This window comes from Papilio polytes, unplaced genomic scaffold (assembly GCF_000836215.1).
Source record: "Papilio polytes unplaced genomic scaffold, Ppol_1.0 DF823823.1, whole genome shotgun sequence".
NCBI lineage: Eukaryota > Metazoa > Arthropoda > Insecta > Lepidoptera > Papilionidae > Papilio > Papilio polytes.
The window spans coordinates 178,037-244,376 of record NW_013525381.1 but is presented as its reverse complement, the minus strand read 5'-3'; the positions used below and the strand labels follow the sequence as shown (position 1 = coordinate 244,376).

The following is a 66,340-nucleotide window of genomic DNA, read 5'->3' as shown; positions in this document are numbered from 1 at the left end:
CAGCATGGTTGACCTTTTCACCCCTAAATTAGGGAAAGGACCTCAACTTATAGAGAAATGTATAGGAACGTATAGGGAACTGATGATGATGATGATGATGATGATGATGATGATGATTGTCTCTTTATTCATTAAAACACTTCAAACATAATTCTTAAATTGTGTAGGAAAAGAAACCGCTTACCGCCATTCTCAAGTAACAAAACGTCATGCGAAATTTCTCTTATAGGCCGCATGGCTTGGATATTGAGGAAATGACTCACATGGTTCAGACCCCTTTAAGTACATATCAATATATATGACATATTTGTCAAATAATTTTTATAACTTGTTTTTTTACATTCATTATTTTTATACTACAGAATCTTAAAATTGACTGAATTTAGTTTCTTTAAGTAAACAACTGTAGGTATGTTTCTCAAATTAATTTTGGTACCAGACTTTGTAGCCTCGAATTAATTTCGACGTAAAAGCAATAACAACCAGCGTAATCAATCTTTCGTTTACGAGTTAAACTAAAATTTTCACGATTTATTGTACTAATTATAGCTAACTTATGATTTAAGAGACATTTCCACGAATCTGTATTTGACTAATCTATTCCACCTTAACTATTGACGTAACAAATATCATTAATGTATCACTTTTCTGTACTTTTTTCATAGACATTTTTAAATAACTAGAGTTGGAAGTTTTAATATCGCCAAGGAAGGATTGTGTTTAAAAATCGAAAAGACAAAACTTTTTTCTCTAAAATTTTAACTTTATTTGTTGTAAGTGGAAAATTAGCTGTTATAAATTAAAATGAAAAGGTATAGCAATAAATAGCTCTTTGACTTTTACTAATCAATGACACAATTTAGATTCGGTTTTCAAAATGTATATTTAACGTTTTGTCCGCTTGTTGTTGTCATTCGTTTTTATACTTGACCATTGTTATAATTTTTCACTTGATAATTGAAATTTTAAATTATGAAACTAACATAATATAAAACATTTCAATGCAACATTTTATCATGTGTTTGTCCGATAATTTAGCTCTAAAAGCGACCTGCCGCTCTTTAATATAATAACGGCGCTCTAAAACAATTTTATGAAGCGAGTATGTATGCCAAGTTTTATAATATTTTCCAGTAATCTTTCGAGAAAACAGTTTCCTTTGCGAAAGTAAAATTTTATTTCACTCACTTTGTATTGCGGACAAGATAAGTTCTAAGTTAATTAAGCAATCTTTTAAATGAATTTTTTATGAACATTTAGATAGAAAAACTTTGGTTTCTCCTATTTAGTTAAAAAAAGAAATCACTTACCTAATTACTACTATTGTAAGAGTAAGAAATATTTTTTTATTATTAAAATATTAGTAGATTTTTGTTAATTTACTAAAATTTCCTTTAACCAATTCATCTAAGCTTTAGGCTTGTGCTAGGATATAGTTCACGACTATAGTCGAATGGCGAGATTCGAACCCTCGACCGCAAGATCGGTAGTCCGTACCCCAAACCATTAGGCTATTGGCGCTTTACTTTTACTATTAGGAGTATCCCAAAGGTGTAATAAAATTGATGCTAAATTTCAATACTATTTCAAACTTCAAGTCTCTGAAACTGTTTCAACAAAAAGATATAATTTGGTTTCATAACAGTAGAGTCTGCAGTCTACTGTAATTGTATATTTTTTCATATCCTAAGTACACTCTTGAGATTAAACCAGCAGTAAGATTCTGCTTCCCCTATTTTTCGAGATAAACACAATTGTTATTCATGCTTAGGATTTTATTGCTTAATAGGATGTTCGTAGTTATTGCATGCGCGACAAACATTTTAGTTTTCCCCACTGAATAATATAAGATATTTGCAGTTTATGCAATGTTCTTATGTATTATATTTGATGTCTTATTTACTGTTAGCGAAGTATGTTGTCACCCACATATACATTATGACCTATAAATAAATAAAAAGAAAAAAAGCCTTTTATTGCCAACTTAGTGATTCTAATTTACATTACAATTTTTCTTTTAATTTATTTATTAATTAGAGATTTCAAATTTATGACCTTCATACATTATTTATTGTGAATTTCAATTATCAAATTACATTCGTTTTTAATTGATACTATTTTTTATCGTTTTTAGTAAATTTCAAGTCTCAAAATGATAATCAAGGGATTTTAAATTTTGTATGCAATTTATTTGATAAATAATATTTTTTTTAATGTAAAAATTGAATTTACTAATTCATTTCATTTAAAAGGTTAACTTAATCTCTATCATTTGATAAAGAAATGAATTTGATCAGACGAAAGTTTTCTCATCACGACTGTATTTGAAAAGTAATTTATTTACCTCTTAGAAATTAAAGAGGGGCGTCCACCACAACTCTTTATTAACTTTGAATTAAACACATCCAAAAATCCTTTGCTCTTAAGCCAATAATACAGGGTTTGATTAATGCAACGCCCTTTACGATACGGTTTGACCTTTCGTTTCATTTGCTCCTTGTTTCGAGGGTTTCATTAACACATTTGGGAAATAAAATGAAAGAAGGGAGCCGCGAGACCATGAAATCACGTTACCCCTGGACAGGGGCCCGTCGCGGGATCGAATGAATACATTGAACGGCTAATTTGATATTTATCCACCCTTCTGATTTGATGATCTTTGAAATACGTTGTTTACTTTTAACAAAATAGATGTACATACTTTTAAACAATAGATGTAATTGCAACTAGCGTAATTAAGTAACTCAGAGACACTCATCTTGCCAGGATGGCACACATTTCCAATACATCTAATGATATTTGACAGCTGTCAGATAGGGAAGGGAAGTCAATGCTGATAATCTAGTGTTGCGCCAATCCTATAGCACAGTACTAATTTTGTTCTTAACCATTTTTTTTTATTTAATTTTGGGTAGAATAGGTATATTAAAATTAACCCGCTATGTATAAGTATATTTTTAAAGTATTTGTCTATTACGTCTAAGTATTATGAGTGGTCATCATACTTAACATTGTAAGTGGTGAAAGTTTAGATGTGTGGATAGATGGATTTTTGTTAGAGTTTGTAGCCTAAACGGTTGAATAGATTTCGATGAAATTTGGTATAGATGTAGAGGATAGATGGATGAACACAAAGGCTACTCATTTTTGTTTTTATTAATTCCGCCTGGATGGAGTCGCGGGCGAAAGTTAGTAGTTAAGTAATGTCGAAGAGTTCTTTGCTTTATACTGGAATGCGTTAAAGTGCGTGGAAGCCTACAAGTACAGAATGCGGCGTTAGGACACGCAATTGCAATCGGACATGTTAATGAAATGTGATACAGAGTTCCGGATGACAAGGATATTAACGTGATTGAGTGCAATCGATTCGATCTGCGATGCATGTTAACATAGCTGTAATTTTTTTATAATTTGAAGAATATCGAATGTCCAGAGTCATCTGTAAAGATAGAAGACTTTAATAGGTAGAGGTAGGAAAGGAAAAAAAGGAAGGGTATTTTTCGTTATTAACTTGGTTGCAGAGGACGAAAAAAAAGAATAGAAGTTAGTTTGTAAAGCGAAACGAATAACAAATATCGTCTAAAGGCTGATAGACAGTTTTTATAACTTCGAAGTTTTAAAGCAAATATGCGTAGATATCAGTACTATTTACGCTGCTATTTCACCTTCGACTTGAAAATCTATTCCGGTATAATTGGATAACACTCGCGGTATAAAGTTTCAAGTGAATCGGCAATTAACTTAGGTTTATACATTTCACCGCCGCAACTGACTGAACTACATTTCCGGGGCTTCGCTTGTGGTTACTTACCCGGATGCCGCTAACCATTACCGTACTCGTTATTTTTTTTAATAAAGATAGCTTTTACCAGCGTCTCCGACCGCGCGGTCATATAAAAATAAACTTAGTAAATAGTTTATGTGTTCTTCCAGTCTATATTTACATCACTGCCAAATTTTATTGAGATCTGTTAGGCAGTTTATCTATCCAAACTTTGGCATTAAAAAAATTAGTAAGAAGTAAGATAGGAAGCTTTTACATCTATTATATACGCTTTATAACTTTACAGCAATGTAATTAATATATTTATATATACATATATATTTAATTTTATAGAAGAGAGTGAAACAATAAAACGTTCTGTTTCATTGTAACAGTAATTCATTTAAAACTTTATAAATACTTGGAGTTCGTAGCGCTTACGTAACGGTCTGGTGACCACGATATCCGATCACTAAAATAATGTTCAAATTCTCTTCGAATTCTCCGCTTTATATTTTCGTATACCTCAATTGAAGGGAATGAACCGCAAAATATCGTTCAATTAAACATCGAATAACATTAAAGAAATCTAAACAATCGTGTTACGCAATTTTAGTCTTTATGCTGTAGCCAAATAGGTCAAGTCGAAACAAACCCCTGATACAATTGACCTACGTAACGTTCCGGGGCCGCCGTCAACCGCCCTTAATGGCCTAGAACGGAACGAAACAGTGAAATTAGTGAAGCGCTAATTAAACAGACATTAGTAATTATCGTATAGCATGTTTTAAATAACTACCTATCAAGGAAACGATCTTAAAAATTACTTCTTTATTTTCCTTAAAAAGTTGTTAGTTTAATGATAAATTTAAAAGTAAGCCTCACGCCTGTATCTTACAGTTGCAGGCGTAGTAGGTATCTCGTTGAATAAATAAATTAAGTCTAATTAGATGGTACTGTTCATTATAATAACAAAGTAATACGTACAAAGTTAAAAAAAGGTTTATTTTTTAACAGCACATTCTCATGTCATATATCAAAGAAGGTAAAAAAAACACTTGTTGGCCTCCTTAATCCAATGTAACGCCACTGCGATAATATCAGGGTAAGGTTCGGATGACGTGCGACAATATACAAACACAATATGCTCACAATATGTTAGAGCTGTATAAAGAGTAGACATAAAAAAACTTGTATTAATTTTATAAAAAAACTGGTAAATACAAGTACGTCTTTAATTACCGCATAGCATGTATAGCCTCGTGTATCGGAAAATATCTTCAAAGAAAATGCTTTTAATTTCCTATATGATATCTAAGTTCGTGGAATCCTTTTCCTTACTTTTAATGATCGTTAGCAGCGGCATAAGAACTTCGCAGCTGCAAGTAAACCATTCATAGAAGATCAGTATACTAATACAAAGAATATGCAACATCACTGTTTATGTTTTGAATTTTTAAACAAAACTGTTTACTCAAGAAAATATCCGATAGTTGGTAAAATCAAATTAATAAAGTGTTTTGTGTGTTACTTGATTCTACGATCTTGACGTAGACATCTACATAGATGTCTACGTCAAGAAAATTATTTATTTCAACACAAAAGTCATTAAATCAAAGAATTTCAGAAAGCTCGAGGAATATCGTAGCATCTAACTAACCAAGCCTGGAGGCATTCGGCTACGTTTTTCTTTAACGTTCTGTCCTTACAGCGCATACTTTATTTCTATTTGGCCGTAGCGCGAGGTGAGCGGGGCGCGGGGCGCGGGGTGTCCGGGGGAGGGGGTAGGACACGCGCGGTAGCGTCGCCCCAGCCAGTTGAGGCTGCGACGGACCCGTGTGCGCTTGTTGTGCGGACGTATCTCATAGAAACTGTGACCCAGCAGTGTGTGTGACGTGATAGTGCAGCAGCACAGATGCGTGCCGCCGCCGCTGTGTTGCGGTGATCGACTCACGCATGTGACTTGTGATTTCCTGTGGTTTGCGTGCGACTAAGTGAGTTCGTTGCGAGTTCGTGTTGTTCTAACTCTCGGTGCAATCACGGTAATTGCTGCCGGTAAGTCATACTGTTTTGTACAATTACCATAGCTATGCGTTGGGATTTATTACTTTTGATGTCATTATTTTTATGCAAATTTCAATATCCTATCCATTTTATTTTGGTAATAATAATCCCGTCGGGCGCGGTGCTTAATGCTCATTACAGTGTTGATTTTTAACAGAAGAAAGCTCCAAAAATCTGATAGAACAACCACTAATGCGTGTTTTATGCATTATATTTTACTTAGAAAAATTTTGGTATCTATATGCTTGAAGTATATTCCATATGTCTTAAAAATCATAAAATATAATTAAGGATGCAATCAAACATCATTAAAAATCAGCGCATAAACATTTTTACATAACGTAAAACCTCACCTTTCACACGCACCAATACGTAAACCCGTCGATTCTTGACGTAACGGCAATACGAATGATGTTTTTACAGAAAAGAAAAAGATAAAAATATCCACCTCTGGGACCCAAAATTAAAGTAACTAATTTTTTAAATGGAAAAAAGGTAATTCAAAATTTTTTTTGGATTAAAGACATTTCTCATAAAGCATTTTAAATGAATAACCTCGAAAGTCCGTTATTCTAATATCAGTTATTTATTGCGTTACTATGTTTTTAGTAACTCAGTAAGGCACTTACAGTGGGTAGGTGAGAAAAAGAGGCAGAAGTTATTCAACAAAAAATCAAGTAGGGCCTGGAGAAGGTAAAGTATCCGGATTCCAGAATATTGTTTAATACTTTATAAATATATCTCTGTAATTAGACCACAAGACTCCGTATCGTATTGTAAGTAAATTGTTTAACGGCAACAAAAATCGGTAAGAGTAAGAGTGGAGTTGATTGAATGACCTCACGTAGCCAACCCAACTTTGATAAATCGTAGCAATGTCTACGAAATGTCTACGCCTAAACCGATACATGGTTACAAGTTTTACATTTATATCAATGTCACGTTTATATATTTTTTGGGTTTATAAAGTATTCAAAATTGTAAATTAAAGATACCGTATGGTTTTCAATGCAAAAAAATGCTCTGGATTTACTAATTGAAAATCATTTTGCTGTGTTTTAAAACAACGATGGTTATTTTTGTACAACCGTCGAAATGGGTAGAAAGTTAATAAAAGTTGTAAATGTATATTTTGAATTGGCTCAGTACAAGGAAAATATTTTTGCCAGAGTAATATCGTAAGCGCTAAGAGGGTTCAGCTCTTTTAACTTATTCCCATAAGACCGCTTTGTACAAAATTTCAAATTTTCATCGTAAGCTTATAAATGATTCCTTTTGAACATCGCGTTCGTTGTTTTCTTTTTATATGAAATGGAAATATTGACTGTATTTCATTATTAAAATAGATATCTTATACTCAAAAGTACCTACTTTTATAATTACTTTAGTTATTTTCTAGTTTTACCCCTACTTGTATTTTATTTGTTTTTTGATACCTATATAAAATGTTCCGTGTAAGGACATGTATGTGAATAACTCATACTTTGAGACAAATTTAATATTCGGTAGTAAAATTATTTTATAGCTTCTCTATTGGAAAATCTTACCAAAATGCTTCCAGAGATTTTAATCAGAAAAGTGACAATTTGTGATAAAATCTTATAACAATTTACGTTAAAACATTTTGTTATACAAGTTGATCTAGATAAAATTCCGTCGATCTACAATAACATATTTTTCAAAGTGAAGACGCAATTTAAAGTAAGAAATATCAAAGCTTAAGCCTGCCTCGTGGAACCGAGACGGTCTCTTGAGAAATTTCCGCGTTTTATAGGACAAAATAAATAGACTTTTGATTCCTGAAATAGAAAAAGTAACAAATATCATTCTGAAAATTGCCTATTTTTAAATTCGTTTATCTTGGTTCATTTTATTTGGGTATTTGGAAAGAAAATTAGTTCTTAATACAAAAAAAAAGTGCAAAGAGATATATGGATAAAAATAAACTAAAGCTACAGTTAGACGTCATAATTTTTTTCACATTTTTAAGATTGAGTTTTTAATCGATTTTTATTTTTCTCCACAGCTTAATAGTAGGTGTAGTTAGTCACTAGTGTCAGTATAGTTTGTTTTAATATCGTTACTTTTTTATTTCTTGAATATATACGCGTTGTTTCAAATAATTAAGAGCAAAATAAAAAAATGATTGAAATATCGAATTGAATAGCGGCACTAAAGCATCGCTTTCATTTCAGATAAACGATGAAATTTCCGTGTATTTTTATGTTTTAATCAAGGCTAGAATAATTTATGCCGGAATCTGTTGGACCGAGATGCAGAGCGGTATTGATTTTGTTCAGAAATAGCAACGAGTTCTTTTACTGTTCACGATTCGATGTTTTCAAACAATGTGCTTTTATATAATATCGTTTCGATAGAACTGAAAATGGTTTAAAATTCTGAAACTATGCAAAAGTGGTTTAAAACTGGGTGTTTTTGTGCGTAATCGTCGAGATTGGTCAAGACTATCTGGGGCACATAAAACAGCAAAGATACTATCATATAAATATTATAAATGCGAAAGTTACGATGGATGGATGGATGTTTATTAGCGTTTGTAGCCTAAACGGCTGAACGGATCTCCGTGAAATTTGGCACAGGTTTAGAGCATAGTATGGAAGAACACATAGGCTACTTTTTATCTCGGGAATAGTTACAGTTCCCGAGGGATACGTATCTTTTTGTTGTTTACATAGTTCGTATGTTTTCTAATACCACGCGAACGAAGTCGCAGGCAACAGCTAGTACAATCATATAAGTCATACTTACTAATAACGTAGTAAAGTTTGAATGGATGGATGTTTGTAATTAAGTATCTCTTAAACAGCTTATCGGATCTTGATGATATTTGTCTCAAATGTAGAAAATAATCTGTAAGAGGCTATTGGCTAAAAAATACATTTGACACGGACAAAGTCGCACCATGAAGCTAATATATCATAAATGCACGTTTATTGTTTTTTGTAACTTGATGGCAGAAAAAGCTATCTATATATCTATACTAATATAATAAAGCGTAAACACACACTTCTTTGTTGTCTAAGATGTCAGCAATCACAGCATATTTTCGAATGACTCTTTTTATACGGTAAATATTTTGGATAAAAACCCTGATGTGGGAAAGAGACCATAAGTTGTTGTTGTAACATCAAGGAAACAAGGTTGCCATGGTTTGTCATCATGTCATGTCATTTTGTCATTTGCAATTGATAATTTAACAAATGTGAACAAGAAAATGATTTTTTTATAATTTCATGCGGATGAAGTCGCAAGGGAACAGCTAGCTTTTTTAAATTACAAAACTCAATTAGTTTTGATATTCTATGAATTGCTCATTGTACTTATATATTAACGCGTAAAAACATAAAAATTGACAAAAGACAGTCGGACAAAAATGTAATAAAGATACATGAATTATTTAAATCATATAATATTATTAATTAATTGCGTTTGCTTCGCACTGAATGAATTTTCAACCATTACAGTAATTAAGGCATCAGTGCCGGAATGTAATTTTGGTTAAACATTTGTCGCTGTAAATTTATATTTCAGTAACGTATGAACTCGATCTGTTCAACAAATTACTTAATTGAGATAACAAAATGTTATTTCAGCGGCGTCTCTTTTTTGCTATTTTTAATTTCATTTGTTTTAACATGATGTTAAATTATTTCTTTTATTATTAACATGATTTACTAGTTGCAAAATAAATTTACAATTGATCAAGGTTCAAAAAATCTGGTAATATGTAAACTTTGGCCGCACATTAAGGTTTTATTTATAAAAATAAGTAATAAATAAAACAAAAATACATATCAAAACAGCTACAATACAAGAAAGTTCTTTTGACTCTTTTTTGATTTTGACAGCCTGCATTAGTCGTTGTCATAATTTATTTGAACGTATGCCCATCGGTTCAGATGACATTCACCATTACTGTTTAGTACTATACTAGGTCGTGGTAGCTGGATGCCGCATAATAAAGCCGTGTGGCGCTTCGCTTGCATCTTAAAACTCGGACTCCATTGGGCTAAACGCCAATTACGAGTAAGTGGCGGCTAAATTGGTAGTTAGTCGGGGCGTTTTAGTGTTCAGATGTAGCTTATCCTTCTAAATTATATCAAAATACTTCGGTAATATTCGACCTCATTATTAAAGGTTTCATATATAAAAAACTTTAATAGAGTTCCTTTGTTTAATCTTTAAAAGTAACTGTCTAATTGTCAGGAATCATTTTGTTTCACTTGTTCAAATTATGCAAAAACAGTTAATAACAACCTCCTAAATTAACATTACGTTTAGAAGCGAGCCTACAATTTCCTCAAAGGCCGGCTTTATCTGTAGTTCTTCTGGTGTTTGCGGATGTCCATGGGTGTCGTTGTCCACCGCTGTGTTCCCGCCGCTCGTTTGTCCCCTTCTTTTATAAAAATGAAAACATAATTTTGGAATCATAGATATGTAATAAATAGATGGAGCAATACGTACAAGGTTTACGCCATTTTGTTTTTTAGGTGTCAATAATAGAGACAATTTCCTCAATAAATGACCTACGAAAGTGTTTTTGCTCCACTATTGATTACCTTATTTTTAGATGTAGTATTATTAGGTGTAGTACAAAACATTGCTTTTAATTCAAATTAATATTCATATAACTACACCATTTCCGGAACAAAAATATGTTCTCTAGCTAAAATTAAAGATAACAGACGTCGAGTTAAAATATAGGTTACGTACTGATAATTTCCCTCTGAAAGTTACAAGACTTAGTATTCAGAGTAGGACTGCATATGACCTAGTCACCGCATTTAACTTTATTCTAACAGCCGTATGCAGCTTTTTCTCTCCAGCTCCAACTAAAAGCCAAGAAAAGTTCTCAAACTTGCGCAATTAAGCTGTATCTATTGACCTCCTTTAAAAAAATCCTTTTATTGCACTTGATTGTGAGTTTTTTTTATTTAAAATCTTAACAATCCATTACGTCTCTAAAAAATTTTAAGATAAAAAAATGATTAATTAAAGAGACAGAAGGTAAAATGCCTTTAAAACTAAAATGTGACCAAAGATAAAAGATACATCCGTTATTTTCATTCATGGAATTCTGAAATGGCGTGTTTTATAAGCAGTAATTTTGGAATAGACTTACCCACGTTGGAAACTGATTTTAACAGTTTCAGAGGCGCTGTTAGTTTTCACATCCCTCGTCACCAACAAAAGAAATTGTTCTATAGAGGAGAGACAAAATATCACATGACATTTAAAACACTGATGTACGGCGACCAAGCGTTCCATTGTGCTGGTATTGAAGATTTATTGGTACAAACCGCAGCACTATGCGAAAAAGCGGATAAAAAAATGAAAAAACAAAATGTGAAATTGGATGGTGGTCGCGGACAAACTGGCGTTCGATTCAAACGCGCGCAAACAGTAATAATAAAGAAGGAAATTGGAAAATTGAACGGAGCTGAAGCAAGAAATGGGGAGCGACGTATTTTAAGAATGTGAAGTTTTAGATTTACTAAGCCTGCGAACGAATATTTCTATTAAGAGATTGAGTATGATATCCTTTATCAAATGTTAATATTTTTTCGTCTTAGTTATTTATGGACCCTTTTGAAAAGAAAACATTTGAAAACGTCTGTAAATTCGGGCACAAGTCAAAGGTGAACCAGTAATTAAGTAATTTGAAAAATAAAAAGATACGAACATACTGAAATGTAAAAATATAATTTAACGTTATCTAAATATTTGAGAAATAAACAAGAAAAATACATCTGTTTATTGGTATGTACCAGGCTAAAGTACAATAAATTTTCTTTCGATCATCATTTACATTGCCAGTAAAATGAAATTACCATAGATACGCACGTCGGGTACAAATATTCCGATATTCAGTTCGCATTCAAAGCGTCATTTCTATGACAGACTATTACGTTACCGTGCTTGTTACTATTATTCGTGAAATAAAATTCTCTCGGCTTACTACATGACCCTCGGGTGCCATTACTTCCACACAATGCCTGGCTTCAGCACACATCAAATAAAACTTTATTTATGACTTCCTACACTTCCCGTGTCGGTATGTAACACTAGCTTTATAGTATTGTTTAAATTTTAGAGTGTGTGTTACTTTTTATTTTATGTACTGGCCGAAGCGTGCATTGCACTGCATTAAGTTACAAACATAAGTATGATTTTTTTTCTGGCATATTCAAAATACTTTACCAAAGTAGGTATTATTAAATTCCATTACTCGTTTACGAACATATAAAACTTTTTTTCATGAAAAATATTGGTTTAAATGTACGATAATGGATTTAAAACTATTGCCTTTGTGTTTGAGATTAAAAACAAATGAGTATGAACTAAACTCAATCCATGCACTCAAGGAATATGAACAACGAACAGACTGAAGTTACTAAAGCCACCACAAAGTCCCTTAATTGATTCAGAAACCACTTCGAGTTCCAAGTTACTGGCGTCTACTTCTAATCTCATAATATACAGTAAAATTTCGTTAAACCAATTTTATTATTAGTATAGTAGTAGATTCGATGCATTTTTTTTGCTTTAAATCGAATAGTTTAATATGTAAACTGTAATAAATTAAAAGGATAACAAAATTTAAATGAAAGGAACGACAAAGTCTCTCACGACTAGGATGTCAGGGGTGTACAAGAGGAAGGCATGGCGCCTTCCATTATAAAAAAAATATGTAAGCAGTCTTACATTTCTCTCCTAAAATATCGATGTTGGTTGAAAAATTGCTAATGTTTTCGTACGGATTTGAACTACTTTTTAAAATCATCTAAAACATAAAAATGGACAACTAATAAACAGACATAATAGGAGTAATAAAATGAAATTACACCGGTCTAAGTAGTGTAAAAAGTAACATCAGGCGGCACATTACGTAGCGAGGAACGCGACCTCTGTCAGATAACATCTTGATGTATAAATTACATCACCGAAGTCGGAAAGCGCAACGCTACTGCGGAATACTTTCGTCACGAAATACAGTAGTTGGATTTAAAATATCATTACATAATACAATAGCTTCCTTAACTTATCTTTTACTTATGCTAAAGTAAACGATTGGCTTAACTTTGCTTATTTTGTGACTTCCGTTATTACCAATGACAAAAATATTGTCATCCCCACTTTCACTTCGAAAATGAAGATAACAGTATGTACAATCAGCTGCATAACTATGTATACATTTAGACCAGGCGCACACTTTTGATTAAACTAATATACTTTAGTTGTGCAACTAAACAGTTGAATTGGCTACGAAACAATCGACAATCGAACAATAGTTAATCCAGTAGTGTGCGTACCTCCATATAAGCTCATTGGAATCAAGGTGAGACTAATCAGTTGTGCGATAGTTCAGTTTCAAGTGTGTACACGCGCTTACAAACCTTTAGAAACTTGTAGTGCGTTCGGTTTCTGAAATATGTACATTCATCCGTTCGTTTGATCCTGACTATGAATTCAAGTTACTGTCGTATAAGTTGAAACATAAGTTTAAAACGTAGGCCAAGTTTTTAGAACTTCATAAATGATATCTGACTGTACATATGTAAACCTAAATAATTGTATCTTTTTTGCTTAGTGAACGAGACAAGCGTCTTTCTATAGAACCGTTTCCAATCTGTTCCGATGATTATCTCTCTCCAACATTAATTCCCGTTACCGCACCAACTTTAGCAATCTCAGTAGTAATAAATTTCCTTTTGTAATCCCTACTTTTATACGATAACAGACGGACAATATTTATGTTTTTTGTCCACGATATTGTTTTTATGTTAGTAATATCGGTAAAGACATTTATGTTAGAAGAACTAAAAGCAAAGATGTGAAATATTACCTGTGCAAGAGGACAGATAAAAAAAATGTTTTAGATACAAATGTGTCAAAATTACTTATTTACGATAGAGTAGTATTAAATACTCGCATGTATTTAATCTCAATGTTTACGGTCCAATGCTGAAATGAATTTAAATGTAACAGCGTCTTAAATGTAGGCTACGCTTAATTCGTGTATAAATGTTCTATCATATTGTAAAAAGAGGTTACCAAACAAAATGTTTACCATTCGTTTTAGTATACGGCCGTTAGTCAAAGACCTTAATCTTAGTTCATGTGCAAACCGATAAACTATAATACCTTTTAGGTTATGCGCGAGAATGTTTATGAATACAATATTACATAAATAGGAATATAATCGTATCAACACAAAACGTGACAAATTAATCGAGTAATACAAATTTAAGGTAATACTAACGTCGGCTTATTTAAGGGGAGACATAGTCGGGGAGTCACGCAACGCTGAATGGTTCATTGCACCTGCCTCGAAGACAATGATCAATCTCTCACGACTCAGCGACTTTATTTATTTATATCTCCAGCGATAAAATGAGAAATTCGAAAACTCTATTCATGGCACCTAGACGCTGAAAGTTTGAACATAAATTATAATAAACTGTAACATAAATTTTTTGCAGTCTAAAAATTACTAATAATGTGATTTAATATTTTTATGGTAAAAAACACTTATCTCATCTTTTACGTTAATGTTCATTTTGTTATAACTTAAGGTCAAACAAAAGTTATTTTAATTTGTTCCATTTACAACAATAAACGGAATTCGTTGTTTATTCTTTTGTTACTCGTAAAAACGTTGTACCGAGTATAAATGGTCACGGTTTAGGAAATCCAGTAAAAAGGACGTAAAATATTGTTAAACACGGCATAAAATATGCAACAAAACATAAAAGCTCTTAGTGGCATTAGCAATAGCGATAGAAGCGCGTGAAATGACACATTTGTTTAAGTGCCGTTTACGAAGCCCGCTACTGGCTAAAGGCGAATCAGCAACGTATATTTTTATGATAGGGACACACTGACGGCACGGTTTACTTACATTTTGCACGTTTTACAGTTTTTTCCTTGGATAACGACCATAATTTGATATTTTATGCTCAATGGAAGCAAACGAAGTGGCACCACGTACGTACACTCACAGTGTGCGATGTTTTACGACGACCTAACGTAAATGTAATTATATTTATAAGCTATTTTAGGCCATAAGAGTTGTAAATTTAGTAAATTTGCATTTTACTAAATTAATTTGCTTCTTTGATTGTAATCTACACTAATATTGTAAACATTAAAGATTTGTATTTTAGTATGTAACAGATAGACTCAATAAATAATGGGCCGATTAAAAAAAAACCTTTTACTATTAAAGAGCTAATATATCGCTGTTTAACAGGTTATATTTATAACTAGAAACTTCGTTTTTTATTCCATGTGAATCCAGTCTCAAGCAAAAGTGTATTAACAAAAAGATAAACGTTTTACCGAAGAAAGTTAAAGAAGTTGTTTATGCAATAAAGTAGCCGAGTAAACAAGCATAGGTTTTTTTCTTCTTTTGGTGCCGTCTCCTAACGAAGATTGGCAATCATTACAGCGACTTGAAGTTTGGACACAGCAGCTCTAAATAAAGAGCTCGTAGTTTTTTCTAGCATTTCTCAAAAGTGGCACTGTCGGCTCTGAAGACACAATCTTCTCTAATACTTATACTCTGTTTATACTCTTCATCGATGTCAAAATCGAGAGATAATCAAAACATTTAAGACGATGTTTTCTTAAACTTTTCTTCAGATATAAAATGTGCAATGTGTTCCATATTCGGGAATGCATTGGCATGCTGCCAACATTTGTTGTGTTGGTAGCAGCGTACTACCAACTAACCAAGACTTTCGTAACTACTTCAACTTTACATATACTGGAATCAACCAGCCATTGTAACCTATTGTATCTAAACTAAATAAGCTGTTTCTTCAGTTATGATTTACCAATATTAATATAGATAATAACAACCCAGCCCGAAAAACCTTTAAAGGTCGTAGACATCCAAAAATAAACGTTATTCCACTTTATTAAATTCTAATCGATTACACGTATCCTTTATTCGGGTGAATGGGTAAATTATTTAAAAACATTGTATCACTTCTAAAAGAAACAATATTATTTGCGAATTATATTGCTCATGAAATTTAGCTTAAGGAAATTGCCTTTGCTCGAAGGAACACTGAACACGCGAAACGTTCGTAGGAGAAAATTTGATAGCTTATAGCTTTGATGGCAGACGTGAGTGTATGGCGCAGGTGATCGTTGGGACGTGACGTGGAATAATTTAAACATTGATTTATTTAATGCTCCCTTATAACTTTATTGGTGCTTGTCGAAATATTACGCATATTAGGGTGGTAATACACTTGCCAAAAATGAAGCAGTAGCTTGCATTGTAATGAGTAAGTGTTCAAGGTTCAGTCACCATAGCCCCTTTCTCAACTTCCATGCAGCTGTTTTAAAGTCAAGTGTCGTGCTAGTTAATTGCATGCCAGTTAAATGCAAGATCACCAGCTACGACACCAAATAAAAAAATTAAAAAAAACGAAACACAGTTACATTTAAAAATCAACCTTATAACAATAAGAAAAAACTATAACTTAGATAATACGAAGAAAAATCAAGAGTACTTAAAGTCAACAGCTATCTGTGTCAATCACAGTTCGTTAGCTTTCTCCCTCGGTTGCTAAGCAACGTAAGTGGAAACTCCAAGATCTTCATTTGATTTATTCTAACAGAATACGAAGCTTTGCTCATTACAGTTGAAGGGCCAAGTGAAAATTCTTTTAACGTCTAGGATAATACATAGAAGATTCGATGTTCTCTTAACGCATGAATATAATAATTTGCAATCTATTGATATTATGGAAAACTAGAAACGTTTTATCTGAACAGTCCGATGTTTAGACAAATCTAATAAAACTGAGAACTATTCAGTTCTCCGTGAAACCTCCTCACTGTGAAAGCATGAATTTATGCTGCGTTATTTACTAGATGTCATTTTACATTTTAAAATCTGATGGAAGCTGTTAATATATAATTAAAATTGATGACGAAATACACCGAGGTCCAAAGTAATCGTTATAACAAAGCCTTTTCACATTGTGCAAAGGGAAATAATAGCAATTTAGCTCCCAAAAGGCTTTGTAAATCTATGTAATTTATATTAATAGCCCTGAATTTAGGTTAGTTTTGTTATAAGTCGCTACTTGGGGAGCGATTTCGGTGTTAACTAGACGATACTAAATCAAAATGAATCGTGTTGTTTTGGACTGCCATAGTACACATACACATACACAACTATTGGTTATTACCTCATCTATGATCTATCTTAAAATCGTTTTGTTATTTTCTTTGTTGTGAAGTCTCAAGTCTTTCAAATATTTTCTGTTTTCTATGGGGAAAAAAACTTATTCTTTTCGTATGACTATCCTATACTGTTCTTCAAGTTTATTTTCATTGTTTACAATTAGGTCGTGTTTTCACCTAATTATCAACGCATTTACACTTGGTCAAGGTTTTTGAGAATGCAGCAAAAGTGTTTCTTGCAGCCTTGAGCTTCAATGCCAAACACTTACCGTGTTAAACTGTTTGTAGCGTTGTAAATAATTAAACAAGGCTGAGTGGTTGTGTATAAAAGTGCGTATACTACTTAAAGTCCACTACAACATGTAAATATATTTTCACCTCTATTTTTTTAAATAATTTTACTAATCTTTGCACAGAGTAACATGGCAAAGAACAATGCTAAACAACTATGTCTGTCAAAGACTTAAATATCATTATATGATAACCGTAAATGTCCTATTACATGTAGAGACTAAATGACTCACATTACAGTAATGGATGTCATCTCCTAGAAACAAAAGCAAAACTCAATGTTCCGTAAAAACATAACACTCATAAATAATGGACACAATTTCGTTGACGCCGTTTCAGTACGAGAATTTTATACAGGTAATTGTGTAACGCATAAAAACATCGCAGTTTATTGTAATAAGCCGTGGACACGACAAGTTATTGTATTATTACTCTAGGAAATGAATCCTTGTAACTAGTTTCTTTTTCTATGACAAGATATTGAGAAACAAAAAGGAGAATTCATGTTGCGTTAGTTCTAAATTTACTAGCCTACGCCCGCGACTTTTAAATAAAACAAAATGAAAGCAAGTAGCTTATGTGTTCTTCCAGTTCTCTACATGTATGCCAAATTTTATCAAAATAAGTTCAGCCATCCATCTTAACGTTCGCATTTATAAAATTAGTAAGATTTGTTACTTATTAATTAGTTTTTTTTTTTTTGATTACGCATATAATTTATTTAACTCTAAATCCACTTTAAATTAGAGAAAAGATTTAACTAAGAAAATGATATTTTTGCTACACTGCACGAATAAAGCAAAGCTCTTCGTTGGGCGTGAAGCAAAACAAAATGAAAGTGGAAAACTGAGCTGCGATTTATGATGGTAATAAATTTTACATAGTAATAACTTGAATATCACGTTAAAGTAATAATAAAATGTTAAGATGCGCCAGCATTCATTAAATACACGATCGTGATATTCAAGACTTTGTAAGAAGTCCTATAAGTTGTTGTAACGCGATCTAAGCTTAGACCTAAAGATAAGTTGGAAAGGTTTCAGACGAATACTCGTATACTTTGCAATGGAATTGCGAATAGTTTACTTATACGGTCAGCACATAAGATATTACCTTCGATAGAAATTAAATAATTCTGCTTAGACTTTAATAGAATTATTAAATTCGTAATAAAAACTTTTGAACAAACACACATTTGATCACGACGAGCCCGTTCAATTTGTTTGGTTCATTTCTAAATTAAATTATGAATATCTTTATTCACAGACTATTTAAAATAAAAAACATACAGATGTGAATATTATCAACATTAATTGTTTTGTAAGATAAATATATGTTGTTTGTCGTAACATGTTTTAATAAATTGAATAACGTCTCATAGTCGTATTGTTACCATCGTAAGTTGTCTCCATGAGCCTTGATAATGCTATTAGAGTTGGCGCCAATTCAACCCACTCTTTTCGTACTTGGTAAACAGCCAAGGACAACATTGCTTACTTATTCGTGAGTACAGTTTATGTGTACAGCCCTTACCTAGGCGGCGGCGTATACGTATGTGTACAACCCTAGCGTAGGAGTTGCTCGAAACTCCGACCTACAGTTACTTAATATTTTATGAAGTGTTCAAGTGTTACGTACTTTGTTATTTTCTACATAATTAAAATAATTACAGGTTGTCTTTTTATACAACCGTCTAACAGTTCCTTCATATACCACGTTAACCTTTATATACCACGTTTCTACTACCACTCTTTAGAATGTAAATATTTAGAAAGAAATTACTTTTTATCTATACTAATATTATAAACAGGGAGAATTTGTATTTTTGTATGTATTTAATTCACATAAAAACTACAAGTCCGACTTTAAAAATTCTTTTATCAGTAGAAAAGTAATTTATCTGTAACATGTAATTTTTATTATTTTTTAATATCACGCGGATGAAGTCGCGAGCAACAGCTAGTTTCGAATAAAGTCCAAAGCTCCAGATTTCACTATTTTGTAACGTTTTCAAGCAACTCGACAGAATTATTCGATCGTAGAATTTATTTCATATTCCACGTGAGTTTGCACCCTGATTCGCGGATAAGAATTGGCTCGTCGCTTTCGTGCAAGACTGTACTTATATACACTATACGTGACATATTTCCTCTTTGGATGTACATTCGAGATGTAAAGTGTCAAAGCGGGGATTACTTTGAAGATATTGAAATTTATTTGAAGTGCTGTTACGTTTTGGTAGAACGTATTGTACTGAGAATATACTTGTTGAGCTGACTGTACCTAACGCAGTGTACAGTATGGTCATGTTGTTTGGTACGCTTTCAATAGATTGTTCCTTTAGCAATCGATGCGGAGCAACAATAAAAGATTTTATGTCGGCATTGTACAAAACTTGCTTTTACGACGTGTTTATGTGTCGGTGAGCTGCTATTGATGGATGTCGGTGATCTCTTATTTATTTGTTTTCTTGTATTGTGAACAAGCACATGACTGTTGATAACAGTTTAACAAATCGTTGCGACTTGTTTACTGCCTATGAGATTTTCTCGATCTCTCCTGTCAAATTTAATTTTTAATTCGTAACTAGTAAATGCAGCCATATAAATATATTTAATTTTACCTATTATAACTTTATCTAGACTTTAGCGACTCTCGTCAATAGCAGCCTTAGCTGTAATATCGTGAAATCAGAGTAATTTATTTCACTACATAAAGATTTAAACTAAGAATGGAAAGAGAAATTAAATTAAATCTTTTTTTGCGTCGCATTAACATCTAAAATTGAAGAAACCCTGAAAGGTATAGAATTTTGCTGTCTCTTTGAATAATCACTAATCCTCCATTTCGTTCCTTTTTCGTCTAAATTTTGATTACTTCGTTTGGATTACGCAAATTGAAAGGAGGTTGGTAAACTTTTAAAAGCTAAAACGAATAAAACACCTTTTGATGAAAAACAAGTTGTTACCTCCCATAAAAAGAAATATCTTACATTTTTAAATATGCTTTATTTATGTTAAAATAAAAAAATACGGTAATTATTAAAATCAACTGACTTTTTGGAATCCCAGAAGCGAAACGAATTTATGAAAAAAAAAATATTTTTCATTGTATAAACATATATGTAGTTTTTATACATGTATAAAAATTACAGAACATTTAGAACACATTTCTCGTTCCTTTACCAAGTGGAACAATAATACATTTTCAAATTAATTACATTAAAACTATTAATAAAGAGAAAGCCAACAGAAGCGTAGTGTGATTAATCAAAACCTCGCCTGTACAGATAGCGACGTCACCCAGCTAGAAATCAAAGCGCGGTTGCTTTGACCCCGCACCTTTTTGTATTAGATTATTTTACATGTAAACTGTGAATAGAATACATAGAAAACTGGACCCCTTTAAAGTGCAAAGTTGTTCTTACGAAGAAAAAAATTTTGTAGTCTAGATTTATGTACGATGTTGAAAAATTCCAATAATTATAATGTGTATATTTTCATAGCAATAAAGTCTGTATTTTTTTCAAACTTAGTTTGACACTTATTCAATATTCCACTCGACATCGTTAGCTTCATCGTTCTCACGATTTATGTCTGACAGAACAAAAACATCGTTTACCACACGCTTGGAATAATCCAAACAAACGGCACAAATATTTGCTCTACATTTCACCATAGACGTGGAATAACAATGTGCAAGAAGCGCTATTAATTAGGTGACATGACAGGGAAGTGTGTGTAGCCGGTAAACACGAACACTTCTGGCGAGCATAGAGCTGCCTTCACAATACAATTTCTGCCGCGGACGCCTTTGTATATTACGCGCCGTTCTTTTTCAGGTCACTTCCAGCGGCTGTTTAACAGATAATTGTATTCTGCTCGTTGAACGAGAAATGGAATTAGCTTATTTGAATTTTGAAATGCATTGTGCATTAAATTGCTCCTTACTCTATTCTCACGATGCGGGCTAAGCAAATCAGGTTTTCCTGAATGTATTCATCACTAAAGTCATTATCTTCTAAATAATGAGGCGCAATTTTAGTCCATTTTTCTTTCCATTCTTTTCTTCAGAGGAAAGGACCGGTAGGAAAAGTGGATTTGACGGCAGAGGAGAAGGATAGGAAGGGGAAATATCACGTTTTTGTGCGTATACTATTCCGTCGATTAAGGGAAGGCATCGTATATGCAATTGCGTCCATGGGCAGCGGTCGCTTCGCCATTTCGGTGGATTCAAGTGTCCACTTGCTCGTTTGCCACTTTGTAGTATAAAAATGTCACCTTTTATGTTATCCCCTTATTACAATAGGCCTTTACATTTCTATGTATCTTGCACACAAATCACTTATTTGGTTATCGTAGAGGTTAATTTTCTCGTATTTAATTTAGAAAAACGATATCAATATTTTTTTTGTTTCAGGTAAATCGGAACATAATTAGACGGAAAGATCAAATCTACAGCATACATAATGCTGTTCAAACGATCGAAATCCAAAGTATCAAGAATATCGCGTTAACTTGGGTTTTAGGAAATTAATTGGATATAGAAAATGGCAATGTTCGTGAAAGCCAGCGTCGGTTGAGGAGCACGAGAAACATGGCCGGCGGACTGTACGGCGATGTGTTGGGCGTCTTATTGGCACTTATCATATGTGTGACGCGCCCTGAACACGGTAAGTTATCTTTTATAATACATATATTTGTGTGTGTGATTGGCACATGTGTTTGATGATTGGCAGTGTTGGACCAATGTTTGGCCAAAGAATATACAATTAAAGAATTACAGATAGGTATTTCACTTGAGTAGTCTTTACATAATATTATTGTTAAAATGTTAGTTAAATTTAAATATGCATGTTGCCTTAAATGATGTTATAAATTTATATCCTTATGGATAAGAATTTTTAATTAACTTTGAAATAGACAGGAATAAAAGTACAAAGCGAGTGTAAACATGTGCAGAGTACCGCTTTGAAATTTAAAAAAGGCTTACTATTGATTAGCGTTTACAGTTTAGACTACCAGGAAATCAGAACTAGCGCTTCCTCAAAAAAAGTATTTGCAAATCAACTTTTAATTAAGCTCCGACCTGCAATAAATTCAACAGGTCAAATGTTACGTTCATGAAATCAATGCGGCCCCGACCTGAAAATTACTGTTACGATAAAAGAAAAATGAAAACGAAAAAACGTCACTTCAAAAGTGTGAAACAAAAGAGCTGCTTAAAATGATTTTCGTAAATGTAACGAATTCGTTGATTATGAAGAAATGAAAGTCGAAATAACATTTTAAACTTTTAAAATTAGGAAAAGGTTTTATGTTTTATAAAATAATTACAAGACCAAAAGGATAAACTTACATAACGCTCTTCGTGAAAACAACTAACAGCCTTACAAATAAAGTTTATTCCTCAGTTTAACTTTATGCCGCGTTTATTTTAAGGCTGTTAGCGTATAAGTGATTTTTTCTTCATAACTGCATGCAAACAAACGGTATTACCTCGAAGTAAATAATCTACCTATTCTACCTAGCTAAATTTATACTATTATAATAAAGCGGAAACACACACACACACACTTCTTTGTTGCCAAAGATGTCAGCAATTACAGCATATTTTTGAAAAAATTTTTTTTCAAATAAAAAGCCCTACACTTACTATATATTTTACGCCATTAAACTTAGGCGATAAATATTTTGGATAAAATCCCTAATGTGGGAAAGAGACCATAAGTTGCCGCCTACATCAAGGAAGCAAGATTGTCATGTCATGTCATTTTGACATTTACTGTTGATAATTATGACAAATGTAAACAATAAAATAAAATTTTCATAATTTCATGTGGGTGAAGCCGCACGGAAACAGCTAGTAAAAAAAAACCTTTAATTTAACAAAATATTCGTTTTCTAGCCTACTACTTTTTCACAAAATATGATATAAATCATGATTGTTTAGATTAAATGTCAACATTTGATAGTACTGCGTGTTGCTAGTTGTGGTGCATTAAAAATTTGCTTTCGTAATAAAAGTTTTAACTTTTATTAAAGTGCAGGAAAGATCAGAACTAACAAAAGATTTACAATCGCGTTTCCAGTCAGCGTTTCCGTGTTTGAAACAAAAGGATAACTCAGTTTACGAACGATAAAGTTATTTATTTTATGACAAAAATACATGTAGGCGTTTCGATCAAAGCAAAAATTCTGTATCTGTGTGCTGGGACGAAAATAATATACAGTGAAGTTTATTGCAGCATATCAGAAGTTAAATATTTCGGTTTTTTGACCGACTTCCCAAAAGACGGAGGTACTCAATTCGTCTGTATGTTTTTTTTTTATGTGTGTTACGGCATAACTCCGCCGCTAGTGGACCGATTTTGATAATTCTTTTTTTATCCGAAAGGTAATGCTTGCAGGTGGGTCCCATTTTTTTGTTTGATTTTTTTATCAATGACATATATTCGATTTGATCTAAAATAAGATACAAATTATTTTTTTTTGTTGTAAAACATGATTCATATTAATAAAGATACTTAATGATTTCAGCTTATACTAAAGGTCGGAGGCAAAGTTTACCATTTATGTTTTAGAATTACAACTTCCCGAAGTTTTTTTATTCACAGAAAACTAAACGGGCTCGTAAATTGTTTGCAAACGCAATTATTTCAGGACGAGAACAAATTTTCGGGTTCCTACCACAAAGTTTTGGAGTTTAGTAACTTATTTAACGAAGTCAAATATAGTTTTATGTTGGAAAATTCAAATTGTTATAGATTTTATAAGGGTTTTGTCTCTTCGAGTTTAAATTAACAAATGAAATATATGAAAAACGAAAGAAAATCTGCTACATTAAAAAGTACCATCTCTATCTCGCCTTAATGAATGCAACTTTGAATTATTACAAAACTGTATGGCTAGGTTTTGAGAATCTTAGTAACTACTTTCAGTAAACCTTTAAAATATGCTTATACTAGCTGTTGCTCCAGACTTTGTCCGCGTTGAAATGAAACTATAGCCTATGTTACTCACTGATAACGTAGCTTTTTAATGGTGAATGAATTTATGAAATCGGCCCAGTCGTTTTTGAATTATTCACACAAATATAAATTTTTCCTCTTTATAATATTAGTATAGATTGCAAACTATATAACTAGTAGTAACTCACTGCAATAACAAAATTTAACTAGCTAAGTAATTAAAATAGTTGTGTTTTAAGTTTTAATTCTGATTTAGATATTAATTACTTCGCTAAAGTACAGCAAAGTGGAACGAAATTTGTGATTGGAGTTCGTGTTTAGTATTTATTGGACGTTTACGAATGCAATTGCTGTGAATTCATAACTTCGCAATAAGTTTTCCTTAATGAGGTTTTTAATTACTAAAGTTTTTATTTAATATTTAAAAAAAAACATATGTAAAATTCATGTCAAAATACGTCATGTAATATGTTTTTGTTATACTAATCTGAACCTTATGCAATGGAATGTATGTTGCTCATAAAAAAGTCAGATAGAATAAAGAACCGCACCATCAGAATCAAAACAAAGATCACAGACAGCACATAAAACTAGGATGCCTAAATGGCGATGGGCAGGACACACAGTAAGATGACCAGACAAATGAAGTAAAACTCTGACTCAGTGGTATCCCAGAGCCGGAAAAATAAAAAGTGGTAGACCGCTAATAAGATGGGATGTCGACATTAAGCGTGTGGCAGGAGTAACATGGGCCAGAGTAGCGCGAGAAAGGCATGAGTGGAAAAGGTTGGAGGGGGCATTTGCCGAATGGCAAACAGATCTGCAGAAATTGAGCAAAAAACGAATGTTAGAATAGTGAATTATAATTTATTCTTAATTTTATTTCACTTTTAATTTTCCACTTTAAATTTAAAATTGTAGCTTGTAAACTTTTTCTTTATTTTTTTTGTAACTTTGATGCAGAACTGAAATAATGGCTATTCTATTTTTTTGTTAATCTGAACCTTAAAGTTACTATTCCTATTTATTTCTAGGTTATAATAAACCTAAGGTGTAACTAAAAATCAAACTAAGTCTGAACTCGATAAACATAATTATGGTAAAGGCCGCAGAAAATAAGAATTCTTTGCTACACACGCAATTGAGCGATTATCCGAACACTAAGTTGAATATTACGAGTATAATGCAGTGACCATAAAATATAGTATTAGAAAGTATACTTAAATGAATAAAAAAAAAGTTTCAATATCTATTATACTAAGTTCCGACGATTCGATAAAGTAATAAAATTAAAAATTGACTACCTATCTCAATTGTATACTGCATTCTTGGTTATGGTAACGTTTATGGTTTTTTTTTCTCGGTTTTAGTCTATGTTTTCTATGCAAAAACAATACCAATTAGTTAAATGTCTTAATTCGCACCTATTAATATTTTTCATATAATATTAAACTTCTCGCTTATTATTTTAATATCCCTCAAAGTTTGGTTACCATAGAGGCAATACCAACGAAGAAAAAGAGTCTCGCGTGAATTTTCATTATTTCATTTTATTACCACTTACATAACTTATCCATTCCGATATCAATTCTTATTATATGTTGCATTTTCAATAGCTTAATTATTTTATATCTAACCATACTAGAATAAAATAACTTCAACTGCAGGTTTGTAAAAGAAAATCTCATTACTAAATTGTATTTATAAAATAAAACACTGAATTCTAAGAAGTACGCTATATTCGGTATAACGACATTCAGCCGCGAAAGAACTATGTAGACCGACATAATAACACGAGGCGAGTTTCTTATTAGCTACACGATCGCAAGTAGGTCGCCGACGATTCCTTACGTACGCTAACCCAATTAACTTTGTAACGAAATTGTATACATATATTACAGAAGTAACAATAAGAAACGTGTATGTTAAATGTAAATAAAATGGCCAGTATTGAATCGTCTTCTTGGAGTGAGCAGAGAAAATAATAATTCGATTTGGAATATAACTATCTTTCGCGACTACGCCCGCGTGTAATTAAAAAAAATCAAAAGTGAGTAGCCTATATGTTCTTTAAGACTATCCTCTACACCTATACCAAATTTCATCGAAATCCGTTCAGTCGTTTAGGCTACAAACTCTAACAAACATCCATCCATCTAAACTTTTGCATCTATAACATTAGTATTAGTACGATTAACATTTTGTCTACTACTTATAATGTCAATTGGAACAGGTTTCTCTTGAAGGTAAGATCGATTTATAAAACTCTTGATAGTCAAATTCATATATTAATTATCAATATCAAGTTAGTCTGTAGCAAGCAGCGAACTCATTTACTTTACTGGATCTGAGCTATAGACAATGCACGCAGTATTATACGTTTTGTTTCACTGGATATGAAATGTTATTTAATAACATTAATTATAAATTGCGCAGTGATTAGTCAAACTGCGGACGATTGTTCCTGCAGTAATACAACTGCGGAACTTTCACTTAACCGCAGATATTTAGTGGAGTACTCGCTACGGCTTATGTTCAGTAAACGGAACTTTTAATCACGTTACAATAGATTTGATTACATTCATGTCCTCTAATTAAATCATTATTTAACTTTCCTGTACTAGTTGTAGTACATTTGCCTACTTTATTAGTTTCACTATCATGATAATTCCCAACCGTCACCCCGCTCTGTCCCAACCTGAGAATAAAAAGTTTCATCCATCACACCTTTTAGTCCTATTATTACCAATAAAGTGAAGGATGGAACCGTTGTGAAATAAAATAAGTTCCAACCGTCCCCTCATCGCAAAAGGTGGGATGGATGATACTTTTTATTCTAATCTGTCCTCACGTGGGGACAGAGCAGGATGACGGTTGGGAATAATCTCACTACCAAGTAATCATAATAACCACAGTTGGATCATATTAAATATTTTTAATAAATATTCTTCAAATTTTACTAATCTGAAGATCGCATCAGCAAACTAAAAATATAATATATCGCTTATAGTGCCCATTCTTTTTCCACAAATAGCTGACCATGTTACTTGTAACAATGACAATCGATTTGATTGAAGCTTACGTAGTAAGGTAAGATTACGATAAAGTCTGTAATCTGTATTAAAATCGATATCGATACATTACGTAAGATGCCTTTTAAAAATTCATTACACAAATTTATTATTCAACGTACACACTGAAGTTAATATTCATGGCATTATAAAATATGTTCATGCGAATACGAAACAAGGAAAGTTATATTAACTTTAAGAAGTTGGATTAGCGCTTATCCAAATAAGCAACGTGGCTGCGTTACACGATGTGCTTGTTACTGTTCTCTATGAATTTACATTTTGTAAGTCTCTCACGCGTTCATAGTTTGATGTCCAATTAAACATCTCCTTAGTGTAGATTTTTAATACAAAATCTTTACTTATCAACAGGGATACTCGATGTTCTTCTTGACCGTAATTAAACTGCATTATTACATAAGCAGATTTCTTTATTTCTACAATATTAGGTCTGATGGGAATGTATTTTAACAGTTTAGAAGAGAAGATTTTATTACCAAAAATCCTCATAATATTTTTTTAACGGCGCAGTGGAATAAAATATCATATTGTAATTAATAAAAATTATATTTATAGTTTAATATCTTGTTATGTTAGCGTATACGATGTAAATAATCTCCGACCTCTGCTCGGCGGCTTTCGCTGCCACGACATTTCAGTTGAGATTTATGAGTATGACTCCTTCACTAATATTGTTTACTTTAGTAATGGTCAGTTTTATTACAACGAATCGTCCTGAGCTTTTATTTTGTACGCCATTTCTATAAATCATCGGTGTACTAAAATGTTTTACTGTAATGTGGAAACCATACAATTTCAGATAACATAAAAGTATAGTCTGAATTTATTGAAAATCATATTTAATTTAAAACGCTTTTATAGTGTGGAATGTGAGTTAATGCAAAAGAATTTTATTGAAAATTTTAACAGTAGTTATTAGTTACAAAGTGTGGTTAAAATATTTGATATGGTTCTTACATAAAAAGAAAGTAAATTTGGTCTAGTTATATTTCAATTGTCAGACAATCAGTTCCGTCTTATCAGTGTACAAACATTGTATAAAAAATAGATATTGAGATAAAGAAAGCAGTGATTTCAAAATTAACCTTTTCTTTGTGATTTATTCTTCATCGCGCCCTTGTATTGTTGCAACCCTCTTGTACTGTTATTTTATGTTATTCGATACTGCTAATAACAGCACCCCACACGCTCCCTACCATTTATTGTCTTCGAATATACCAACTATTGCATAAATATTATGATTCCTTTAGACGATTGTACTTATTTTACATTGCAATAACCGACTTATAATTGGGTCACATCGATGTTTTTCTCTTGTACCAATGTGATTTTCGATTTTTTTTTTCGAACTGTCATATGTACATAATTTACCCGACGTTCTTACGGTGAAAACATCGTGATGCAACCTGCATGTATCGGCGAAGAAATTCAAAGATATGTGTGAGTCAACCCGCACTTGGCCAACTTGGTTGACTGTGGCCTAGTCACCCCTAACTTAGGCTCCGAGCCTCTCAGTGGGGACGTATGGTGAGTTGATGATGATGATGTTTTTCTTGTTTTTGTTTCTGAAATAATAAATACAAGTGTTGTAACTTTTTATAGTTGAATTTAGTGGAAATTGAAAATAATAACTGACATATCAAAGAAATTTAAACTTTGGAATACTGCAACAGATTTCCTGGAAACGAATATGTTTGTATCATCAATTTAATCAGAATCAGCTAATAAAATGTGAAATGTAATTTCGCATTTCTATTGAATTGGGCTTTACATCCAACCATGACGCAAATTCCTACCTTTAATTAAACATATGTATGAAACATCGATATTTTGATATACACGCGCTCTGGCAATGAAACCCCACGCTAAAACTATCCTATCAATTAAAACTACCAACTGAAACAAAGTTTACGTAATATGTAAATCACTAAGAAAGAATTGTTTAAGCGAAATTACCTGGCTTTGTTCTACTTGATACTTTGTAAGCTTTTTAATTTAAATGAATTTCGTCGCAACGTCGAGTTGGCTATGTCACAGTTGTCGGCCTCAGGCAGCGCGGATCACAACGGCCTGTCTAATGGACTGATGCCGGCTAAAATTTTAGATAAATACAAAGTTTATTTCGTTTGTCGTGTAAAGGGAATATGATAACAAAGAAAATTAATTTATACACGTTTCAGTACAGATCTTTAGGTATAATTTTATGCTTTTGAAAGTAAGAGTTACAAAACAAATATTTCGCAACCAGAATTTTTACCGAAAAATCACTTTTAGAAGCAATTGTAATATAAATTACAACATAAAAATTCTTTAAGTATGTATGCGAGTATTTTGCGAAGAAAAGCAATAATCGATAATGGTAATTACTGTCAAATTGCCATAATTTCGAGATGAAAAGGAATGAGTTGTACTTCGTACGATATAAAAGCCGCGTAGCCGTCGGATGCCGAAATGACATGTCATTCGACAGTGACAAGAGCCACTTAATGTCGTATATACGCCTTGAAAGGTCTTAATAATGTTCCCTGAATAAATGAGGAATATTCGAGGCTCTTTGGAGCAATGGGCTTATTTGGTTTCAGAAATGGGTATGTAATGAGATAAATGATATTTTGAATAATTTTTTAATGCAAGTGGTATTTCATTACACAATAATAAATATTAGTTACTAAATCATTAAAAATATTGACAAAAAGTGGCAATGGCCGTATTATGCCATTGTCTTGATATAACATAGTATAAACATGTATAATACATGTCAAGGTCCCAAGTATCAAATACAATAAATCCATTTTGCGCACACCGCATTTTATACAAATCATTTAATTTGACGCAGTATCGTCGGCGCAGCGCGAACTAGGGAAGGGCGTTCCCGGCAACGCGTCGGCGACGTCCCCGCCCGGATCCGACAATGCCATCCGAGCCGGACCCGCCGGCGACGGGCCTCGGCCTACGCCCCGCACCGGACCATACTTCGACTTGGTGATGTCGAAAAACGTTACCGCACTACTCGGAAAGACAGCTTACCTAAACTGTCGAGTTAAAAATCTAGGAAACAAAACGGTAAGTAGGAAATAATCATAATAAACATCAAAGATAGATAAGAAAACCAAAATAAAAACCGATAGTTATAATATTTCTGTAGTCAAAATATTTTATAGATTTATAATTTTTTTTAATAATCTGTTCAATGGTTTAGAAACGCAAAGTGAAAAGATTTATTTAGTTTTAATTTAATAAACCGTATGTATACTTACATTTAATAAAAGCGGAGTATAATGCAAAAGGATTTTATAAGCTTCTAAAGTTTAATGTTAGTATTGTGGCAAGCATTACTGCAGACAATGATGAAAATAAGTAAGATTTAATTTAAGCGCACACGCTCCCAGTAACGAGTTTCCTTTTATTCTGAAGCCAACGTCCAATTTACATAGCGGTATACCGCGTAATGTACGTTTTAAAATGAAATATAACAATAGCACAATGCAACTTTAAAGACTGGCCATTGTAAGTCAGACTTTATAAATAAAACTCTCATTAGGCGATGCCACATCTTACACATAAATAAGGAAACATAACGAGCTACTGAAGTCGCACACCCCCTTATACTGCCAATGTACTTACACATTTATACAGAAGTAACAAGCAAGTCGTTTTATTCCAATAGAATAATCTAGATTATTGTATTGTATCTGATTGTTATATTATGTCAACACTTTTAATAAAAGTCAAGAATTAAATATAACAAATCTGATAAAAAAGGCTTTTTGTTGGGTTTCTCAGTAAGATGTAACAAACATGCTCTTCAGTAACGTGTCTCCTGTCATATAAAATAGTCCGTATAATGTGCATTTACTTAACCACATCAACTGTTAGAGGTTCTAATTACAGCTACAAAGCACGACGCTAATGGCGTCTTGAAAATTGTTAGGAATTGCTCTCAAGCGATTTACGAGTTTAACTTAGCGTCTCAAATTAAGTGTCGCGTATTTAAGATACGAGCTTAAATAATAATGTTACTGTATGAAATATTGTTATTTGTTTGTTTTGAAAAATGTATTGAAAATTACTTTTCACGTCTTATCACTTTTTCTTCACTCTTTTAAATAATGACTACTGTTATTTTCAGTATTTTGCTTTTATATTAAAAAGTTTACATTTGTTCTAGCTGAACATGCAAGTATCGTGGGTTCGACACAGGGACATCCATTTGTTGACTGTCGGCAGATACACTTACACTAGTGATCAGAGATTTCGAGCAATCCATCTCCCACATTCCGAAGATTGGACTTTACAGGTGAGTGAGGAGATTTCATACAATAGATGGCGTTGTTTGCAAAATCGACTGGAGGCCGATTTAGGTTAGAGCTGGTAGGATTCGTTAAATGTTTTTGAGAATCAATATATTTTTGAATACAGTTTAAATTCATTTCTATGTTTTAAAAGTAGCGTAATATTGTATGATATGTCGAGTAATATAGAATTGCTTTGATAATTAAAAAATGAAGACATATTACTACAAACCAGTTGTTGAAAATTGTTCAGCAGACTGGTAAATTAAACTTTGTAAAGCAGTCGAGCGAGTTCGTATTTAGCATAGTAATGTAATTGTAAATAATTGTTTCAGATAAAGTACCCTCAGCACAGGGATTCTGGTATTTATGAGTGCCAGATTTCAACAACTCCGCACATGAGTCATTTCATACATTTAAATGTTGTTGGTAAGTAGTACACTTTTTATAATTTGTCAGTTTACTCTTTGTCTATGACGAACACCGAGCACTGGTAGGGCGGCCATCTTGTGAAACTGTCAGTGTGTCAGTTCGATTTGAGTCGCGATGGAGAGCGCACGTGGCCATGTGCTCGGTTGACGTCAATTCAATATCTTAATCAAAACATATCGTAACGATCTATAATTATTTAGTACTAGTATTGAGGATTTTGTGAATTGTTTTGTTGAAATACCTGAGTACCACGCCTGAAGAAAATGTTATAAATCATCCGAAGTTACTTGATGTTATTCAAAAGATTCAAATTTATTATTACTTGTAAGCGATTTGTAGTACACTTGAAATTATGAAGGAAAAATTTAACGGTTTACATGATTTCTTAAAATAAAAATTCAATAGTTGAAGTTGGTGAAACGGGATTAGTTCGACCGGGATTTAGAAGTTCTGATCGTCGTATTAAAAGTCCGTAGCGCAAATGTTAGACTTTCTGAACAATCCATATAAACTAAAACTTCTGCCTTAAGTTTCATTGAAGTGAATTACGATCTAAAACGTTCATATTAGTATTTGGTTAGTAGAAGAATGAGAGTACCATTATCAGTTACAGGTTACATTTAGTTAACACCAAGAAAAGATGACTAGAAAACAATTGACTGCTATATAATCATTCATCATTCATTCATCATCAGCTCACTACATGTCCCCACCGAGGGGCTCGGAGCCTACCCTAATAAGGGGTGACTAGGCCATAGTCAACCACTCTGGCCAAGTGCGGGTTGGTTGACTTCACACATATCTTTGAATTTTTTCGCCGATATGTGCAGGTTGCATCACGATGTTTTACTTCACCGTAAGAAAGTCGGTTAAACTATGTACATATGAAATTTCAAAAAATCGAAAATCACATTGGTACATTTGGTGCTATATATGTCAACTCTAATTTTTAACACAGTCAGTTGGTACATCTATAAATTTATGTTAAAACTTTGCACATGTAATATCTCGGAATTCTAAACTGTGCCGCAAATATTGTCTTCCAGCCATTGCGTTTAACTACTTAATTAGTTTGATGTTATTACGTCGTGCACGCGAATCTGTGCGAGTTGAAACAAAATTAGTTTGCCGATAACATAGCTAGCTCTACGTACATTTGATTAAAATGTTAAATACTATAAAGAATATGATTGTTCATTTATCAGAAACAAAATTTTCAGGAAAAGTATCTAATTTGTACTAAATGTTTTTTTTTTTATAATCGAGAACTATCAGATGTCTTTAAGTAATTAATAGTACACAAACCAGATATGACTAACACATAATTATAACGATAATACAATAGATTAATCGACTAAATAACTAATCTTGTATTGATTACCGGTCCTTTTTTACTTGAAGCCTTAACAGTAATTTAACAAAAACTATTTCATTATTCACGTAGAGTTATGCTACATAATAGAAGTAGCTGCAGGGCAAATGGGTCGATTTGACCGGGCAAAGAGCACGCCCCCGCAATACACTATAATAAGCATTTAAGGTATATTCTGACTTGCCTTTTGAAATTCTCGTAATGAAGCTTTTAATAATTCTCCTTCAAGCAATACAAAGATACTCTTACTAAATGTGCGTCTAAATTTATACTTTTATCCCTGACTAGCTGTTCGCGTGCGGCGTCATCCGCATGAAATTATAAATTTATTGTTTGCATTTGTCAAATTCTCAATTACAAATGTCAAAATACCAATTATCTTTCTATGGTAATCTTGTTTCCTTGATGTTGGCAGCAACTTATGGTATCTTTCCCACATTAAGGTTTTATTCAAAATATTTACCCTCCAAGTTTAATGTCGTTAAAATATATAGCCTAAAGCGTGATGTAAGTGTAGGGCTTTTTATTAAAAAAGGAATTATTCAAAAATATGCTATAATTGCTGAGATCTTAGGCAACAAAGAAGTGTGTGTTTACGCTTTATTATAATAGTATAGATTACATAATACCTGGTCTATCGTCATTGCTAGGTGAATAAAATAGCACTTATCTAAATCAACATGACAACAAACGCAAATAGTACACAAGACACAAGGAAAGAACTGTACCGTTAATTAAAAAATTTGTATTTCATGAAATATAGGAGATATTTTATTTTTAGCTGTGTATGTTACATAAGTTTTTTTAGATTGTATCTTACAATTTGGTTTAATTAAGAATGTTTATAGCGGGGTGTTTATTATCCGGCAGTTAAAGCTCGGTAGGGCGTTGCTTTCGGGCTTGATAACAAATAACGTCTTGCTTATAATTAATTCGCTACGCATTTAATTAAGGAAGATGTTTACGTACTTTTATTTAATTACAAAGTAAGCGGCTAAAACGTTAAGCCGTATAAAGGAAAAACATTTTACAGCCTCGGAATAATTAGCTCCGTTGAATTATTACAACAAAGTGACTACGCAATATTTTTTTCAGAGCCAACGACGGAGATAATTGGTGGTCCAGACCTTTACATAGATCGGGGGAGCACCATAAATCTAACATGCGTGGTTCTTTACTCGCCGGAACCTCCGGCATACATTTTCTGGAATCATAATGATGCGGTAAAACTCTTTAACTAATTACTTTTACTTTTGGTAAAGTGAAAAACATATTAATTCAACTAAAGACATAATTCAAAGCTCTTTAAGCGATGTGACATTCAGTGTAGGTATAGACCATATAAGAATCAAAACCTCTAAATAACGATGTGGCAGAGAAGTATTGCGAAATAGTACTACATATGACAATAAATTTAAAAAGAAAAAACGAATTCTATACAAAGTAATAAATTATAATAATCCATTAAAGTAGTGAATCAGAACCCACTACTCAATTCCCTTGACGCTGCTCGAAACCATAAAGCTATTATACATTCTTTTTCTTGTTATTTTATACCGTTATATTTTCCAACAGATTATTAGCTACGATTCCCCTCGAGGCGGCGTGTCGGTTGTAACGGAGAAGGGGGAAACAACCACGTCTTTCTTACTGATTCAACAAGCGAGGCCGTCGGATTCAGGCACTTACCAATGTAATCCAAGCAACGCACAATCCAAAAGTGTTATGGTTCACGTTTTAAATGGTGAGTACTTTTAATATAATAGCCCTAAATTTACTCACAATGCTTGTCAAATATCTTTTGAAGTCAATTATTTAATTCAAATTTCATATAAATGCCATTAAAACAACGATAACAATAATTTAAGTTAATGAAACGATCGACCTTAAAACGATATTACGTTTTGATTAACTCATAGCCGACGAAGTACAAATTATAATTACGAATGCTGTTATTGCTTTCAGACAACACTTTTAAAGATAGGCTTAATTCAACAACGGATTTAATACTCTTGAATATAAATGCTTATTTAGTATTTTTACGGACTTTGAGATTAATTGCAAGAATCTCATTTTTGTATACTCATAACAATCGAAGCTAGTTTGAATATAATTTGTTCATCAGATTTCTATGTTCCTTATACCATTGCATGTTATTGGTTTATTTGAGAACAGATTTAATTTTTGCCAAAGAAGCAAATTCCATTTTTCCTTTGTCAGGCGAGTACCCGGCGGCCATGCAGCGAGGAGGACAAGCGTTCGCGCCCACCTCGCCCGCTCACTGCTTTGTGCTTGCAGTGAGTCTTTTGATATCTCTTTCCTGACAAATACCAGTGACATTGGAAATGTAAATAGACTTTCAATATATTTCTCTGTTCATAATTATATTTGTGACCAAATTATTAGACTGGTTAACAGGCACCTTTGATCACAAATGTCATTTCCATCAGATGAAAAATTATTCGCTAAATTATAGGGTTGGGTTGTGTTATGTAAAATTAAAAATATAAACCCTAAGCAAATAGATCGGATGCTTGACTCATATAGAATTGTAAATATTGTTAGTTAAGATATTCTGATCTCGCATTTATTTCATTACATTGATGTTGAAAGCATTATCATAGTGAATCTTTAATTGAAGAAATTTAAAATTATTGAAATGAAGAAATCATAACAAAATTATGGTAACAAAGAGAAGATTATGTTCGATTGAATTTGAAATACCTAATTATTGCAAATTAAATAAATGGTGGGATATTTAAAATATCCGATAAGAGACATTGTTAAAGACAGGAATGAACAGCTGACAATACTATATTAACACAAATGTTTAGTAAATACATTGATTGTACATAAACATGTAATGAAGAGCAAAGATATACGAATCACTATATCTAGCTTTATTCTATTCTAAGGAATGTAAAATTGTAAGTAATTTGCAGAAGAAAATATTACGTGGATAATCTTTATTGTTTTTGTAAATATCGTTGAAAGATACTGCACAGGTATGTCTTTATTGATTTAATTGTTTTCTAGTATAATATTTACTATTGTGATTTAGTCTACTTTTTAAACAAAACAATTTCAATACTTTTAAGCATTTCAATCAGTTTGGATGTGAATTATTATTTATTTTGTGGTACGATCATGTTTTGTTTTATTCATCCTGTGTGGTCCATCTTTCATATAACTAAAATTATACAATTAGTAAGCAAAGTAGATATAAGAAATAAAAACTAGAATGCAGATTTTAAGATACTATAATTTATATTTCGTACTTTTTAAATAAATACCCTTTTCCCCTTCCAGCGTCAACTTCCCAGTGTTAGTTACTAAGTGTTTTTTTTTTACTTCGCCCATTTAATAGATTTATTCAACAATTGTTTGGCTAATGTGGAAAGAACATAATTTAAAAAATCTAGTCGCGTTCCCCGTCCCTTGTCTTAAATTACCTTAAATTGTGTAAAACTATATTCAAAGTGCTTTTAAGGACAGATACTGTCAAAAAAATCTGAATATTTATTTTTAAATTTAGATTTTAGACGTTTTTGTAAATAGTCATCTACATGTTGTCCAATAGAATTTTCAGTATAACATTAATCTTGATGTAACATAATCTATGTCGTACGAACTATTTCAATCAAATGGTTTTCTTGAAATAGGCTATCGAATAGAAAACTTGATTATAACCAGTTATTATATCAGAAGTTTATTATTGTATACAAGTAACAATAGTATTTAAATTTGTTGTATGTATCATGATTGTGCGATAAGCACAGCAAATTACATGTATAATGAACATTATAAAGAAATAATAAAGTTTTGAAAAAAAATATAAACACGTTTCATTCATCCATTAATAATATAAACTTAATATAAAGAGGAGAGATTAGTATTTGCATGTATTGAAATAACTCAAAAACTACTAGACCGATTTCAAAATGCGTTAACCAATAAATATCTACGTTATCACTAAGGCTATATTTATTACATTTTTTATTTTCGCGAGGACGAAGATGAGGGCAACAACTGGCACAATACAATTTGATCAAGACTCATTTTTACTTTTTTTTTGTTGCCAGAAGATATTAAGAGATATTTTATGAAAACAGTCGCTTGTATAAATATAAAATTGAGTAAAAAAACATATCCGATTTACAAAAGGGTAAATACAAAGCACAGATAACACCCTTGGGCGAAGAAAAATGAAAAAAGAAAAAATATATATTATAGATTCATATTAGTGAGCACAGAAAGTTTTTGTTTACGTAGAGGAGAAAAACAGAATCCATTTGTTGGGGAAAACAGGGTCGGAAAAGGCGGTCCACACCCCAATGTATGAATACATAATCGCAACGAAAAGATATAAAATAATTTATTTTACAATTCACAAAGCCTTTTACTTGTCGCGATAACTGTATAACACGTTTTACTTTTAACTTAGAATAGGTTTAAAATTTAAAATGATAATGGAATCTAAGTAAGAAATTTAAAAAAAAAATTGTTGTTACATTATTTATTCTCCCTCTGACTTCGGGCTCGTTAATACCTTCATAATTAAACTCTACATAACTGTCATAATATTTTATCACAATCGAAAATAATTAAGGCCTGTCGAATTTGTGAAAATCACCACCTTCCACTATTAAGTCTGACGGCTTGGCGTGTTAACTCGTAAAGGTAGAGTCGTAATCTGGAATCGATCGCTCTACACGCACCTATTTCCTTTTATGCATGGTAGGCGCTTTACCAAATTGCCCCGCGTGACTTGCCTAACTTCATCGGCTCAGGGCAGTGACACAGAAAACATTGTAGTTACATATACATTTTGTTAACCGCAAGATTAGGTTTTATTCAACCGCACAACTACTGGTAAAAACCACGTAAAATATTGAAATATTTCATTTTGTTAACTCGGTAAAAAATATTTAATAAACTTCACATATAACTTTAACATACCTGCACATATGAGGTTAAAAAGTGTTTTAATATAATTACTCTATTCATATAATTGTTTCGAAAACCATAGATTACAGATTTTATTTAATAGTCTTACAATGTTTTTCTTTTTCAAGATATTAAACTAGCTTGTCTAACATACAAAAAGCTCACATTCAAACCACAACTCTAGTGTTACATCTTACTAATATTATAAATGCAAAAGTTTAGATGGATGGATGGATGTTTGTTAGCGTTTGTAGCCTAAACGGCTGAAGAGATCTCCATGAAATTTGGCACAGGTTTAGAGTATAGTCTGGAAGAACACATAGGCTACTTTTTATCCCGGGAATAGTTACGGTTCCCGTGGGATTCATCAATTTATTTTTTTAATGTTCTCTCGATCATTCTGCAACGGTTCAACACATGTTATTGAAATTTGGCACAGATATAAAACAAAGTCTGGCGTACACATGAGAAAAGCTTCATCCCAGAGAAATGTCCGGTTCTCGAGGGATACGTAGCTTTTTGTAATTTATATAGTTAGTGTGTTTTCTAATACCACGCGGACGAAGTCGCGGGCAACAGCTCGTATTATATAATAGTAAAATTTGTCTTAAACCTATTAAATTATGTAACTAGAAGTCACTTCGTGGAAATATGAAGTTGAACTGCACGTGAAGTTATCTATGACAAACGTTTAATCCATTATAACAGAGCTTCAAAGCTAACAGCGGCTTATTACTGACTGATCTGGCTCACAGCCAGCCCGTCATACTGTGCACTTCTGCTAGCTTGATCTGTCACCTTACTAACTTTCACTATAATATATGCAACAATGTTCTGAAAATTAAAACGGTCCAGTTTAGGTTCAATGTACTATTTTTTCTAATTCTTCTTCGTTGTTAGAGTCTTTATAGAGTCGTGGTTATCACGTATCAGTGACTAGCTTCACAAGCCTCCGATACTCCTGCCTATTTTTTCTAATACCATAGACAAAAAGAAAATCATGCAAATTTTACATTTAATAGCTGACTGGATTGTTATAAAACACGGAAAAGATAAGTCTTTCAATGACTCTATTCCACTTGTACAGTGCAATTTGAAAAAAAAAAACAAAATGAAAACTGAACACAATAAAACAACATTCAATTTGAAGACATACGTACAGCTGATATGATTAAGTTAGTCCTTAAAGTCACATTAAGTTATTGCCTAATTTCGTTTTTGAGTTATAAACATTAAGTGAATTTAAGTTTGAAAGTAGCATAATAAAAAATTACCATTATTTTACAACAACTGTTTTTTTTTTTAAATTAATATCCTAAGTAGATATATATCAGTATCTTAGTAACAACGTGAATTTCACGTTCGTCTCGTAGTTTAATGATGTGTAAAGAAAAACATGGGACCGTTGCTCAGAATCCAGGTCACGGTAATTACTAGGTCACTTGGCCTCCAAAATATTTTACTTGAATGAAAAAAAAAATACTTGCCTACATATTCAACATCTAAAGTTAACTTCGTCGTGGGAATATCTATAAGGTTTATTCACTAGGTTACATTCACAATTATAAAAAAGCAAGTTTCCTAAACATTGTTTAGTTTTTAAGTATGAGGTAACTGCTTATTGTGTGATAAAGAATCGGAGCAATAAAATATCTCATCCTTTATATGTTTGAGTGCCGTATTCTTTGAAATAAATAGCATCTATTTGAGCCCACAGATAAAGGGAGCACAAAGTAATGGCACATTACTTTCACGATCTTTGAAATCTCGTTCGTGTCTTTATTCATTGAATTATATCAAAACATCTTTACAGCGCCCTGGAGATCAAATAAATATTTTTTTTCTCAGCATCAGTTTTGCGAATGTGATAGTATTGTAAACTAGGGTATTGATATTAAGATAGCTTAAGACGTTCAGCAAACTCTTACTTAACCTTATCATAAGATAAAAAAATCAAAACTATGAAACTTATAAAAGAAAAGGGAGTAGGTTAGATAACTAACTTCTAAAAGTGACAATAGGGAGCTACTTCCTTCTGTAGATATACATAACATATGCAAATAAAAAGTGATTGGTTGAACCTTTTTCGAGTATAAACAAAGTATGGCTTTCATCGGATCCCCGAGCACTTTATTGCAATTGTGTTTGTTCTGCCATTTGCTACCAAAAGTGAAACAGGGTTATATCGATGCTGACGTAAGAATGGTCCGTGTTGGCGCTCCCATGCCGCCTAGTGACGTACATAAATATACATCCGCTCTCCTATCCCACAAGAAAGTATTATTACTTTCAGAACAAACGTTTGCTTTGTCTGACAAATATTGAAATACGACAAAAGGGACAGATCAATCAATCGATCATGACCTAAATAGATATTTACTTTACATTGATTTACTTGTTTATTAATTAAATAAAATTCTATTAATCATTTAACTTTGTTTTTAAAAAAGCTTGTTCTTACAATGTTCGATATCAACAAAATTCGTGAAACCGTACTTTCGAATTCACAATATCAGTAAGATTTTTAACGAAAAATTACTACACATAATTTTCATAAAATTAAATAACCAAATGCTATGATTTTCGATTTTAATTAATCACAAAACAATGTTCTTACTAATTACTTCTTAATGAGTTTGCTTCAATATTTTATTTTCCTTCTATTTCAAAAAATGAAATGGAATACTGGAATAGTTTATTGCTTTGTTAATATTAATTGTTAATAATTTGAAAACAATACGTTATTGTCAAATGTGTACACAAATAAATTACAAATGTTTGGCTAACAGCGCTCGCGGCTGTAACAATAGTCAATATAACTGCCTCAGTTCGGAGCTGGCAAATTAAACTGTCAATTTATTTACTTTGGCAGATGGATCGTTTCCCGTCTAACGGGACCGTGGCAATCATAACTTGAACCATTTCAATTCATCAATGGTTCGCAAACAGCTGTTATTTCTAAGAAATTTTGTGGTGTGGAAGGTTTCATTGTTATCTGGTGCATAGCTTGTCAGTTTTGGCGGACAGACGGAAGTCCGGAGGTCACGTGAATCCAATCCATATCCGATTAATGATTTGACTAACTACAAGTTTATGAACGTTTTGTGTTTTTTATGTAAGTTAAATACACGTACGGTTGAAGTTATTAGGAAATATATTTGTTGTTGACCAATTATCATCAATCTCCGCAAAACTAATTTACATTCGAAAGTCCGAGTCTATATATGATTATTTCCTTTTAGTAATAAAAAAAAATAAACATTTAATACGATTTAAAACAATTGAAATGCAACTCTGAATGATGAAGTGACTATCAAGTAAACAATAATTCATTACAATTTCTAATTATTACTTTTTTATTCTAGAAATAACCAACGATTCCGTTATTACTTAGTGTGCATTGTTGAGAGGCACGGCACGTCCCGGATACGGGCCTGATGGTTTTCAAGAACGCTTATTGTTTTTATTCCGTTTTCCCTTAATTAGTATTTGTTAGTGGTATATAATGAAGCTTTTTTAATAAAATCTTCTTGCTTTCTATTCCCTCGTGAAACGTTAGTCTTCATTAATAATACTGAATTGTTATTTCAGATAATTTACTGGGTTTAAACGTTTTTTATATGTTAATATTGAATGGGATTTAAGATAAAAATGTAATTTAATGAGTGCTCATTATTTAGTGAAATATTTCAAGATTAAATGAATATAGCTATCATTAAAATGTTCTTTAATACGCACTAATAATTATCTCTTTAAGCACAGTTAAGTATGACCCCATCGGGTATGATTTCGTTTATGTGAATCATAAAATCTAATGAGAGCCGCTGAAAATAGCTCTGCTTCATTAAGTTTTCGGAGCACCGAATGAAAGAGGTTTAAAGGTTTTAATTATATTTTTATTACACGCCGTTATATTACTTAAAAGCTTATAGATTATTTTTTTACTTTGATGGCATTTGTATTCATGGCATTCATTATTGCATCGGCTTTTTTTTTCTAAGAGTCTACTCTCTAGTATAACCATAGTTAGTTGTTCTTTTATTTCAAAGTGTGGTAGAAAAATAAAAAAAAAGTCCTGTTGTAGTAAGTAAAAGTTGCATCAACACTTCTCCCTTTTGTTTCCACCTCTACGTTCCACAATGTTTCAGCAAGTTAGTCCACGAGATCCAAACAAACTGCGGCCCGTGGAATGGACTGCAATTCAAGTAGTCTACACAGTAAATACTCGTATTTGTTGAATACTCGACGGGCGCCTGCAAGCCGACTGGAGTCTGCTTTATTTGAATAATTTGATTAAGCCGACCCACGGTGTCAGATGGTGCTCTTCCTTTACGTCCTTAAGTCAAACGCAATAAGATTCATTCTCGCGTAATTCTTGGTATATTTGTTATAAGCTACAATTGTCTGTGGTTTAGTTTATATGTTTTAAGCTCGCGTCAAAGACATTTTATTTTGATATCGATTCAATAAACAAAAACAACCTATAAAACACTTTTGTTAAGTCTTGAAATAATAAAAAAATGCGCTTTCTAAGAAATACTTTTTTTGTTTACTACTGTCTTATCTATTTCTTTTTTTGTACAAATTTCTTTCTTTATGTAACACACACTTTGTAGATTTTATAAAGTCTGAATATGCTTCCATTATTGCACAAGTTATACGCAAATTTGAAAGAAACATGTAAATTTAAAATTTAAATATTCGCGGGTGCTTTTATTATGTGCGCTACAGAAACACAACCTTTAGCTACGGTCTTGGGAAATAACGATATATTACCACATGAAAATATAAACGTAACATCAACTCGAAATTAAAACTAACTTAAAGTGCCTCATAGTTAAAAAATAACGTAGATTATTAAAAACAATTCAACGTGCTTTAAAACTCACATGTTTTTTGTCTATTGTAAAGATAAATAGAATATAAACATGTCAGATGCTTTTACAAGTGTAAAAATTCAATACGTAATTAAGCCGTCATTCAAATTTCCTAAGAAAAATAAGTGTGCGACCTTGAACATTACCTTCACACATTAAACAATAACCAATTATACCAACGCACGTATAGTGCTCACAACTTTACGACTCAGTGGCAATCAGTCGATCTAATGGCCTGATGCCATGTCAAAGAAATTTCATAAAATTGCTCCAGTAAATATTACTGTTTCGAAATCGAAGACGGAGGTAATAAAATCTTAAGCGTCACTTTGCGTGACGTATTACCAATGTACCTTCGCAAAAATTGGCCTACATGGTCGTATTATTTGCATTCGTTGACATTACCCAGGAATACATACATCTAGGGGTCGATTTATCCGAACTGTTTTAAGATAGCAAATACTCGTATAGATGAGTTGGGATTTTCAAGGCGTTCATGCTAGTAGGTATCGAACTTTTTAGTCTAATGTTGAATTAGATTATTAGTATTAAGCGCTGGGGCCTAAATCGGCTTGGGTAATGAACTTTGTAGATTTGAGATAAGGCAATGTATTCTAAAGTTTTTAGCCGCATTTATTCTAAATTCGTTACAATATAAAATTTTATAGAATTATTATCAACTTAACTATTCTATTTGCTGATTAACAATGCTTAAAGATAAATCTAGTCATTCAATTATTTTAATACCGCACTGAACAATTGCATTGTTAGAGTAAAATCCGTTAATCTCCAAGGCTATGTAGTGGAATTTCAAAGATATTGTACGACATTCCAGCCACAATATCCGTCCTACAGAACTATAGAGGGCACACTGTAGACGGTCTGGCCTTTCATCGGATCGTTTTGTATCGTTACGAAAAAGAAGCCATAAAACTGTACGATAGTGAAAGACCGATTTTTGTGAAAATTCACAATACATGTAACTTAGGAGATTGAACGAAACTACTTTTTTTACTAGAGGTTTTTTCTAGCACAATCTTTGACGATAAATAAAACTTGCAATGTTTTAAAGCATTAAATTAAGTTGTTTTAATCTTAGTACAGTCTTAAAATCATCATCATCATCATCACCAGCTCACTATACGTCCCCACCGAGGGACTCGGAGCCTACCCTGAGTTAGGGTGACTAGGCCATAGTCAACCACGCTGGCCCAGTGCGGGTTGGTTGACTTCACACATATCTTAGAATTTCTTCGCCGATATGTGCAGGTTGCATTATAATGTTTTTTCTTCACCGTAAGAACGTCGGGTAAATTATGTACATATGAAAATTCGAAAAATTGAATCACATTGGTACAGGCGGGATTCGAACCCAAGACCTGTAGATTACAAGTCAAGTGCTTAAACCACTGAGCCACCGAAAATCACCATGAAAAATATTTGATTTGACTTCGTTTTTGATGGAATGAATGTTGAATTTTCAACGACGTTTACACCACTCGTCTAATCCACTTTGTATTGCCTGTCAAACCTCGCTTGACATTAGCCCTTGTCATTTGCCTGTCAACCGAAATCACGTTCAAATTGACGCAGTAACCAAATATTCTTATTAAAATTTAACGTAAATATTTCTTTCTAGTTATTGTTTTCGAAACCAATTATAAAACTTGCTTTATGTTTTGTTAAAATAACATTCATTTTTAAAGTTTTAATAACATTATAACTTTCATTAATTATTAAAATAAACCTTTGCTTAGGTTTAGAATTAAAAGTTATTTATGAAATAGAAACACAAGATATAAACAACTTGTCAGATCTTTGAACGTTTTTGAGTGAAGGATGAATAAATATAAAATCTGAGAGACGTCTGTAAAAGTTTGTTGTAGTTACTCAATTACACAAAAACGCATTACTTTAGTAGTTGTTCAAAATCAATCCGAGACTATAATCGATATGCAATCAATTCTTAGCGGTCTTTCAACTCTAGAGATTTAGTTTACTTTGAGAACAATCGCTTCTAGTAATTGGATTTTAGATTTTCGTGTTCTGTGAAACCTTCAAAGTTTTTCACAGCGAAATTGCAACAAAGCAATATAATCTTCGTAAATTTCTTTAAAATTCATGCATTCTACAATTTTGTATAAAATCTTAACTTTGGAAAAAAACCTTCCAAGTATCGACTGCGATTTAGACTGTTTTAATTTTTGGTTAACATTTAGAGCATGCGCACACCTTTGACTAAACTGTCGCACAACAGTTGTGCGATTGTCGATTGTTTCGCAGCTAATTCAACTGTTTATTTATTCATTTATTTGTTTATTTATATTTTGCACAAACCTAATTTTTAGTTGTGCAACTTTGCGCAACAACAAAAATCGAGTAGTGTGCGCACCTCCATATAAGCTCATAGGAATCAAACCGAGACTAAACAGTCGTGCAATAGTCTTATCAATGGTGTGGGCACGCACTTATTGTGTAATAAATAATAATAAATAACACGCTGTCTTAAAGATTAATTATAAAATACACACAAAAATATTTTTTTTACACGAAAACATTAGCATTTGCGCCATAGGTGGTATGAAATATAAATAAAAAAGTGCTCGTCACGCTCCACGAATTAAAATGAAAGCATGCTCTATTAGTACCGAGTCAGTTACTTTAATGAAGAATTTAATTAATTACTCTGAATATTTTATGTTACTTATTTTAGATTTTGAATTTAGTAATTAGTATGAATCTTATCTTACTAATATTATAAATGTTAATGTTTGGATATGGATGTTTGATTTTTTTAAATTGCAAAATCAGCGCTTGATCACTATCCCACCTAGACCAAGGTGAAGATGTGGTCGAAGGATGGTACGCGCTAGAATAGTAGCGCTTGATAGACTTTGCCACAAAACGCCTGAACAGATTTCGATAAAATTTGGGAATAGATGTAGTGCTGCTGAAAGAATACATTTAAACCAGAGAGTTAGTTACTCAGAATGTGTTAGACATAGACATCTACGATACATGTAGGTACTATATGTATATGGTCCAAACTGATTGATCAATTTGAATCTATTAGATTCCTAATTAATCTGCTTCAATTTAAAAAAAACACACACACAAATTACACATGTGCGTATACAGGCTGATTCTTAATGGACGGAGCAACGGCTTTGTGGAGTTACGGGACCTCAATAGTTATAGTTTAAGTGCAAAGTATGTAAATAATAGAAAATTGGGCAACATACGCTTAATGAGGGTGAAATTACTTAAAACAATAAAATAATTCAACACTACTGAAAGTTTATAATACTCATTATTGTAATGGGTAGTTAAATAAAAAATAACAGTGACTAATTTGAAATCAAAGCACTTAGCTCAAAGCTCGTGAGTCTAATTTATTGATCTGGTCAACACGCAAAGCCACGCTTAGCAATTCTAACACTCATTTATTTTATTGATTTATCAGCACCACAGGATAATTATTTTCGATATAACTTTCAATAATTGTCCAAAAAGGATAGCAAATCTTTACTAATATTATAAACGGGAAAGTTTAGACGGATTTATGTTTTTTGCAGCCTAAACGGTTTATCGATCTCAAATAAATTTGGCATAAACATAGAGGATAGAGATATATATTAATTCCGCGCTAAGGGAGTCGCGGGTGAAAGGTAATCTTCAAGAAAGTCTTAAAATATACTGGAAAATGTATGTGATTGAGGTTAGTTTTAGATGGCAATAATTTTCATTGTATCGCTTAAAAATTACAATTTTTTTTAAGTGCAACAAATAACAGTTTTAATTTTGGGAAATCCAAAATATTACGAAATAAATTACACGAAGATTCAAGGCCAAACAAGTTAACACTTTTCGTTGTTTTAATATAAAATTATGTTATAGACGTTTTTAACAGTTTGCGAATCAAGCGTAATGTATAAGCAATTTTTGTTGATGACTCTACAAACACAATTACAATGCCACTGCAATGCAAGCAGAGCTAATTTGAAGTCACGCAAAACAGTGCTTAAGGGGAATGTTGCATTTTTTTACATTTTGTTTCATAGAAATACGAGTAGTTCATTACATTTTTATCCATCTACAAACATCAAGGAAATATTAAAGAGTAATAAACAATTGAAAGAATCGTTCGAAATTCAAATCAGTAAACAATTTCATTGTGAACAGGTAATGTGGTAAGTTCGTGAGATACGGGTTTCTTACCACGATTGGATTAACAGATTCTTACTGTGAAGGAAAACATCGTGATACAACCTGCATCGGCGAAAATATTCAAAGATATGTGTGAAGACAAACAACCGGCTCTAGGTCAGCGTGGTTGCGTATGGCCTAGTCACCCTAACTTAGGGTAGGCTCCGAGCGCCATAGAGACAGGTATAGTGAGCTGGTGATGATGAATGTGATAAAAGTGTAAGCATATTTTGTTGATTTAAAAAAAAAAAACAATATTATCTAAGTAAGCTTATTGATTTTTTATTTTATTAGAAACTAACTGAGTATAAAACAAGTGAATGACATTAGGATGGTATATTTTGTTTCGCTTCTAAAAAATCAACGCCCAATTATCTTAGTTAACAAACATCCTTCAAAAGTACTACGATATAGATTCGTTACAACGTACTTCACATTGTTATAAGGCTAAGCACGTACGGATCGGGCTCACGCTTGATGGCTATCACAAGCACTTTTACATTGTTTTATTTTCCTTAATTAGCTAACTCCAAGTTTCAATTGAATAACTGAATTTTATTTTATTATTTTAGTTACCGAGTGGATTTCTGATAATGTTTTTATTATTTTCCTTACCTACCAAATATTTACTTATACCTTCTTCATTTCTTAGTAAAATTACTATAAGAAACGTTAATAACATATATCTATACTAATATGATAAAGCGTAAACACACACTTCTTTGTTGTCTAAGATGTCAGCAATTACAACATATTTTTGAGTATGTCTTGTTTTAATAAGAAGCCCTACACTTACGTCACGCTTTAGGCTATTTATTTTTACGCTATTAAACTTAGGGGGTAAATATTTTGGATAAAAACCCTAATGTGGGGAAGAGACCATAAGTTGCTGCCAACATCAAGGAAGCAAGATTGTCATCATGTCATGTCATTTTGACATTTGTAATTGATAATTTGATAAATGTAAACAATGAAATAAAATTTTTATAATGTAATTCGGGTGAAGTCGCACGTACAGCTAGTAACATATAAATACAGCTGCTTGTTTTGTTTTGGTCTATCAAGGAGCACGATACAAACAAGAAACTCTAAAGAGAACATTGCGTGATATCCGTCGCAATAAAAATTTTCGCTTGTATTTTTATTAACCAACCAGTTACTAACCATTTTTGTACGAATTATAGAGGTACTGCTGTAATTTCACAGGAAAAGATTGCAGTTATTTTTAATGTATCCGTTTTTACTGTAAATATTCCTACTGCAAAATAAAGTTTGAATGGTAAGTTTAAAATATATATGATTTTAATTCCTTTTTTGTACTACTAAGAGGAAGGTAATGTTTTAAATATTCTAACGGAATAGTCTAAACCGAGGACATCGTCAACGCCCATGGATATAAGCAACGCAGAGGAACTACTTCAAGAATATGGGAAAGCAATATGTCAAATTCAAAAAACCAATATTAGAGCGAACATTTTCTATTCTTTGGTATTGCGGATGTCCATGGGTGACACTGTTCACCTCGGGGTTCCCGCAGCTCGTTAGCTCGTTTATAGGTGCGTTAGTGAAATTAACAAATATTTTTTTTAACATACTTAATTTATGAAATGGAAGTTTGCTTTATATTGAATTCTGTACATAAATATAATTCACGGATACAAAAATAATAACAGAACTTTCGATTTAAAGACCAACCCCAAACATATTTGCTGGCAGCAAACTTAATTCATCGCTAATGGTTTACCTAATACACAAAAGTTGACGAACGCTCCACAAAGCAATCAATACATGATTACCTCAGCGCGGGGACTTGACCTCAGCCAGCACTGGAAATTAATATTTGTACGATGAAGTACATTAGTTTTTCTTTTTCTATGGACGAAACTGAAAAAATATGAGTTACAAGAATTAAATGTGTTAATTCAAAAAAATCGACGCGTATTTTTCGTCCTTCGTAATTTTTTTAAACTTCTTAAACAAAAGAATTTTAGTTATGTTTCATTTACTCAAATGTTTTATAGATAATAGATTATGTGAAGTAAAATTTTCTGAAATTAATTTACCCTCAATATTCTAACTAAACTTGATAATACACAGTATCGTGGTTTTAACTAATTAGCAAGTCACTGAAAACTTGTAACAATAGACTAATATCAATATTTCTAAATAATTGAATAACAAGATATATTTTCAGCAACTAACAACTTCATTGGATAAAATTTAAAATAACTTAATATATAAAAATACCCGATGACATAAAAAACAGTATTTAGAGTGGATACTATATATATATATTTAGTATATATATATTTAGTTTGTATGCAAATTTGAATTTTATAAAATTTGTCAAACGTACTAATAGACTAGAAAATTATCAAACAATACACAAATAGAATAGTGGAGTTTTTATATACAATGAAATAACGAGCGAGGAAATAGCGAAATGTCTGCATACATATACCAGTAACAATATCGGAGCAGTTCAGTCTCGCCGATAATGACGTAGTTGAACATGACACGTATTGCCGAAATAAATCTTACAACCACACCGGTTACATGCAATTTATTAATAGTTGAATTTAAAATTGGAATCGTTTTAAAATATCTTATACTGTGGATCACAATTTTAATATAATCATGAAACAATCCAATAATCTTTGGTCATGAATTCTTTTAATTGTCTCCATATTTCTATGGAAATTTTTAGCCCATTGAAATATTCGTGGCAACATAGTATCGAGCTGTATCTACATATTTTCTCTCCCAAGGGAAACCACTGAATCTATCGTTATGAGTAATCGAATCACGATCAGGGTAATGTAATTGCTTTTCAACCAAAGAAATATTCTTCGTAGTTACCAGAATATTTCGAATGCTATTAATAAATTAGTCAATCAAGGAATTTAGGTACATAAATTATAAATCTCTTTAGATTTGGAACCCTATCATAGTAACTATTTTTTTTCTACCAAGAATTGAATGTAACCACTACACCAAACACAAATGTTAACTTTTAACTATTTTGATGTATTCTGTATTCTTGAAGGTTATTTAGTCTGTGATATGAATCAATACTATTTGTCATAATTTAAAATAACGATATAAGCTTTGTAATTGTGATTCAAAACATTATTGAAAATATTTATGTCATGTTTTTAAAATGTCGTAATTCTGCTTGTTATGTTAATAATCGGATAGTAGTCGGATGTCAAAAATAAGGTTGTTGCATTAGCTCGACGTCACGACGGCCATATTGGTAAGGTTATTCTGTGCAAATTGGAAAAAAACATAAGAAGTAAAGAAGACTATATTTTATTAAAGCATAACGTGGCTGTGACGCATGGGCGTTTGTATGGACAAAGTATCAAAGTTTGTTATAGCAACATAAAAGTTAATGAATAATAACAGCGCGCATTTACGAAATGAACTTGCACTTATCAACTATCTACTAAACGTTGGAACATCTTCCCGTTCTTTTGAAATACCAACAAGCTCAATTGAACCCGCAGTCCGGATAAATGGATTAGATAAGACGGTATCTTGCTTTTACTATAGTAGCTTCGTGCAATACAATTTCAGATAAAGACGAGTGCAACAATTCGGGCCATTCAGAAATGTCCGCCTCGGTATCAAGTGCCAAAACAAGATTGCACCGATATTTTGTTAATCTACCAGAATTGTATACATTTCCTTCTAAATGGTTCGTTCGACATATTTGTATTTGAGCTGATAATGTTTTAGAATGCACTATTGCGAAACAGAAAAATGTGTGTACAATCCGCAAAGGCGTAGGTAAAATTGGAAATGGATGAAAAAACGTTTTGGTGTTTATGGAAATAAATTTCTAGATTAATAAATTGTATAATTAGAGTAAGAAATTCAAAACAATCTAGTACTTGCACGATATCAACTTCAGGTCCTCGTTTTAATTAATTTCATGTTCAATATTAAAAGTGAGAGAAAATACGAATCCGGTTGAGTGCACGAGTAAACTACATTCAATAATTGGAACCAATATCGATATTCCTGAGAACTTAACAGTGTTTTTGATAAAAATGTCAACATTTCGAAGCTTCTGGAATACGAGTAAAATAGTTATTGCGTAAATGACAATTTTTTATTGCTATATCATGTTAAAATCAAAACAACTATAATTTGCAATAGTAAGGGGGCAGGAAAAATGCAAAATGCATTTAACAGACTATCAAGGTTGAGGTCTTCAATTTTTGTCAATCATTTAAATAAAAAAAAATGTTCTGAGTTCTAATTTACACTAAGACACGTCAAACGCAACGACACGAGATCAAACGGATCCAAAGTAATGAAAAGAAAGAGAACAAGTGCTCTCCAAGTGGCTGACTTTCTTTGTGGCTTTGACTTGTACAGTTTTAATGGTCCCCTTAAGACTACACTCCTATACTATACTCTGTACTCAGGATATAAAGATAACATCGTTACCTTTACTAAATAAATTCTTTTAAAAATTTGTACAGCATGCGTAAAGTCGAATAATTAAACTAGGATTATGATATTGAGAAATCAATCGCTAAAGAAATCTGGGACAAACAATAGGCTATTAAAACTACTTTAAAAAGTTCTTACATCAACGGTTAATTCATAGTTTTGAAGGAGTTATAATAACATTTTATTTTTCTTTAATAATACGTTCCAAGACACTCGTTAATGTGTCAAATACGAGTAATTTAGCATAGCATAATGTAAAATCACAAAGCTTCAGTTCAATTAACTGGAAGGTTTCTTGTAATTACTAAAGCAATCTCTGACATTTCACGGTTAGATGCGATAGCGTTCCGACTACGGCTAATTGAAACTTGGACTCCAGACTGTTATCTTCGAACATTTTCTGCAAACACCGTGTCCAGTAATTGCGCATATGCTACGCCAACAAATGCGTTGGCTGCAAAAGTAGGTCAGTATTATGTAAGCTTGTACATATATTTTATAAATATATACGTACTCGTACATTTGTTGCCTATAGGTACATAAATATAATCAAGTTTTCAATATTCTATATTATTATTATAAAAGATACATATTTAAAAAGCGACAAAAAAGTATAGATGAATTCAGAACCCTTTTGAATCAGGTTAAAAACTACACGGTACTATCAATTAATATGATAAAAACGATTTAGTACTTCAAAACATATAACATAATAACAAACGTTAATTAAAACATAACAGCAAATTAACGAATGATCGTTTATGTTACGTTCATTCAAACAACAAGCTACACTTGAAGTGCTATCAACGGAGGATAAGGATCTTTCTCCTAGACAAATGTGAATTTAAGCGCTCACTGAAAGCAATTATTGTGCATATTCCAGCTAAGATCCCTTATAATATCTTAAAATGAAATTTAAATGTGTTTTTAATGAGTTTCTCAACTTACTACGTAACAACTGCGATATGACTTTAGCCATCCTTTGACTCAAGCATGTATAATTTACTAATTATAAAAATTATTAATTTCAAATACTCATGGGATAAAGTATTGCTGCAATAGTTGACCATTTTTGAAGACTAAAGAGTAGAACTGGGTAACTCAACTTTGGTGATCTGTAGATCAGCTCACTGTTGTCAGGATTCAATCATTGAACTGTTAGATCATTGAGCAGATCAGCAGAATTATTTGTCTATAGGCATGAGTAAGTTGCAAGTAACCGGACAGTTCACATAGTTAGAGTACATCTTGTTAAGTCGTGATCTAATTCATTTGTTGAGCTGCAGCTCAACAATCAAGATTGTTCTGATCTCTTGAACCGGCTCAGAGCCGATTTACGCGTATTTAGTGTGGTTTCATTTGTTTGATATACTATCACTACAAAACATAGCCATTTTCCTTGCATATACGGTATGAGATAACAGCATTCAATTTCTCAGTTTTGCACTCCTCGTTGCCATATAAAATTCGTCGTAAAATTTATTGCCCTCCTCCAATTTGCTGTAAAATAGCTTGTATTGCAGACCCGTAGCTCATGTTTATCCTTGTGATACAATTGATTTTATAATCGCGACACTTTCTAAAAATTATTAAATATGTAGCTTATATTGTTTGGTATATAATTTTATAAAATATCGCCACACTAACTATGTATAACGTTTTCTTGTAAAAATATTATACTTATAAAGTTTCGATGTAATAACTGTTTTTGATGCCTAAGTTTTATAGGCGACAAATAACTCTTTGTAACGCGAACTATGACAATTATGTTAATAATTTTATTGAAACGTTTAAAAATAAAACATTTAAAATGATATTTGTAAAAAATATCTGTTTCATCTTTTTAATTTCTTTTTTTATTTTAAATTTGCTAAAGACAGATTTATAAATGCGTATTCTAAGTAAATTATTATTGTTGGTTGAAATATCGTTTTAACGTTTACTTTGTGGAGTTCATCGAGAGAAGGCAATCGCAAGGAAGCAAAGAGTTGTTGTAAAGTGCAGCGGTACTTCACATCGGGACAGCTTTTAGAGCTCAGCTTAAAGCGCGGGCAAGCGCTTTCGAGGAGCTACCAACTAACAGCTTTACTCGCTAGCAAGTGAACCTTTTTTGGAATTCGGAAGAGCACTGAATTTTATAGTGTAAGGTGATATCGGCGACTTTTTGATGTATCTCATTATTAAAATTAAAAAATAACAACCGGGCCATATATTTCAATTATCCTTTGCTATTTTTTTAAATGAATCAGTAGTACTGATTGTCAATTTAGTTTTAAGAATGACTTAAAAACAATATATTTGAAAATAAAATGTAGGAAGTATTTATTAAAAACGGTTTTCCGTTTAGACAAAATTGCAATCGACAAACAAAAGGTAAAATAAAGTTGGGAAACATCAAGATTTGCAACTTCCCTGAACGACCCTCGTTCCTGTTGCAAAGTTTTAATTGGCCGCTATCGTCCGACTCCAGAAATTATATCCGAAATTAAAGAGTTACTTTTATTGTACCTTTTCATTTTAAAATTTATTTGTGTTATTAAATAAATCAATTAATAAAGCCTCGGATTAATTAACGTTCGAACGAAGTGCATCAATTAATCGATGATTGCTCAAATTCAGTTTCATATTGTTTATCCCATTAGTCATAATCCTAACAAACAATTTGCATAAAAGATCCCTTGTCTAAAGTAGAAACGCTGCGGGACTTCCTATCACAAGCACCTATAGGTTACTTAAAAGGAAGTCCCCACATCTAAATAACTTGTGTAATCTATTGTTACATCAATAACCAATTTTTTTTTTGCTTAATTTAATGCGCGGATTTAAAAAGTTTAAATACAAGGTAAATTTAAACTTGTTTCCACTGGGAAAGAAGTATTAAAACTTGTTGCAACAACGTTAAGTTGTCGAACCTTCCTGAACTTGAGTAATTGTATGCAAACGGAAATTTCATTCTGAACGCTCAAGTTCACATCCGGCCTGGAGACAATTTAGATTCACCGTACAATGCTAAAGTTTCGTGTATGTTCTTTTAAAGTAAAAGGAAATTCGTAAAATGTATTCGCGGAAACACTAAATTGTATTCAGCGTAGTTTTCTACCGACTGACACGTTTGTTGTATATTTTCTTACAATTTTGCATTAAAACTGTACCCAAAATTCACAATTTAAAGTGTATGCAAATAAAACGTTTCAGTTGTCTAACAAGATAATTGTCATAACATAATGGTATGGTTAACAGTGGTAGAGCCCACTTTAACATCTTCGCACGAATGGGTCGGCTCGCCCGGTGCAATACCACGACCACACAGAAAACATGCGTGAAGTGGAAGCAATTCCACGTTTCGTCTGATGAGTGTGGTGCAGGAGGCCCTACTTTAGTCGCTTTTCCTTCCCACCCTTTTTCTTATACAAAAAGGATGGGAAAGGAATGTAGATTTGACGGTACAGGGGACGCATAGGAAGGGGAAGTGTCCTCTTTATGTGCGTCTCCTCCTCCGCTGAACAGGGGTAGGCAAACGCATCTGCAATTGCGGATGTCTATGGGTAGCGGTCAGTTCGTCTTTTGGCGTATTCAGGTGGCCGCTTGCTCGTTTGCCACTAAAAAGGAAAAAAATATTTCCTACAGTTAGAATTTTTATTGTAATTAAAACATTTTTTATACCAAATTATAATTTTAGATGTTTTAAACTTTCGGGATTCCTTTGATATTTCACTTTGGAATTTGAAATAATTAATGATATTATTTACTAGAAAATAGTTGAAACTTGTTTAATTTTACTATATTGTACTACGGTATGAAAATGTGCTATAACATGTAGCGTACAATACAGTATGAATAGTAAGATAAACTCTCGAAGTGTAAAAACAATCGAGTCATGAAATTGTCTTAGTTGTAATTGACCTTTGCTCAGTGATGGTGAAGGCGTCGTCAGCGTGGCGACATTCAATCAGATTTCGCTTACGGAGCCCGACCTCAAATCGCATTAGACGCTTGCCAATCCGTGTGCTGACTGCTCCGGAATAAGTCAATTGCAAATTATACCAGTGGTTACTGTGTTTACATTATGTTAACCCACCTTCAAGTCAGGGACACTGTGTTCATTGTAGATTCATTATTTAATTGTTACTATACTTTCAATTGTCAATTGTTATGGTAAAAATGTGGAAACCCTTACGTAGACATATCACTGCATACCTTGGCTGACACCGACATCAAAGTAATAATAATTGTACAATATAGACATAACAGTTATAATAAGGTAGGTTTACTATTTTCAAGGAATTATTTCGTTACTTTTTAGTGTACTGTTTTTTTTTTTTTTGAGAATATTTTGTTTTTAGTGTATTTTGTTTGGAAGTCGGTTTTGTTTTTGTGGTGTATGTTTGTAAAGAATTAACTCTAAAACTACTAGATCGGCGTCAAAGCTTCTTTCAAAATTGGAAGCGCCAATAGCCTAATGGTTTGGGGTACGGACTACCGATCTTGCGGTCGAGGGTTAGAATCCCGCCATTCGAGTACTGTCGTGAACCATATCCTAGCACAAGCCTAGAGCTTAGTTGGAATGGTTAAAGGAAATATTAGTAAAATTAACAAAAAAATTCTACTAATATTTTTAACAAAAAAAAATATTTTTTTTTTCTTTGTTTAATAGCAACTATGGTTCATTAGAAACTTCTTTTAAAGATAAAGATCCTCAAGTGTAAAGCCAGAAAAACTATTATACTACTATAATATTTTACATTACATTTGGATGAATGAATTAAAGTGTTACACGTGAAATACGTAAACTTTATAAATTTATTGGAAAAAAGAATATAAGCTCAATAAATTAGGTAGCACATGGCGTGGATTAAACGTTTTTTTCAATGAAATATGGTAAATGTAATACTTTTACTCGCCTTTTCTCCACGCATTTAATATTTCATGTCCATGTTTAATTTAAGATTCCAATATAAATATTGTTTCATTGTAATATATTTTTTTTAACTAAAATTTTCAAACGAAATATGAACCTTTACTTTACATAATGTGGGTGCTCAATTTATTTTGAGTGTTTATCTCGTAAAACATTAATATTTTAACAACGTTATGACATGTATATTTTTGTTTGAAATATCACATGTACAAGTTAATCAATGTGAGTGACGACGCGTGGGCTTTGTGGAATAATTAAGGTTTCATTGTGGAAATATTTCAACTGAACACGTTCGTTATAATATAACAATTAACTGAAACAAAAGACAATCTAGTAAAGTTTTAATCTCTACAGTGTTATGGGATTTTTTTTAAAGTAGCCTACGTGTTCTTACAGACTATGCTGTACATCTATACCAAATTTTATAGAGATTCGTTGTGCCATTCTTGAGATGCCTTCTAATAAACATCTATTCGTCCATCGAAACTATCGCAATTATAATATTAGTAAGTTATTTTGGAAGTTATAAGTCAAATATGTATTAATTTTGAGAACCAAGGAGTTTTGTTTTGTTCAGTAGTGGCATCTCCGTGGTTGTTTATGTAAATTAACTGCTTTCTTTACATTAATATGATTGGTTTTGTTTTGACCAACATCTAAGACTGATTCAGATTTTAAAGGACATGCTATGAACCTAAGACTAATAAGAACAGGATCCAACTAAAGTAGTTCCTCTTATCGAAGTATCGTTAACTCTGGTTTTAATATTAAATACCTTACAACCATAACTAACGTGCTGTTTGTCTTTCAGAACATCATCATCATCCTCCATATCCTACTCTGTTTGCCTTGAAGAGGCAATTACAGATTCACCGGGCTTGAGGTGGCCGAGCGCAGATGGCGCTTAGCCTAAACCTCGCCGGAGCCTCGGTCGGTCGGCGCAACATGTTTTTGTCGTTTAAATAACTCTATCATACGTCATCTCAGTCATTTCCCTTTTTGATCATTTCACCTTTCACGCAATCCATCAATCTCTTTCTAGGTCTACCTCTACTGGTGTACCCTTCCGCACTCATAACTAAAATTCTCCTTGTAACATGCGATTCATCCCTCCTCATAACATGCCCATACCATGCTAACCTTTTACTCCTTTCCTTCTCTACCACTGGGGCTACTCTCAACTGTTTATCTTTCAATTAAAACTTTAATTGAGAGGGTGACCTGTCACGTATGACGAAGACTGCTTAGTGGCATCAGACTTAGACTATAAAATTAATTGCAATGCGAACCAGCCGGCCAAACTCTAACCGTTACTCGCACGTGTCGTGTTCTAAGGACAGGCACATAGTGGGGAGATAAGCGTTCAGCGAATTACAAACCAGTATTTTTTAACAGATGTAAAGATTTTAAGTTACCAAATAGATGATTCATAATTCTTACTGAAGTTTTTCTTTATGTTTAAATAACTTACATTAACATTCACTTACTTGTTGTCAATCACTTTAACATAAACAATGAACAAAACAATTTTAACATCTTTTAATTTTTGCCCATACATTACCACCCTTACTGTCACTTAGAGTACAAAATTGGTCACTAAGGAATACTATTTAATGACTATGACAATAGTTAGAGGAAATCGCTTGTTTTATGTACTATAACCTCTGTCTGCGGACGCACACAATCTTCAGTTGATCAACGCGCGGCTACGTGACGTCATGCTTCCAACGCTATGTTACTAACTCTTGAATGTTATAGTAAATTAAATTTTCTCTTGTTAGCTCTATGCTGAAGTTTAATATTAATTTAAAAACTTCATAGGTGTAATACAAACTACGTTTTAATATTATCATATTTAAAGAAAACAGGCGTGAAGTGGAAGCAATTCCGCGTTCTGGCTGATGAGTGTGGTGCCCGAGGCCTAATTTTAGTTCCTTTCCCCTTTTACCCTTTTCTTAAGAGGAAAGGATGGGAAGGAAAAATGGATTTGACGGTAGGGGAGACGCACAGGAAGGGGAAATATCCCCTTTATATGCATCTCCTGTCAATTAAGGATAGGCAACGCATCTGCAATTGCGATTGTTTATAGGCAGCGGTCGCTTTCCATTTCGGTGGCTTCAGGTGGCCGCTTGCTCGTTTGACATTATATATGAAAAAAAATATATTATGAAACGTATAATTTTTGTTATCGTAAACATTAGCAAAACTTAACCTATTTTATTCTGATCGTAAAATAGTCTGTGAATTGAAAATAGAACAGCAGAGATCGATAAATTGCACGGGCATTGTACCTGAGAGTTCCATTTGCGTAACGTTCGATAGATGTGCGGTACTCACATTAATTGCACTATCAGTCCGCGCTCATTGTAGCCAGCACTCGCCGCCTCACCGCCTCACCGCCCCACTCCAAGCATACTGCTTATAAACTACCAGCTGACCGTAACAGTAAAAAGTTTGTTTAAATCCATATGTTACGTAGTCGTATTTCTTACCAATATTACAAATGCGAAAGTTTAGATGGATGAATGTTAGTTAGAGTTTGTAGCTGTTGAATGGATATCGATGAATTTAGGAATAGATGTAGAGAGTAATCTGGAAAAACACGCGGACGGCGTCGCCGGCGAATGCTTGTCTTATTATGTATGCGAATGCGTACGTAAGTAGTTACTCATTTGTGAAATGCCGAAAGGAATCGTTTCTTATCAGCAAGTTACAGCTTGTCTATAATTTTTTAGTTCATTTACTTTCTACGTAAAATTATTTTGGCAATTTCCCCTTTATGTTTTCGTGTTTTTTACGATACCAGTCACTTTTAGATAATATGGATACAGCGCAGATAGAGTTTTAAGGTTATGCTTAATAAAACATCGACAATAAACATCAAAAAAGCTAAAAAAACTCATAATACTTACATATTTTCTTAAATACAGTGCTAAATAGTTATCCTGTTTGATTAATGACTATTAAATAAATAGGATATTAACAAAATGTCAAACGGACCTCATGTATGACCCGAACGACAGGAATCCCCACAATTACGGACGATATTCGAGATAACACGAGCGGCATTTCAATTGAAATTTAAATACGCTTTAATCACAGCTCTACATTTGAACTTCAATTGCTTTTACAATGGGTTTAAATATAAATTACGCTTCAAATAGACTCATTTATTCAATAAATGGATTTAAAAATTATAAGTTAAATGAATCATAACGATAATACTTTCCATTATAATGCTAGCTTCAATAAAAAGAAGCGATTCGTTGAAAATGAAAAAATTGCGCCGATACTAATAATGTGGAAATTAAAAAAAACACGTCAGTAGTCTACGTGTTCTTCCACACTAGCCTCAACGTCGCCAAATTTTATTGAAATTCCTTTAGCAGTTTAGGCTACAAACTCTTACAAACATCCATCCATCTGAACTTTCGCATTTATGATATTAGTAAGATTGTTAAAAAAAAGAAAATATATTAATAATGCTCCACGTAACTACAGAAGTTATTACTAGTTACCTTTTATGATATGATACATGTTAATATTGAAATACCATAATGTTAAGACAATAAATCTTCGTGTTTTGTGATTAATTCACGAAATGATGATCTGATGTGAGCTCGACACGTATTCGCTGTCCTTTGTCTTGATTAGCTAAGCCACAATCGGTACTAATGTTACATTTATACGCCGCATCATAGATTATTGTTCGGAAATAGGTCATAGTTTATTTTATTTTGGGAATAGTAACATATTAACCAGTGAAATTCTTACGTGTTTATATAAACTATGAATACATTTTATTCAATAATTTAATATCAAGCTTGACAAGCACAAACTTTTATTTCTTACGCTGTCTTTTACTAGGTACGGCTTCGGTTATAAAATTTAGCTAGAATCTCTTTTACTGGAGAATAATTTTAAAACTGCATTCCGTTTATTCCAGAAAAATAATGAAAGCTTTTACCCTTTCAAAATACATTTGACTATGAATATTTTAGAAAATCAGAAAGGGAGCGATGACTGAGATGATGTATGATAGATATATGTGGAGGACAAAAACCTGTCGCGCTGACCCTACGGGAGTACAAAGAAGCGGAAGATGATGATGATTTTAGAGAATCAATATTTGTATAATCATTAAATGTGCTATTACGAATAAAATATAAAAAATACTAGGCCGTTTAAAAAAAACACTATGCCATTAACATTGTTTTTTTTATTTTTACATAAAATTTTTATAAAAATAATGTCCACTCATTCATAAGTTGGTCGCTAGTTGGTGTGTCTGGTGATATCGAATCTTTGCCAGCCGTGGTTCAGGAAGACGTCGCTGGTGGCATCAATCATGTAGCTATAACAGCCACCTGTCGATTCTGCGCATTCTGCATCTTCATCGTACACGAGACATTTGCTAATCCCCCAGTTTCCAATTATAAACATATCACAATGTAACATTGATTACAATATATGGGTGTATCCATCACACTGTAATCAAATAGTAGGGTTATTACATACTAGGTGTTGCTCGCGACTTTGACGCGCGAAATTAATAAAAAAAAGTAAAAATACAGTCAATGTAACTCAGTGATAAAATAGCTTTTTAATGCTGCAAGAATTTTTGAAATCGGTTCAGTAGTTTTTGAGTCATTTTATTACATCCAAAAGTACAAATCTTTCTTCTTTATAATATACCAGTAAGTAAAAATGACTTTGATAGAAAAAATTTTCTTTGACAAAAATTAAAAAACAAATTTTGATATAAAGAATTCACTTCAAGGTCAACTTTGTGATATTTAAATTCTCTACAATATAAAAATACACAAGTCTACGCTTTATTTGTGAGTCCTATTCAATACGATGTATTTTTACTCTTTTTTAAGGCGCATGTTCCCTATTTAACCGAAACAGGTTTTTTACCCTTCGCCTAAAGAGAAGGCATTATTACCGGTCACGTAATGTGGGTCTGCGGCTAACCCTCATACAAATTAGAGTCCATTGTAAACCTGTTAACTAAGTTGTTACTACAGGGCTGTTGTTTTGTCAACTTTATGGGTACATATTTTCATGTTTATGCTGCCCCTTTGTTATGCAGTTTTTATCGTTATAATACGAAGAATGTTGGTCCAAATCAAAGAAGTATTTACTAATATCGACTTACATGTAGAAAAAAAACATGTTGTTAAATCTAACTAATATTATAAATGCGAAAGTTTAGATGGATGAATGGTTCTCGATAAAATTTGCATAGATGTAGAGGATAGTCCGGACGAACACATAGGCTATTTACTTTTTTTTATTCCATGCGAACGGAGTCACGGGCGAAAGCTAATTTCTAATAAAAAAAACATCGTATTCTATTTTACGATGCGTCAAATTTCTTGGTAATTACAATGAAAATCTTAGTTCACAAGGAATACGACAAGTTAAGTCCAAAATTAGAATTAAAAATTAAGTCCATAGCATAAGCAAGCACAAGGACTATAGCATCCATAATCAACATGCAAGCCAAATCGTCCAACGGTTAATCTTATATTTTTATACCTTTACAGTATTTCTTGCCAGTAACAAATTAAAAAAAAAATCGTTATATCGAACACTTGTAGCACTAAATTATGCCAAGCAAACTTTTATAGAAGATCAATAGTAATACGTCGCTACAGCGCAGTTACTGTTCAATTATCACCGACCTATATGAGCATGTTTTAAGTTACATCAGGTACACAAACAGTTTTAGAACGCGACTTTCCAAAAGTGTTATAACCAAATTATGCTTGTGCAATTACTTACAACTAGCTGTTGCTTGCGACTTTATCCGCGTGAAATTTAGTAATTATATCCTACTCAGTGATAATGTAGCTTTTTAATTGTGAAAGAATTTGTGAAATCGGCCATACCAGAAAATTCAAATAATTTAAATAAAATATTCATTAAATTATCTGATATGTTAAAATAAAACGTTAATGAAACAGAAAAGTTGAATGGATATTAATACGACAAGGTCAAATATAAGACGTTCTAAATTATATTTTGTCTGCGAGAGTTAGTCATAAAGAAAATTGATATAATTTAAGAAAAACTAATTGTAAGAATTAATGAAAAGTTATTTTTAATTTAAAGATAGATGGTTCTAAAAAAAACTGTTTGATCGCTTGGATCTAACAAGCATGTTATTAAAAACCTTGTAAATCTTAACTCTTATAGTAAAGGCAAAAGTAAATTTAATTCTTTAGCTATAGGCAAGGGAGTGGTGGAAGTTAGCGCAGGACAAGAGGCCGTGGCTTTTTGTTTCAGAGGCATAGAACCACTTTGGATCGCTGCGATAGCGGAGTAACTTTACGTGAAGATCCAGTAAAATAGCCTTGCCACGTGTCACTGCCATAAAATTAGGGCATCAAATATACTGAACACCGCGAATTCAACGTAAACATTGTTGATGTTTATGAGTTATTATTTCAATCACGTTTCCAATATCTTGAGGCTCGGTATTATTCGGTCCATAAATTCTGCGGCTCGTGAGTAATAGAGTAGTCTCCGTGTCAGGTTTGTCGACAGCATACATTATGTGGCCAGTGATTTACTGTACGACTGAATATGTAGCGGCTCACAGCGCCCTCTCATTTTCACTCGACGTTATCTCTCTGTTATGGAATTATGGTTCAAATTGAATTGCAGCGGGTGATTTGAGTTGTTTGTTTTGCTTTGTGCCAATAGTGCGTTGTTAGTTATTGTTTATGTGTTCCTAGTAATACAAAAATTAACAACTATCTAGTTAGACAAATTAATTATATCAAATGTTTATTATCGTAAAAGTTATGAAACTCTTTTTTTTCATTTTTAATCTGCTTTTTGAGTTTACTGTTTTTGCTTATTTGTTGTTACTATTTCCATTTTTCTAAACATGTTTTACTAATACCATAGTCAATAGCAAAAAAAACTAAACGATGAATTCCAATTACTCTGTGGTTCGTAAAATATCAATTAAGCAATGTCCTCTTTAAAACGAAAGAGCAATTAGAAAAGAATAAAAATTAACGTGATCTTTCGTAATTCTTTCTCAGAGCGCTTTAAAGTGAAAGAGGAACAATTTTTAAGAGCAATTATAAAGCTACTTAGTCAGCACTCCATGAAACAAATTTTTGATGCGAGAGCTAAGAGAAAATGAAATTTAATATTCAAGAACATTTCTGTTTGAAGCAAAAAGGGGATGAAATTGAGGAAAGTGGATAAAATGAGCCGTCGGTGTAGTTTGTCGTTCTTTAAATTATTATTAGTACTGAAGATAAGTTGGGGAAAAAATATGAACATGCCCTTTTCAAGTTATCCGCAACTAAACCTACTCGTTCTTTCGTACATGGAATTATACAAATGTAAGCTGGTATTTTGCCACCAACTACTGATAGATCAATAAACAAACTACTGACCAAAACCATATCAATTAAATAGAAATTCCAATTCAGATATTTTAGTAGTAAAAAAAGATAAACGTCAATATCAACGAACACCAATACTGCGTAGTAATTAGATTCCGGTCCGATGGGCGGGAGAGATAACATTCACTATTGGCACACTGTAAGCGTTTTGTAACTTTAGAATGTTCTCCGCATGAACGCTCGTATTATCTTCATATGAATCTTTGTATACGCTAACTATTCGTTACGCTAATTCCTAGCATTTCCAACTAAAAGATTGACTATCTATAATAGCTAACTATAATCCAATATTCAATTCTATCTTTCTATTAATCAATTTAATTTAATTTAATGTCTGTCTAGGTTAAGTCATCCTATGTGTTAATATTTATGTGTACATTGGCCAGCTGAAGATTAGCGTAGTAACGGCCTGCGCCGTCCATGCATTAGCTGAGCTTGCCACTTTTTGCCACATTTCTCTTTTTTTATATACTAGCTGTAAGGTTTTGTGTATTAAATTTTTATGTTGTTTTTTGTAGCAATAAAAATTCTATTTATTATTTATTTATTTAATGTAATTTTCATATTAAATGAAGAATTTCAATCGTTATATCTATCAAAAGCAATGAAGTTGCTGTCTACATCTATTCTTAGAGATTTTAAGAGCGTTTTTTTTTTATAACATAAGGTGGCAAACGAGCAAGCGGCCACCTGAAACCGCCAAAATGGCGAATCGACCGCTGCCCATAGACATCCGCAATTGCAAATGCGTTTCCTACCCTTATACGACGGAGGAGGAGATGCACACAAAGAGGTTATTTCCCCTTCCTATGCATCTCCTCCACAGTCAAATCCTCTACCCTTCCCATCCTCTTGTTATAAGAAAAAGGTGGTAAAGAGAAAGGGATTTAAATTAGGCCTCCGGTACCACACTCATCAGACGAGACACGGAATTGCTTCCATTTCACGCCTGTATTCTGTGTGGTCGTGGTATTACACCGGGCGTGCCGGCCCTGCAGTGCTAAGATGTTAAAGCGGGCACTACCACTGTTAAACCATAACTGAGCGTGCGCACACTTTCGTCTAAACTATCGCACAACTGTTTAGTCCCGCTTTGATTCCTATGAGCTTACGAGTATATTGAGGTGCGCACACTACTCGATTTTTAGTTATGTAACTAAATTGTCCGAATTGCAACATTTGCGCGATAGTTTAGTCAATGATGTGGCCCCGTCTAACAATCTATTGCACATATTAGGTATATTCGTAATACAAAATATTCTTCATACATAGTATTTTCACAGAATATAGTACAATTCCTTTCTTTTAATTCAATTTCCTAGTTAATGTAACGTAGAGGTATTCTCTAACGAACTCTACACCAATCGTGATACAGTGGCCCCAATTAGACTGCGACGCGTGTTACGTTTTGAAATGAGCCGGCTTCAGGAAAACTCGGCAACGAAACACCGCGGCCAGTTTGTTGCGGAAAATAAACTAGTTGAATAAATGTAAACTAGTACCATTGATAAATTCTTCTTTATTTAATGATAAAATACACAAACTATTCACATAAATTGATAAAAATGCATTTAATACAAATAAAATGTTGTTACATCGCTCACGTCACATTTTTCACTACTTTTGAATTACGTTCCTTAATTACAAAAACATTTTCTATGGCTTTCTTGGCGGCCAGTATGATATTTTTTACTTATTGCTTGACCACTAGTAACGGCTTCATTTTAAGTTTACGGGTTATTCCTACGTGGAATGGCCGAAATATCAATAAATTCCTACGTATTTATTGATAGTTAAGACATTTTAGAGTTAAAGAAAATTAGAATGAGCAACTGTTTAATGAATTACGTCATAGATGTTAAAGAAATTACTTCGCAATTGATTGTTTTAGTATCATTATCTTTAGAGCAAAGGAAAAGTAACATGTTTACATATACTATTTAAAGAAAAAGTGTCACATTATCCACGTGAATTAGATATACCGACTTCACGA

The 66,340-nt window shown here is 32.5% G+C and overlaps 1 protein-coding gene across 3 annotated transcripts; it reads left to right on the top strand.

Annotated features, from left to right (window-relative positions):
* Positions 1-5,592: 5,592 nt before the first annotated feature.
* LOC106103423 (lachesin-like) lies at positions 5,593-37,290 on the top strand. 3 transcript variants are annotated; one of them, XM_013283198.1, is made up of 8 exons: positions 5,593-5,818; positions 21,764-22,016; positions 30,243-30,469; positions 31,575-31,703; positions 32,034-32,127; positions 34,598-34,725; positions 35,078-35,246; positions 35,723-37,290. In XM_013283198.1, exons 2-8 carry the CDS (start codon positions 21,941-21,943, stop codon positions 35,824-35,826), a joined length of 927 nt encoding a protein of 308 aa, XP_013138652.1. In that variant the 5' UTR covers positions 5,593-5,818; positions 21,764-21,940; the 3' UTR covers positions 35,827-37,290. The 3 variants fall into 3 exon arrangements, with proteins under 3 accessions (XP_013138652.1, XP_013138651.1, XP_013138650.1); XM_013283197.1 differs by having other exon boundaries at positions 35,699-37,290; XM_013283196.1 differs by having other exon boundaries at positions 35,696-37,290.
* The last annotated feature ends 29,050 nt before the right edge of the window (positions 37,291-66,340 follow it).

Bases quoted from the DNA above. Each gene is read 5' to 3' on its own strand.
- LOC106103423 (XM_013283196.1), top strand. From the start codon at position 21,941: ATGGCCGGCGGACTGTACGGCGATGTGTTGGGCGTCTTATTGGCACTT. The intron at 34,726-35,077 runs GTAAAACTCTTT...ATTTTCCAACAG, and splicing joins TCTGGAATCATAATGATGCG to ATTATTAGCTACGATTCCCC. The intron at 35,247-35,695 runs GTGAGTACTTTT...TTTTTGCCAAAG, and splicing joins TATGGTTCACGTTTTAAATG to AAGCAAATTCCATTTTTCCT.